Source organism: Melanaphis sacchari, unplaced genomic scaffold (genome assembly GCF_002803265.2).
Source record: "Melanaphis sacchari strain LSU unplaced genomic scaffold, SCAv2.0 Contig54_pilon_pilon, whole genome shotgun sequence".
Classification (NCBI taxonomy): Eukaryota; Metazoa; Arthropoda; class Insecta; order Hemiptera; family Aphididae; genus Melanaphis; species Melanaphis sacchari.
In genome coordinates this window covers 221861-291070 of record NW_020271380.1, presented here as the reverse complement: position 1 = coordinate 291070, position 69210 = coordinate 221861, and the positions used below count along the sequence as shown (strand labels likewise).

The 69210-nt window shown below is 26.0% G+C and overlaps 2 protein-coding genes across 2 annotated transcripts; both read left to right on the top strand.

Annotated features, from left to right (window-relative positions):
* Positions 1-19349: 19349 nt before the first annotated feature.
* On the top strand, positions 19350-32431 carry LOC112599656 (leucine-rich repeat-containing protein 15-like). The gene is made up of 11 exons (XM_025346652.1): positions 19350-19505; positions 19651-20212; positions 22068-22218; positions 23367-23438; positions 24245-24316; positions 24416-24484; positions 28719-28972; positions 29058-29191; positions 29287-29546; positions 31176-31301; positions 32091-32431. Exons 2-11 carry the CDS (start codon positions 19744-19746, stop codon positions 32251-32253), a joined length of 1770 nt encoding a protein of 589 aa, XP_025202437.1. The 5' UTR covers positions 19350-19505; positions 19651-19743; the 3' UTR covers positions 32254-32431.
* A 274-nt stretch (positions 32432-32705) lies between these two features.
* On the top strand, positions 32706-60593 carry LOC112599655 (cadherin-87A-like). Its single transcript, XM_025346651.1, has 16 exons — positions 32706-32860; positions 33116-33165; positions 38370-38480; positions 38659-38877; positions 39548-39626; positions 39695-39907; positions 40259-40401; positions 40493-40664; positions 50665-51008; positions 57444-57650; positions 57865-58100; positions 58437-58595; positions 59306-59374; positions 59572-59640; positions 59748-59894; positions 59996-60593. The coding sequence occupies exons 1-16, from the start codon at positions 32797-32799 to the stop codon at positions 60084-60086; spliced, it is 2373 nt and encodes a 790-aa protein (XP_025202436.1). The 5' UTR covers positions 32706-32796; the 3' UTR covers positions 60087-60593.
* Positions 60594-69210: the final 8617 nt, after the last annotated feature.

Sequence of the window (69210 nt, the reverse complement as noted above, 5' to 3'; positions counted from 1 at the left end):
GTGGACTTTTCATCGTCCGAGTTGACTATGTTTTTGTCCTATATTAATTTTATTTCTCTAGTCAAATCATCAGTGACCCCCTTATCCGTAGTGAATCGATGACTGTCTATCGATTCCCGTCTTACTACGCGAAAGAAATTCGAAAAGCGATCGCGTGCGATATAAACGAAACAAACGCGTGACCGGCCGAATTCGCGTTGTTACAGTATACATATTATTATTCATTCCGATGTAATAAATTCGATGGCGAAAAATATGGTGCATAATAATAAATACTCGTGAGTGGGTATAGGGGTTACGTATACGAACGTCACTTTGGACATCCTGTACCACGCGTATGTATACACAGTACGCACATAAGTATACATATATTATAAATATAATATATATATATATATATATATATATATATATCACATCGATCGGGTTGGCGGCGTGGCAATGTGACTATGCAGCCGTGTACATTATGTGTACGGTATAAGTACGCTTATTCGTCCGCTAAAAACGCTGCCGCCGCCGGCGAACACCTTTTGACCCCGACGTGTCGCTATATATACATAGACGACGAGACTACATATAGACATATTATATTCTATATGTATAATATACATTGTGTTATATATATATATATAACAGGTTAGATAAGTTCTCTCTGAAAGCGTGCTGAATTCCCGGATTCTAAACGTATTTTAATACAAAAAAAAACGAACTTTGATTCCATAATATTAAAATTTATAAAAAAATTGTCACATTTTATACATTCTTATTACTTGATGAAAATTATGGGTTTACTTTGAATAGAATCATTATAAACTGAATGCATAAACGATCATGCAGACTATTTATGTATATTTGTATTAGTTACTGCCGTAACTGATTACTAATGAACGGAAACAAAGGAATTATAAAGAGTTCTACTCATATTTAGAAACCTAAAAATTATTCTACGTTTGTATAGGGCTTAGAAACTACTAGCTGAAACCAAATCAATTGGCATTACATTTTGCATACATATACATATCCTTTAGAGTATTCAAAGCTTGGTTTTTCAATTCATATAGGTTTCCATGTTATGACTCACACATGAATTGCATTTTGGACCACGGAAATTGAATAATTTTTTTGTTTAAATATGTGTAGATATTTTCCATTGGTTACAAGAAATAAAATAGATATTACGTAACCAATGGTAACCCGAAAACCCGAAATAAGCTAATATAATAGAAAAGAGACTTTTCTATAATCTATGTATATTTTAAAAGACAACGACCGTACTCCTTATTATATTTTTAGCTTATACGAGTATAGACACAAAAAAATACTCAACGACAGATATATCAAGTAAGTGTATAAAGTATAGACCTTGTTCGAAAACATACCGAGTTCTATATATATAATACAAAAGTATGAAACGCACATCTCAGTTGAGTTAGTTCACAAAATGAATAACACCAATGCCAATTTTTCCATAAATTAAAATAGACTAAACCAAGATACACCGATGAAACGACTATACCTACGAGTGTGTTGTAGTTGACGTAGTACAACTTAACTAATCTTGCTGAAATATTGTCGCTATTTACTTACCACCATAATTTCAACCATAACTCGAACGATTTATGATTATAATATAAAAAGTCAAGAATAATAAAGATTCACACTAAATTCACTTAATTTGATTTAATACATAGTGGTGGCAGATTTTTTACTATAATTTATTATACATATTTATAATATTAGTTTTAGTGAATCATTGTAAATGAAAAACGATACTGAAAAAGTGAATTCAGCGGATAAGATTTAGCTTAGAAATTGTATTTTCTTTCTGAATGTGCCAGAAACTTTTACAAACTGTAAATTATATCAAAATATTATAGTGTGCCTGCACTCACATCGGTAGCCTCCGATGTAAATACCACACGAACTCAAAAAATGTCAGTATATTAAAGACACGTACCTATTTATGCTAGCTATATATTTAACACGATACTAATTATGTATTGTTAAATATCCTTTAATAATGTGACAATATATCTTTAAAAATTATATACTTTTTAATATATTTTAATCACCCGGATTCTTAGGATATATATATATTTTAATACTCTCTCTTTATTATATTACGAAATTTTAAATATTCTGTTCTTTCACAAGAAAAAAAAACTATATGAAGTTGTCATGATTAGAATGGCTTTAATAAAACTAAACATAACATTTTTCTCTCAAATGATGTGAAGGGGAAAGAATTGATTTTGTGAAAAAATTAGACTGAGAGTAGAATTTTCTAGTATCAATAAAAATTATAAATTATACAAATATTTTTAATAATATATAAACTAGTTAATTTAATCTGATCTAACTATAATATTAATTATTTAGTATAAAAATATAATATAATCCTATATTAAATCATTCCAATAACATAAATATAAAATTAATGGAAGAGTTTCCACAAATGACCTGTGACTTTCTTATTAAGATTAAAAATAATATAGAGTAATAGTAAATTAATATTGAAAAGGTTGTGAATTAAATAAAGTGTAATTATTTGGATGTAACACGATAAATAATGCAGCATTAAGTTTACTTACTACTTTTAAAGATTTATTGACAAATTTAAAAGCTTATTGTGGGGATTAAACTAATTCATTTGATAAATTCTGAACTACTTAATAATTTGAATTTACAAGACAATTAAATGTTTGGAGTTGTAAAGCTTATATTTTTAAATGAACCGGAAATAGCGGTTGATCATCAAAGTTACTAGAATTTAATGTACAATATTATAATGAACGATAATGACGTTATTATTCAGTTATTATTTATTAGTAGTATAAGTTTCTTTGTATCAATTAATATAAAGTTTTCTGGTAACTATTCTTTACCAGTATAAACTTGTTCAATTACGTATAAACTACTAGAGATAACATTACGTAAAATTAAATATTACTTTATTTGAATGAGCTGCTTTAATCTTTAATTTAACACCGTGTTAAATCAATTAAAAATTAATCTTGAAAATTTAACACCATTTCATGAAAAATCAATAAAATCAATTAAGATTATTTAATCTAAGTGAAATGGAAAAAACAATTTTCTACAATGAATAATTGAGTACTTACTTTTTTTAAATATTCTAAATCATTAAATTGTCATTAATAATATGTTAATCAATGGCTCAATGACTTAGGAGTTGTATAATTAATTCAAAAATTATAATAATAATTATTAATGTCTGTTATTATACTTATATCGTAGATTATAATATTAGTAACAACTAGGTACTTAAAATTCGACCAATTAATAAAGTCACATTTGTAATACTCCACATAGAATCTTAAATAGTTATCAATAGCTATTTTTTACGTTGAATCGTGTCTTTAATTTCTACAAAAAATTTGACTACATAAAGATTTACTTTTTTCGTGATTTTTTTTTTTTTAAAAGTAATAGGACATATTTTTTTAACTTTTACCACCTCAAAATAAAAACTAGATTTAAGTTCTTATACCAAAATACCTTCAAATTTAAATATCAGAGCATTTTTCTTTTTACTAAAAAGTATCGAGAGTAATTCGGATATATAAATAAAAAAAAAAAATAATAATAATAATAATAATAACATAAAGTTGTTAAACTAATACATTTATTGTTACGTTCACAATCGAATGCCGACATTGTAAGGCATGTACAATGTGCACCATACGAAACTGTAACGGAAAAAAATGATCTCGCTATACAATTATATCATTTAACCTAGTGCATTACCCGTATAAAATAATTACAGGTAGTCTACATTTGAAATATAAAATACACTAAAATCACATACGTATTATGACAAATTACCATATTATTATTATATTTTTATTACAATGATAACGTTTTCGAGAGCTGTTGATAGGCTCGTCAGAATAATAATCAATTATTGCTGTTGGATATGCGCGGCGACGTGTTGACCCAGAGCGATCGGATTCCGCCCGGCAGGGCGCGCAACTCTACGCCGACGGTGTTCCAAGTTTCCCGCGCGCGCCGGTCAGCTGTGCCGCCGTCGTCGGCGAGCACCGTAAAAATGTGCATTGCGCGTAGTAGTATAGTAACCGTTATAGTAAAAGTCTGTACGATATATATACGCCTATATAGGGTGATGCGTTTGTTGAACTACGTCCCAACCTTCCCCCCCCACTCGTTTCTCGTCACGATATTTTGAAAATTTGGAACTTCTTTTCACGTTCATAATGATTGGAAATAGTAAAAATCGGAATGATTTCTGTAAATCGAGCGACGTGTAACCTAAAACAATTTATTCGAATCGTAAATAAACCGACCGAGAACATAATATCCTAATAGCGAGAAAATAAGACCATCCTGTACAAGAGTCGAACGGTGACCTACAGGCCGCGTATGTGTATTATGTGCTTTGCTTCGCAGCTGAGCCTGGACGGTTAGAAGAGGGTAGTGGCGAGACGTAGGTGCACTTTCAGCCGAGCTGTGCCGCGGTGGAGGGTTATAGTGTTCGTGAAAGTTCAAACCGTATCGGCCAGACGCGTGCGCTGCAGACACCGCGGATTATCCTGCATAGGTACCTTTCGCCCGTCTATCCTTTTTATGTCGCCGTCGCTGACGAGTGGTGTTGTTTTTGTTGTGCGCGAGCATATAATATAACGTTCACCACCATTCCACTTGTATGCACACACACACACACGCGTACACATTATGCGATGTGTACTTATACAAATGTGACTTTTCCTCTGAAGTTATCTTATCCTCTCCCCGTAAACAAACACAAAATAAAAATAAAACACAATATGTTATATCATACAATATATACGTGTAGACACGCACGCGTGTGTATCTGTAATGTGTGTCATGCTGCACCGTCTATACTATTATAAACCATTAGAAAAATAATTTCACGTATCTGCTCAAAAGCTAGCCATTAACCTATAGTTAAAAAATCGAAACTAAATTATATTTTAAATGTTTAATTTGACTAGTTAAATAATTATACTCCGTAAAAACTTGACTTTAACAGTTGATTTGAAAAAAAAAAACTGAAAAGAACTGAAATAAAATTACAATCATGTTCATGCATATAATATCTAAAACTCTATATTTAGAGCTAATAATTAACTAGTTATTTTTCATTTAATTATATTGTACATAATAGCTGCTTTAAATAAAAATAAGCAAATAAATATTCCTCAATTTACTAAAAAAATTTTAAAAAATTAAATTTTCGCCTAAATCAATACCGAATCTAGCATGTTATAAAAATAAATAGCTCACAATAAATTTTCAAAAAAAAAAATTAACTTTTTTTTATCCAAATTAAGTTCATATTTTTATTTCATATCAACTTTGAAATTTTAGAACTAAATAAATTGTTTATTGATAATTCATTTGTAACTTGATGTGTCGAATTAAATTAACTAACTCAAATTAATAATTTTTATTAATTTACTTACTTTCAAATAGGTATAGGTAAGTATATTAACCCTTAACAATAAATGCATTACCCAAATACTATTGTAATGACTAATGCACAATTTAATGTTAATGCGATGTTATGATTGTATAAAGAACAGAAATTCCGAACATATATGTCGATTATTTTATTTGTTTGTACTCAGGAAATCACGTGCCTCTTCTGACCACTATACGAATTTGTACATACCAATAAAACCACATAATCGGCAGTTAAATAAAAATATTTATTATTTTACATTTTTTTACTCTAAACAACTTATTTATTCTTTATAAGTATGTACCTATGACCTACTATGTTTTTTTCACTATACAAATTTCGCAAGTTTAAACATAAATTAATTTTATTTAAATTTAATAAATGGACAATGGTTAAATTATTTAAAAGTGCTAACTTTATTCGAAGGTGATAAAGTCCGCTTAATTATCTAACACTTTCCTCCCCATCGTGTTTTGACGTCGTTTCTATCAAATCTAATTTTGCATATAAAATTAACAAACAAAAATTGCTTTGGTATTTTTTCTCCCCTTACAACTATAATCAACTGAGTTTTTATTTTAGTATCTCACGACACCGTTTTAAAATTTTAATTCAAATACTGCTACGATAGGCTGTAACAATATTTCAAAGACGCTTTTGAGTAGATTTAGTCTTTCTGGTTTCTAAGTATCCGTTCACGTTTTTTATTTCTGATATTATTATTGATTTTTAATAAACGAGTGCCTTGTTATACATATTATGGTGATACTTACATACAGATTTTAAATATGTAACCACATCTATATTATAAAAATATCCCAAAAATCAGCTATTACAAAAAAATTGAGATAACAACCATAAATTACTTTCCTTCTACAGTTAAAGTTGCGTGAAATAATTAAATACGAAAATATTAATAATTTACTATTATAATATGAAGTATTTAAGTGTCAATCGTAGTTCATATCTTACTCATAAAATGTTAAGATATCACGATACCAATGCGGGACATATACCTACAGTTGCCAACCTCCTATATGTCTTGTTTAATCGATAAAAAATAGAACGTAGCGCCACTGTATGAATTGACTTGTAGTATTCAAATAGGATTGATATTATTTTAATATTGCGAAATGAGATTACTTTCTGAATTTCTATATAATAAACTAACATTTTTTTATTCAGTTTGAAGACACATTTTAAGAATTAATTATAATCGATGACAAAGAGTATTATTTTATTTACAGAAACGTAATACTATATAATATAGATATCTATAATATTGTGTTTTAGATCAAAGGACATTTTTATAATTTCTACAAGGTTTTTACGTATTTATAGTTCTATATTTTTTTTTTTTTTTTTTTTTTTTTTTTTTTTTTTTTTTTTTTTTTTTAATTAATGCATGATTGCGTATTTATCAATGCGAATGAATATTCATTTACACATACATATTTAATGAACACATTATGATCTATGGAATAAATTTAATAAAATATATTGTTTTTATTTTGAAGTGTTTGTAAACGGAAAAAATGTGTGTCATTCAGATTTCATTAAATTCTTGAATATGGGTTTAAAAAATATACTACTTAGGTAATAGTACAGTATTGGTGTGTATAATTTGTAAGTAAAGCGTGGTTTAAAAAACTTCAACGTACATTATCGTCGATAGTGAATAAATATAGTCATAAACAAAACAAAAATAACAAAACAGTAAATTGTCAAGATGATTTTGGCTAAATTCAAAAAACCTTAACCAGGTGAATTTCATTATTTTACTTGGATATCACATGACATGTTTAAAAAAAAAAAAAACGATTTTTATAATAATTAAATTAAAAATTAAAGAAATATTCTACTGAACATTTGAATATGTTTCAAACAAAAATACAAACACCTTACATACTAAAAAAGATATAATACTAGGTTTTCAACAAAAAAAAATCAACAGGTAAAAAAAATAAAAAATTGCATATTTTTCTTCTTTTGAGTGCTCATAGTATTTTAGTACCATATCTTATTGTTGATATGAAATTTAAAAATTCAAAACTTATTCCTTCACTTAGATATTATATGAAACGTATTTTTATGAAAAAAACGGTTTTTAAGGTTCTTATGGTTGTAAAATTTTCGAAAATCATATAAATGACTACATACAAATGTAAAAATACGATATATTAAATTTTCTAGCCATTTCTATCGATGTTTCAAATATCTATTAACCTACAAAATCGTAATATTTGATTTTAAAAAGAAATCTGCTAAAGAACAATAATTTGCCATTTCGAAAAAAAATGTCTTATTCTTTCTTTTATTTATTTAATACTTGATAGTTAATAAATTTACTAGGTAACACAACTATTTTATAACAAAAGCGATTAGCACAAATTTAAGTTTATTACTGTCCATCATACCCACCACTAGTAAAGACACCAATGTATAAATAAATGTTACAGTAGTTGTTATACCTATACAGCAGTAAATTTATTATTTAAATATTGCTATTCTAATAATATAAATTTATTCAAGAAATATTGGAAATTACTGTTTGTTTCCAAATTGCAGACAAAGTGATAAAAATCATGTGAGTTGCAAACGAAATCTAAAAAGGTAACAACGAATTGAGGACATAAATATAAGATACTAATTGCGGACAATTTTCCAATTATTATTTTTGATATAACGATCGTAGACGCTGGGAAATTACTACTTAATATTGACGATATTGAGACAGCTGTCAAAAAATAAGTTTGATCAGTTTAACCACAACCTTACTAATACTTGCTTAATTTTTGTCGTCTTTCTAATCGTCTATTTTCTGTATGAAAATATATAGTGAAAAACTTAATTTTTTTCTAGTTCATAAACCGCAAATGTTTGTGAAAAAGTTCATGTTAACCTTAATAGAATGTTTAATCGCTGTTAGCCTATTATAAACCAATTGATTGATGCCTTAAATTAAGTACAGATTTGTAGCTATACGAAAATGAACTGCACCTACCTACTATTGTACAAAATTTAAAATAAACAAAAAAAACTGTCAAAAAGGAGGCATTTATCAGCAAACAAATGTTGTAATATTTAAGTGGTGAATTCAGTAATTGTGTTTTTAAGTAATTCTGTAATTTAACATTTTTATAAAAACCTAAGATAATTATTGTTGTTTTTGATTGGATTTAAAACGATAAATAAAAATAATTATATTTCAAGTGGACTGTATGTATACTTTATTGTAATAAATATTTGTGGAGTCGCTCACTATACGTATCTTGAACTCCAGAAGGCTACTATCATATCGCCACACTGATAAGTATCATAGATACCGTGATAATTTATGATTAGAGCGATAACAATTGTATTTTCATTATTGTTATTTTATTGAGCAGCCATTCTAAATACAGTGTTAAATTTTTAATCAGTAGAAATTTAAATACAATATTTCTTTATCAACAAAGAATTATTATTGCATTTTTAACATTTTAATATTATTGAAATGCCATTTGAATATTAATTTCTTATTCTAATTAAAATCAAATAATTATATAATACAATATTGTTTAAAAAAGTTGAATTTTTATTACATATTCAACACCGTATAAGTATTGAACTCATAGATATAACTCAATATTTAATAATCAATATGAAAACAATAATATAACTAAGACGTTTAAATTTTCAATTTAAAAACGAAATTGTAATATAATATGTCTATAAAATATTAAATAATCAATATTAATTTATCAATTAGTACTAAATATCTATTTGATAAAGACATTGCAGAATAATTGTTGTCTGGGAAATAATTTAATTACCTAACAATGTATAAACGTATATTAAAAGGTTTGTATTGGATTTATATAACATAATTATTATTATTATCATTGTACATTTTTTCTTTTATAATTTATTAAAGTTTCAAAGTTTCTAAAATTATAAATACTTTGTGTTTTTTTTTTTTTTTTAATACTTAGTTCTATCTATTTGTTATAAATTTAAACAATATATTTACTGAATCCATTTATATAATTATTAGAACACCAATTACAACTTAATATTATAGTCTATACTATAGACTCAATAGAATAAGTTTAAAACATATTTTTAGAATATTAAACACGCAAACGACACACCTCTATTATTTTAATTTCTATAAACCAATACAAAACAAATATTAAATATGTATAAAATTAAATATAATTATGTATCAGTATATTATATATACTATAATAAAAAAATTTTACCTTCTTACTAATTTAAGTCAACTTATTTTATCATTGCTTATATTATAGTGTTTAAAAAAAATAATAAAAATTCAGTGTATTAGTTCTTCAATAATACTATATTTCACAATATTTTTGTACAGTCTTTTCAATTATTGTTAAATTTATTATTAACGAACATTATGCCATTTAAATTAATTTCGTAGAATTTCTAATTTTAATTATCCCATAATTTATTCCCATGAAGTGAAAACAAAAATATACTACTTATAAACTTTAAATATTTAAATATTAATTACTTATATTATAAGTTGAAGGACCTATTAAATTGTTTGTATAATGTATTTTCACAATTTTTTTTTTTCTGAAAAAGTATAGACACTTATTATTTTATTTTGACATATCTATTATAGCCTATAGGTATCTTACATGATACAATAAATTCTCTAGTTATGCGATGACGAATTTGATACATTTTTAAGTGGAAGTTAACAATACATTTATTCAAAACAATTTTTAAATTTTTTGAGTTATCTTAGAGTAAAATCACATATAGAAAATAATATTTATGATGGTATAGATTTATTTATATATGGTTTAACAACAATTGAATGCACTGTGGCCTGTACATTTAATATTTGGTATAAGTATACTCATAACAAACAGATGTATGTCAGGCTTTGGTAAAAAATAATAAATAAATAATAAAATATGGAAGTAATAATTCTTTACTTTACAATTTAAATTAACCCTATGGTTTGTGACATTACACACCTAATTTTTAACTACCCTAAAATTTTACTAAAGAGTGACATCTTATGATCCTTTTTAAATTTTCCTATGTCCTCTTCAACATATGACATTTATTCTCATCGTAACAAATTTATATTATGGTGTCCATACTATCTTAATTTAATCATACAGGCTTTATAGTTTAACGTAGTTATCTAATAAATCAAACTTATATTATTATTATTTTTCTTTTTTTATCTTTAACACTATTTCACAATTGTTGAAACAAAGTTAAATAAAAAAATAAATAAAAAATAATCTGTTTTAGTCACACATGCTTTCATAAGCTTAATATTCGTATCACAATAAACGACACTCAACGTGCGCTTTTGTTGCCGCTTATCTATTTCTTTTATTCCTATTGAAATATTTTCTAAATAATATTTATATTGCCTTATGCTATACATACCACTAGGTGTTTGATTTATATGCATTCCAATATTTCGATATTATGATAGCACGGCGACCTAGATATGCAATTTAGGTACAGTTATCGTAGGCCCAATTCTTAAAATTTCATAAGTTATGATTTATGAGTTTTATTATGAGTCATAATTAACTATAAACTAATAATAAATATTATAGTAATAATAATAATTATATATTATATGTTGCATATATAATTATAATTCAATTTTTTGAACACTGATTTCTTAAAACCTATACAACTAATATCTAATAATAATGTGTTCGTTGAACGATTTTTGAACTTCCAATAATAGTCTACTATTTTAGTTTATTCTTTTCTATTTTAATTATATGCGTTAAGGATACTAGTATAATTTTGCTAAGTGATATTAAAAATAATATAAATAAGGTATAATATGTGCTATTTAATATACATTATTTATTGTATAATAATAATAATAATAATATATTAAGTAAATAAGTAATAAACATAACCTTCTATTATATACAAGGTTATAGCCGATAGTCTTAAAAATGTTAATTGTACTAAACAATTAAAATAACCCTTTCTCAAGTTTGAATAATATAGTAATGAATGGATAACCTCTTATCAGCATACAAACATTTTGGATTACGACTAGTCAATTCTTATCTAGACCATAACGATATAATCTTTTTGAAACCTAATTTTAAAGTAAGAGTTGGCAATTTATTATAAACATATATCATGTAAAAATATATTAGTATCAAGAAAAAAAGATACTGCGTTTTTGTCATGGCCGTGGTATAGTTATTTTTTCGAGGTGTTATAATATTTATATTTCTCTTTAATTAACATAATATAATTATTATAATTATTTATTACTAATTATTACTGTTCAATGTGTATAGTAGTTTAAATTAATATGTATATTAAATCATGATATCATTATGTACATACAAACGGGTTTTAGGATATCGTGTGATTTATAAATTACATAAAGAAAACTTTAATAATTATATTAATGTATTTATACATTATATATTGAAACTACTTGAACAATTAAATGTATTTAATTATAATATTAATAAAGAAGGCCATAAACGACATAAACTCATAACTGATTATTACGGTGTTATATAATTTGGTTCGTATATAAATTAAATTAAATCACATTAAATACCATAGTTTACAACAAGGTTCTAATACTCGTAATATTGATATTATTATTATATATTTAGTATGATATACAATTATTATACTATTATAAAGTTTAAGGTATTTTAATAAATATTTGATTCGCAATTATTAGTTAATCAAATTTGATAGATTTTTTTTTATAACAATAAGAAAAAAATAAAAAATATTACAAAATACTTGAATAATCGTATATTAACTTTACTAATTGATATTTTGGTGTTACCACCTTAAGGTTGAACTAAAATATTCAGATTTAAAAATTTAATTAACTATATACAATACATTATACATATATATAATATTATAATATTGAAGCATTGATATTTATGAACATATTTTTATTTTAAATAATATCATCATAATTTCAATTGAGGGCAAATAAATTTTCTCATTTTCATATGATCTTTGCATTTAAGTTTTGGATCAACATAAATTAATATGATCTCAAGAAAAAAAAAAGACTATTAAAATGAAGTTTTCATAACCTTTAACATTTATTTTTTTTTCAAATTTTTATTCGAAAAAAATACGATGATATTAAAATCTTGAAATTTTTAAACCACATTTAAGTGAGTATTTTTATTCATACCATTTTTTTCAAACACAATATTTTTACTATTTTTTCAATATTATAAAATTTTTAGTAGGTATAATAATTCATGTTTAGATAAAGTTTTAAAACTTAAAAATAATTATTTAAAAAAATTACGTTAACTTATAATATACTGTTTTTAATTTGATTTTATACTTTGAAAATGAATCAACTAACAATTTTGATGTTTTATGAAAATACTGAAAATGTTAATAATTTTTCTTTGCCTATGATTTTGAATAACTTGCGTTTCTAGAATAGTTTTAATATTTGAATTGAATAAGAAATACGTTAAGTTAAATGTAATGCGATTCCCTATATTTATGATTATTCTGAATTTTATGATTAAAATATTTCGAAAATTTTCAATTTGTATATTTTACTTTAACTAGATAACTAACATAAATACTCATAAAATGTGTATCTTACTTGGATATCAACTTCGATTATTTGTGAATTACCTAGTGATTTTCTTCATTTGTCTGCTTTCAATTTTTAACTGTATAATTAAATTTAAAATATATAAAGAGAGAGAGTGAGAGTAATAATTTAAATTATACATATAATATATCATATATTATGTAAATAATCATTACAAGTCTAACAAAATGATGCGTCACATTATTGAGAAAAAACCTGAATGCCTGAAGCCTGAATAACTAATAATTTCAACCAATAAAATAATCCCACACAAATAAAAACTTGAATAACTCGAAATCAAACTACATACATATCTTAATATCCAAGACCACTGTGATCAGCGCAATTACCTATCATTGCACCAATTATATTATGATTAATTACGTTTTTCTCTATTAAATATAAATAATATTTATGAAACAAAAATTAGCATTACATAAATATCGAGTCATTATTATTGATATATTAATATTTACGATAAATCATGTATAAGCAACCACCAGTACCTTACTATAATACTTCGCATTGCGTATCACATTAAAGTACAATATGATCAAAAAGTCAGAAATAGTTTGTGTACAGTGGCCATCACGGAGCTTACGCTACCCCCAAAAAATATTTATTTTTAAATTCCAATCGTCTTATCAATAAAATATATCGCAAACGCTCGATCCTATAATGTTTTTCGCAATAATCTTATCAAATAAAATAAAGTGTTACATGCGCTTAAAATTAAACGTTAATGCCGGTAAATATCACATCCGTCGAAATTCAACAAATCTATAAATATATACCAGGCATCAAATAATTCACCAACGTACATGTTCGTTAATTTTTGACGAACCGATAAGTTCATAAAATATCCACGCAACCTACAGCTGTATAAGAATGTTCATAAATAGATGTAATCATGTTAAGACGAATAATTAAAAAAACACTATGATGTCCCGACCTTTTTATATTCAGTTCAGCGTGTTTGTGTAAGTATATTAAATTTTTAATATCCACACAAAATTTGGACACTTGATTCCCCTAAAAATTAAATACCAAATTTAAACATTAAAATTAAAAAAATGCATATCATTTTCGTTAAAAAGTATATACACTATATGTGGTATACTGAGTGTAGTATCCTATATCGTTGTATATAAGATTTAAAAAAAAAAAGAAAAAAGGCGTGTTTTTTTTTTAAATTTTAATCGGCAAGCAATTTTACTAAAATGTATATAATTTTTGTTTCAAATTGTAATTACAATATTTTTTAATAAATCCTTAATATCATTTTTTTTTCTTTTTTTTTTTTAATTTTGATGATTAAATCATATATTTTGATTCACTGCTTATTTACTTCGAGACTCTAAATTCTATTTAATCAGTTAATAGATTTAATTCAAATTAATTTAATTTCTAGAGCTAAATTTATATTTTTAAATTTTTTCCAATGCAATTCCACACTTTTTTAATAAACTTTAATTGAAAATCTTTATAAGACACGCAAAGAAAATTATTTTTTGGGATAATTGCCTATAAGACTGTCGAACGTAGTTTAACATAGGTACAAGTGTAAAATAAGTAGGTACATAAAGAAACATGCCTTTTTTCTTTCTTTTTTTTTAAAAAAATTACATATTATTGAACCATAATTATTAATAAAAAAAGCCCGCATACGACAACATAAGATATCTCCTGTATATTAATTCAGAGATCACTAAATATAATAATTATACTATAATTGACACCAATAACAATAAAAATACATGCAAAATGAGTCGCATGAAATTAATTAATTTTTAAAAATGTTATTTATTGTATCATACATGTGAAGCAACTGATTTTTGAGATAAATAAATAAAAATAGATTTTTTTGGATATTGTAAATACATTTTTGATATTGTCGGTGTTTTACTGTCCTGTAATATTATTTCACTTTATCAAAGTCTACTATTATATTCATATTAAGTTTTATCTTACAGCTATATATATATATATAGCTGTAAGATCATGTATATATATATACATGATGAAGAGTTTGACTAAAGTTTCGATTTAACTTGTTTTATTAAAATCGATATATTATGCCTAATATTTAAAGATACTTTAGCATAATTATATGAGTGTGATAAAATAAACGACTAAGACAAATAATTTAATTATTAAGAGCTCTTTTTATCTAGTAACTAATATTAACTTATTGTTTTAAATAAATCACAATCTTATATGATTCTTGTTATAAATTAAACCTAGCTATGGAAATAATAAAATTGCCTTGTTTTATAACCATATAAATTTCATACAAAATGAATGTATAAATTATTATATTAAATAAAATATTTATAAATTCAATACAAATATTTTTATATTTCACGGTTGTAATGATAATATTATAAGCATACATAGTATAATATATTAAAGTATATGTGAAGTAGTCGTATGATTGTTATCAGTGATAAATTTTATAATTTTGCTAAACTTATTTGTTAGAACTACTCACATAATTTTTACCACGCTTGTACTAAACATTATATTCATAAAAATTATACTGTACCTATGTAGTTTTTGAAATTACCCATAACTCCAAGAAAGTATATCGGATAACTGTATATTGATCTTGCAATACATAAAAAAATAATTTATGCAATATCTATATTATGATGTCTATGTAATGTAATTTAATTTATGCCACGTCTCGTTTCGTTTCTTAGATATTCTATTTAAATTGGTTTAAATTTAAAACAACTTAGTATTGCTCACTATATATAATAAATATTATAATATTGAGCTTTTATAAATATTATGTTTCACGTATAATGAATGCAAAACAACTTATCAAAAATGATCAGTATATGAGTAGGCGATTTCTATTCGTATTAATTAACTGAAAAAATGTAAGCTTGTAAATGTATATACTAATGTCTATATTAAATTGGCCTTCCAAATATTTGTAATTAAATATTCAGTAATAAAATATATATAATATTATATTAAAAATATACTATCTGTGTCACTATGACCAACGGGAATAACCAATATTGTGTAATTTAATTGCTTTCTAAGGCGAACCATTTCATATGATTATGTAACGAGTTTAAGTGTGTTTATTATATTGTTTGTTATCATTAGGGTTCGGATTTAAAAACAATATTATAATTAATAAAAAGAGCATTTAAAATGTCAAAAAAGCAAAAAAATGTATTTAATTTTAAGAAAAGCAATTAAAAAATGTATTAAAAATTAAATAGTTTGTATATGGTATATTTTAACTAGTTAATATTAAAAATAAAATCATGGATCAATGAAAAATTTTACGTATCTGCACATTATGAACATATTTTAATCTATAGACATGTAGTATGGGTTAAATTAACTGGAAATACCAAATACTCGATAAAGTATTTAACGATATCGATAAATATCACAGATAATAAAACCCAAAACCCATTAAAAATAATCGACTAACGACAATGCAGAGTCTTCAGAAGATCTTATCGATTTGTAGCGTTAAGAGGCATGGTGTGTATAAAACCATCAAATCCATTGAAAACTAAACACAAAAAAGTCATTTATAAATCAATATGCATTTATAAGTGAAAAAGGCAACAAAAAAAAATAAATACACCCATCGTCTTAAATATTAAATGACACACATTTTTATACAAAAATTATTTTTATTATTATTATTATTATTATTAAAAACAAAAAAAAAGTTTTTGCCTTCAAATCCGAAGATTGGTTATCATTTTAATTGATAATATATAGATATTTAGAATACATATAAGAAAAAATGCAATTGGATTATATTAAAATGATTTTGAATGACATATGATCATAATCTCAAATCTCAAGAACTATATTTGACTAAATTGATATATTTTTGAATTTTCTACATGTGTAATATTTGAGAGAATGTTTTTAAATGCCTATACTTTAAATTTTTAATTGTTTTACAAAAGAACAAAATATTTACTTGTAAAATATATTGAGTTTTTTAATTTGTTTAAAAGCCAATTAGATAAACAAACATAGATATCAATCCTATATGTTCTTATATTATACTTAATAAGAGTTAATTATAATTTTACCGATATAATTCTTTTTCTCTTTAACCAAATAGATAAAAAATACGGTTAAATAGTATCATAATCATTATTCACATTTCTATAAATCTGTTTATATTTCACATAAATCAAAATATTTTCTATTAATATATTACACATTTAACTTAATAATATACGTATATTATAACAGTGGAGGGTTACAATACTGTGTAAGTGTTTACAGTTTCTAAGTCGGCGGAGTTAAGTAGTAATACGTTTCTCAGGATATTCTTATCAATTTATTCTTCGTATTAAACTTTAAAATATGCTTATAATAAACAATTAACTTTTTAGTCAATATACAATATTTATATAACAATATTTCTAAAAAAATAATATGTTTTTCTTCCGAATAAAAATAAAAATTAAAATAACATTAAATGTATTTATGAAATGGCATAATATAATAAATTGACTTTACTTTATAAAAATTGTTAAAATTACTTAAACCTATTTATATAGGTTACAACATTTGAGTAAATAACAATTCAGTGTGAAGAATATCAAACTTAAACTAAAAATGTTATAATATAAAGAATTTCTGCACAATTAAACATTTTTGTCGGCACAGAAAGAGCAATTATTGCTATTATACTAGATCAACGATTCTCAACCTAAGGTACGCGTATCCCAAGGGGTACGCGACATGATCTCAAGGGGTACATGAAAAAAAATTGGCTAATGGCGGAAAATGTTGAATATGTTTGTTTGAGCCATGTAAAACTATTTTAAATTTTAAATTCACATACACACTTTTTATAAATAATTAAATTTTAAATTTAAATTCATTGAATTTGTGAACCTTTCAAAATTATTTTTTAGATACAAATTTGTTAAGCATTCAATTTTTATAACTAAGGATTAACATTTTAATGAAGAGTTTCACACAAATAGTTCAGATTGTAATCAAAACATATTAAGCACATTTTGTACTATGAATTTTATTTAAGTTCAAATTTAGACAAAGTTATATATTTAAACGAAGCATAACGATTTTATTGATTAAATTAAAATGTAAGCATATTATTCGTATTTTTTTGATACTATTTATGTTTAATATTATATTTTATAATTTATACTCGTGGTCATATTCTCAAATACAATGGTATTGGTAAAAATTAATTTAACTTACCATTATTCAAATAGTAAAATATATGGCTTTAATACAATACATAAATATACCATAAAATATTATTAATTATATAATATATTGATGGACCGTTTTCGTTCAGAACCGTCTTTCGTATGCATTGATGTATCGAATGATGTAATTTAATTAAACACAAATATTTCATATATTATATTTTACTCAATAGATGATGTACATTTGATACCAAATTTCAAATTCATATTATTTTATATGCTTGTATTCTAAAATAATAAAATATTTGTATAAAACAGTCATTTGCTAAACATTTAACTTTAAGAAAAAAAGTTGGACGAAAAAATGAAAACTTTGAGAAAAAAATCTAGGAGAAGATTTTATATCAGTAATACGTTGTCAATTCATTCGACAAATGATTGAAATTAAATTAAACTAGATGTCTTATAGCATAAGACTTATATAATATCAGCCCAGCTTGATAGCTTATAATCCATAGAAGAATACAACAACGAGTATTTAAACACGAGTTTGTGTAAAACATTGAAATTGAAATTCTTATCGACATATTGTAATGATAAATGTTTTGCGTTATTGTCCAAGAGAACCTAATACTAAACGGGTGATTCTGTTGCTTGTTGGGACTCTACAAGCTCTATGGTATTAATTCCCTAACACCGGTTGGCACAAGAAAATCAAAATATATTGATGCAATGCGACATAGCTACCTACGTCTGAACATTGTTTCACTGAAATATTCCGATAACATCGACCATGGTTAATCCTTAAACGGGACGTCCTGTGGTGTAGACGGCAGACAATACGACGGGTAAACATAATGACTGTAATAAAAATTAAACAATAAAATTGAAGGAAAAAATTAAAGAAATAACCAAAACAATGCGAAACGCGAACCGGACAAAGCCTTAACGAACTTCCACGGACGAACAACAAAAGAGATTTCGAGACGGAAGTAAAAATTATTACCTGCTAAAATAATAATAATTATTTGCGATTTGTTTATCGTGCGTGTCACAGGGTTAACGGTCATCATAGTCCGACGACGACCGCGGTCCGAGATGGTAAAACAGCGGTTTGAAACGATCCATAATATGTTAAATTACGCCAGTGATCTTCGGCCTTTTTGGACTTGAAAACATTTTACCCGTGATCTATCGTTCCAAAAAAAAAAAAATAAAAAAAAAAATTGATTGGATAAAACTATTTGGTGTACGTAAAATCAAACGGATTTTCGATAAATTTATATTATTTTATTAATTTTAGTCATATTTGTTTCATAATATACAGTGTTTAATAAAATACACTTAATTATTATTATTTTATTATTTTTTTTTTTTTTTTGTTATTAAAATAGCTATAATTACAACGTAAATTTGAAGCTTTCGCGTGACACAAAATCGAGTCGTTGCCACTGATCTCTGTTTCGGCGGCGGTCAACTATCGCGTCATGTCATTGACGGCGGTGCAAAAAAAACACGGAAATTCTGGAACCGGAGCCGACAGACGACCGTGGCCGCGCCGGCCGCACGGAGTGGCCGTGACGGCATTGGCCACGGCATTGGCGTTGGCCTGGCTACAGTTACCCGCCGCATTGTTTGGACGGTACAAGGCCGCGGCCGCGGTAAACGGTACGCTGTACGGCGCGGTCGGCTCGCCGCCGTTCGTCCACCCGACGTGGACGGACGTCGGCAAAAACGTTACGGCCGTTGGCCGGGTGGACGTGTGCGCGTTGAACGCCTGCGAGGCGTACGTCAGGATGCGCGACGACCTGGCCAACGCGGTGCGGCCGATCAACGACAAGCTGCGAGGTGGCGGGGAAGCCGGTGGATTGGGAGGCGTGGCCGGCGACAGGGGTGCGGTGCTCGAGGCCAGGCTACAGCAATTGGACAGGCGACTCCGGTCCGTCGAACAGCCCGGTGAGTATAGCGTTATAATCCTACTCGTATATTCAGAGTGATCCGTGTAGTATGACGTGTAAAACACTCGTTATTTCAATAACTATAATATTATTAAAAGCCAAAAGGCGTTCACCGACTAAATAACATTTTATTATCATAAGTCCTCTCTCATTGCCAACTAACGCGTTATAACAAAGTATATATTATTATAAGTTTGTATGAAGATGTTTCGTATTTTATAGTTTTTTTTTTTTTTTTTGTGAATATGACGTAATTATAAATATATATCGAATTGAGGATCGTTTTAAAAACACGTTCAAAACCTCAAAAAACGAACCGAAAATAACAATTATCATGGTATTTTCCAAAAATGCATAAAAAGATAATACATATTTTAGGTACATGTTTTAAATTATGTTAATGCAATAAAGAACATCATTTATTAAAAGCACCGCATCGTAATCCATTAACAATTCTGATCGCTAGTCGACTGAAATCTAAACACTCGTCGACCAAATTCCATCGAAATTATTTTTAGTTATCGATTAAGAATGAAATTTACTATTATTATTATAATATTTATCATTTATTGAAAGTCGCAATTAAAAATCAAATTCTTTCATGGTCATATATAGATAAAAAACATGACGCCCGAGTGGTTAATTTACATTCAATTTATATAAATGTTTATGACATCCCCTAAACAATCAATAGTTTTAATTTTCTTTTTTATAATTAATAAACAAATAATATATAATACATATAATTCTAAAATTAATATGTTTCATCAATAAAAATTGTTTAGTGGGTATGATTTATAAATATACTTTAGATTATTGTGATGAATCACCTATGATCTTATCTGATCATCTATAGGTAACCGATTAATGTATAATATATATATATATGCCGTATGGAAATTTATCAAGTTTACTCACACGCCCTTTTTTTAACTTGAATAATACGTTAATTCAGGATCTGAATTTTATAATTTATAAATTAATTAAAATAACATATGTTTAATTACTTAGATTTTTTATACTATTTAAGGATTGTTCTGTGTAAATACAAACTTTTATCTTTAAAATGAAAACCATTATTTTTTTTATTTTTTTTTTTTTTGTAATAAATTATTAATTAAATGATTACTTAGGCCATTTAGGGAAAAATGTTCTAATTATTCAAATTTAAATTTAAACTAGTAATTTCTAAATTAAGTACTAAGCCTTATTTACAAAAGATAATAGACTATGAAAATAAGGTTAAAGATATGGAAACTTTAATGGAAAAAAATTGTAATAACATCAATACTAACATATTAATATTTTATAATATTTGTAAAAATATTCTTGATATTGAAAATACTTAATTAAATATTAAGTATCATATTTTGTTGTTTTCTTAAACCATTTTAATAACTATTATCCTGAACATAAACGTTTTAAGAAATCAAAAACTTATCACTCAAATTTTGATTTAAATACATTAAAATTTTTAAAACTTATTGCGAAAAAAGCAAGGTTCTCATTTGAAAAACAGGAGTTTATATGCCATTTGATACTTTTTATACAACTTTAAACTTTAAAAGATCTAATTATTTAAAAATATGGTTTTAAATATATTTTAAAATTCAGAAAATATAGAATTTGATTAAATTTGTTATTAATGAGGGGGAAAAATGGTGAGAGGATAGTTAGAAAATCATTTTGTGTATTATTATCACTGAAGCGGCCTATTTCAAAATACATAATATAAAATTTGTGATTTTTATCAATATCTGTTATTGAATACGGTCGGACACGCCACCGATACATAACTCTAAGATTAAGATGTGGAATATTATTGACGGTGATCTATGTTATAACTGTTCCAGTGTGGACAATCACGTCCGGAGTCTCTCGATGGAAGCGATGTAATCACGGACCGTGCAAGTGCAGAACTGAAACACATTCGGTGAGCTGTTGGAGAAAGGACTTTGAAGAAATTCCACCGGGCCAAACGCTGCCTTTCGACGTTAGCGCAATGTAAATATTACGAGAATGTCGTTCAACTCGTATTACATTATATTATAATAATACTCGCTGAACGCGGAGTTGAAACATAACGTTATAAACAAAATATCCCCTTCCGCCGTTTATTATTACGCGCCGACGATAGTTATTAAATCATATCGAATGATCGTTTCGAAACTGGTAAATTCGCACTTTTTTCAACATGGGGAACGTTTAAAAATACATTAAATAACAATAATTCGTCGAACGAGGCCACTGACACAGTGACTATAATAGGTATAATATGTGAAAAAAATATTACTAGATAGGAGGCAAGTCGGTATATTAAGTTCAAGAAGAAAGAAAAAATATGATTGTGCTCCACCGTTGTATAACTAATATCAATGTTGATTACAGTTTTTCTTTTTAAACCACATTTGCAGTGTGCAACGTAAAAAAAATCGTGTTAAGACTAAACCCTTTTCCATTGTTAACATCGTCTTGTGCAATAGTTTAAAAATCTAAAAATGTGTACACTACAAAAATAGCAAGCGTGATCTAAAAATGTATCATTTGGATCAAATACTTCATACACGCCTCGATTCGTTTAAAAAAAATAAATAAATAAATAAACGAATGATTGAGAAATGTTTATTTCTGATTAGAAGCAGTTTCTATTGACCTCTTTACATTTTATCATAATAATATTGTGTTATTTATTTATTCAACACTATTCGGTCAACACGAAGTCCTGAATGTGAGTAGTAATAAGAATATAAACGATAAATTGTCAGATTAATGTTATGTGGTAGGTATCTACTTCATAATAAGTACCGCCGATATACTATGTTCATTTTATAATCCAAATTTTTCTTCAATAATTGTTTATTGTTAATTCATTATTATTTTACACTCTCTATTATTAGCTAATAACAATCATAGGAAAGAGATAAATAATCAACTTTTACAGTCTCGCAAAACAAAAAAAAAACCATTAAATCTTTATTGGAACTAGCCATCGTTTATGGTAAATTGGATCAACCACAATTTTTATACGTACTTAAATAATATCACAATTGAAATACTGTACGCTATTATAATAACATTTTTGGTCTGTTTTAAAAAAATCATCTTATAGTCGTGTTTTATTTTTTACACCGACTGTGGTTTTTACTTTTCAGTGACCTGAGCACCAACAGTATAGTGTCCCTACACAAAGACACATTTAAAGGCCTGACAAACCTGACAGAGCTGTAAGTGGAATTTCTTGATTAAATTTAATAAATACATAAATTGTGTGTATGGTGTAAATTCAGTGTTGTGCTATAACTTAATTTAATTAGATAAATCATTGAATCATTGTCTAGATAAATTACAAAGTTGGTGTCAAATTAACGTCTAGAATAAAAATTATACAATGTATATATTATATTAGTTATCATAATTATATTATTATTAAACTATTTTAATATTTATCCATCTCTAGATATATTTACATCAAAATTTAAATTACTCAACATATCATAATAACTAATAGTGATTTAAAAAAACATTCTACTCGATGTGTTTTCTCCATCTTACTAACGTACATATAGCAGAATTAATTGTATACTGTTAGCTTTAATATTAGAAATAACTTACCTATAGTTAAAATTACAAGACATCTCATAGATTTTATTAACATTTAATTTTATTTTTAAGTTAGTTATAGTTATGTAAAATGTTAAAACTTAAAAATATTCATAACACACTTGAACATTGTTATATTAATAAATACGTGGATGTTTTAGATAATATTCTCACCTTTTAATAATATTAATGCTAAAACGTACTCCCTATATAGCAAAAAAAAAAAAAAAAATCATTATATATGTTTCTAAATAATGATTTTTTTTTTCAATTAGATATTAAAAAAATATTTTATTTTGTCTAATTATAATAAATAATTGTATTATTATCAATCAATAATTAAATGAAAAATAATCATTGGAGTGCACCACTGGATATAATACGCGAAGCGCCCAAACGTTATGCTAAATAACTTGCACATATGTTCTAGGGACCTAACGGATAACGATATTGACTATATACCCACACCCATTTTCAACACGCTGGAAAACCTCACAAAACTGTAACATAATTTATTATATATTATACACTTATTAAATAAAATATAACTTTGTGTGTATTATCAATAGTATAAAATATTGTTTTGCATGGAACGTTTTAGGAGGTTTCACAGGAATCATCTGATCGAAGTGCCATTATTGTTCAAAAGAAACACAAAACTGCAAATATTGTAAGTTTTCTTATGTTATTAAAATAGTAATAATGTATTCTACCTATATTATGTATACTATCAGATTTGCATTTAAAAATAAATTATTTTTTTTCAAATAACTTATAAGTGTATTGCCTTGAAACATAAAAGTAATGTATATTTAATATGCAAGTATTAATACAAATTGTAATATCAGGTGTTAAATTATTACATAATTTAAATATAATTGATCTAAATACTTTTAAATAGTAGTATAAAATATATAAAGAGAGATTTGCAATTCACCAAATTAGGAACGAAATAGGTACTAGAAAAGTATTCGAAAAATATATGTTTAGTTGACAAATGTATAAAATTACAATCCTATTAATTGTTTTATATCTCTATCTTATTATAAAATATAATTTCATATGACCTATTCGATAACTAACGATTATGTGAATTAACAATAATAATATAGTAATTTAACATTTTAACTCATATTTTAATTGTAAGGTGTAACAATTTACTAATAAGTAGTAAATTCTATGTACACATATTTATTAATATTATATATTATTACTTCCTAATAACATACTGTCATATCGTTTCAATTAAAATACTTTAACTTTCTATATTGTGCGCTTCATATTATATTAATGGGTTGAATTATATTCTTTACTTAATATCAATTTCTCATTACACTTAACTTAAAACTATCTGTGTTCCGTTTTTGTTCTTTCGCGTAACGTACATAATTATTAATGATCAATTTTAATTTTTTATTTCGGTGTTTTCAAGCAATATGACTAAATCGTTTTAATATAGAGGTTAACTACCAAGTAATAATATAGCGTTTGCTGGTTTTGTTAGAAAAACATTATTTCATCGTTAAGCATTATTAATTCATCGATTATTTTTTTAAAGTCGTTTTTATCCCAGTACACAAATTAGTTTGTTTTTTATAACACTGTAAATTTGTATATACTATACTGGATATGGTAACAGTATGATATAGTAAAAAGTCAGTAAATCAGCTGCTAGAAAAAAAATTATGACGACAAAAAGAATGAACGATTGGAGAAAGGCTGATTAAAATTTTTAAACCAGTTCTATGTTTATCGTTATATAATAGGATTTTTACATAAATAGTTTCATTTACAACTGCACCTCAAATTAAATTTATGTATTAAAAACTGCAAAATGATGCGTAGGCAGTGAAGGCAGTTTAAAGGGTGTAAAATATAAATTTAATATAAATTTATATTATTTATACCGCCGTTTATATTATAATGATAGTAAAAATATTTTTCCAACGAATTTTAAACATAAATATTACAGTTTTATTACAACTTTATCAGATTGCCAGATTAAACTGTACATTACAACTCAAATAATTTGAATCAATAGTTGTTCTTATATGTATTGGCATTCATAAAAAAAATAGAAATAAATAATATATTGTATTTTTAGACTCCATTATAAAATATAACCGAAGTGTTAATAACTTGAAAATATTACATTTGCTCCAATTACATACTATATGAAGAAAAATAGATTCTAATGTTATTTCACACGTTTAATGATTTATACTTTCTATGGTCCCTGTTTACTGTTCAAATAATAAGTTACTGAGATTTTGCTTTACATAGGTAATTATTAAATTAAAAATATTTATTTACTCCATCGAGATTTTAAATACATATAATAGGTGAAGATTTATGTTTTGTTTAAATAAATTATCAATATACTTAAATATAATTTTAAAAGTATTCTCAAATGATTAAATTAAATGTATAAATTCATATTTTTATTTAAATTAAATTATTTCGTAATATTATATGATACTTCTTATTAGGGCATGGATATTTGCAAGATTTTTTGCAAATTATTTGCTTTGATAGTCAGGAAGATAGCCAAGTTCCGCATAAATTAAAATAGTTAACAACAAATAAAATATTCACCATTCGAATTAAAAATATTTATTTTATAATATTAATTGTGTATATTTCGTTATTTTCCAGTTAAATAACATGTTTCGACTACTTCAGCAAATTGTTATGTTCATTGACAAAATTCTATGATATATTACTGTTTTGCTTTCTCTGTACCAATCGAAAACTATTGCATTCATAAACATCCATCTTATGTTATTACTAACCGAATATTTTTTTTTCATCTGGTATTCATTCTTGACTAATACGATTTATGTGTTAGCTTATCGTTTTTATATACTGAACAGCTAGTGATGTGTAATTTCGTTTGAACACTTTACAATATTACATTAATAAAATATTGTTTTTTCTATGTAGAACATTCTGCAGAGTTAACATAATTAACCTCTTCCCGCATAGAGGCATCAAATGGTGCCATATATATTTATTTTTATTAAAAATCAGCTTAAATTATAACAGTCTTCATATATCATTCTACATTATGATAACATAGTAATGTTTATATTTTACTAGTATAGGTAGCGCTAGTCATATTTAAAATTGGTAGAAAATGACTAAAAACAGAAAGACTACAGCTTTCCAAAATTACTACAAGTCATCCACTTTAGACAATTTTTTTCATACATAAAAATCAAATAAACTTTTCGAAAAAAATATTTCTGAATAGATTTATAACTTTTGTTTAAGATAATATTAATTAAAACCGGTTTTGGTAAATGGAAGAATTTTTATAGCGAGATTTGTTGATGGAAACATTTGGTGCCAGCCCGATTTGGTGGATGTATTTTTTCAATCAATTTTATGACGTTTTGTCTATTTACGTACAAACTATTGCATGTCTTTACATGCGTCTTATTTTTGTTTTTATTTCATCTATGGATTTTAAATTGTTTCCATTATTATCAGTACGTTGTGTTGTTGTACGAGTAAAGTATTGTTTATTTGGTCTCATAAATATATATTTTTTTTCAATAATTTGTGAAAATGTCTAAATTAAATGAACATACTATTGCGGATTTGTTGGATTTTGAAATGGATGAAGACGAAATGTCTATACCTTCTGGGTCTGAATTTTCTGACCAAGAAGAGGACGAAGAACATTTTTTCAGTGAGTTTGATGTACCAAATTATAATACTGATAATAATTGTTTCGATGATATTATGGATTGGCCTGTAGAATGTGTGGAAAATACAGACGTACTTCCCACATCTACCAATAACATTCACGTAGATCAAAATCCTATTATTATAAGTGTCCCTCATATTTCATTACCTAACCTAACAAGTAGGTAAATTTTAAATTGTAAAATTTTTAAAACGATACAAGTAAAACTTTTTTTTTGTATGTAAATTAATTTTTTATTTCAAGCTATAAAATAATTAACTAACAATTTTAAAATTTGGAATTTAATTTTTTTTTATATTTGATGTATATGTATGTTATCATAAAATAATTAATCAATTAATACTTCTTTTGTTTTATAATAATAAAATTTAAACATATTTTATACACTATTTATTTATTTGTTTGTGGTAATGTAGTTGAGTACTTCAAAACGGGATGGCACCAAATGTTGCCGGATTTTGTTTTTTAAATATCTTTTTAAATAATGTTTTGATATTTTTTTAAGTATTTTTTTCGAATTCTACGTCAAAATTTACATATAGGTACATTTTTTTTTTGTTAATAAAAGAAATCATGCATGAAGAGGTTAAATACGTATGTATTAAAAAAAAGTCATACCTAATTATTACTATTGAAATTTAGTTTGACGTAGATATTAATTAACTATGATGGTATTTTGAAACATTAAAACATTATAGAAATTATTATTTATTGTGTTATTTTATTACGATAGGTAATTCCCAAACTATTGCCACGATTATAATATAATATAGTTACCAACATTTCCTTGAATATAAACCTATATAGTATATGGTTTATTATAGAATAAAAGATATATTTTATTTGATTTACCGGCACGTCCAAACTTTTGAAGTCGTGATTCGCGTGTTAACATATTTGTTTAATGATTCTTAGAGTTTTTAATAAAGTAAATTAAACTGTATGTTTGAATTTTTTTACCAACAGTAATTACAAATTTCGAAGTATAATCATATAATAATATCAGTGGTTTTTGCCATTTCTAAATTTTGCACTAATGCTTTGATATATTATAAGTATATCTACCTGATAATATTCTAAATATTCCTATAATATATAGATGATATTTACTATGTACCTACACGTTTCTAAATCACGCTTTACTAAACAACGCAATATAAACGCAATTGAATTATATTTTATTTACCTACAGAGACATGTCAATGAATCATATAAAACAACTACCGGCAACGTTATTCCAATCGACAAAAAACTTAGTACTGTTGCATCTGTACGGCAACGAAATAGAGGTATTTCCGAAGTCGATATTTAAAGATCTTAATAAACTAGAAGATTTAGATTTGTCAGCAAACTCGTTGTTAGAGATATCGTCTGATATATTTCGAGGCGTGTCGTCGCTCAAAAGATTGAAATTGCAAGAAAATCAACTGCAACAACTACCCTTAGGTAAATCGATTGTGATAATCGCAACATCGCAGACAGCATGCAAAACTATATAAAAATTTGTGATGACGTTTTTACGTTTTTATAGGGGTGTTCGACGACGTAGAGTATTTAGAAGTCTTGTCCTTGAGAAACAATCGCATATCGTTTATTCGTCCCGGGCTGTTTAACAACATGAGGAGATTGGTATATCTAGACCTAACTGAAAACTGGATAAATTTAGTGAGTGATATAATATTATCGTAACTAAAATAACGATTATCATCACTTAGAATTTCTATTTGTGGCATAATATATTGTTTATGAACAACATATAGCTTAACGGCAACGAGTTCACCGACTTGGTAGCCTTGAACGAACTACATCTCGGTCAAAATTATTTGGAATTTATACCGGAACGAACATTCAAAAATTTGGCGTCACTAGAAAAACTTTATCTCTTTTCAAATAATATCCAACAGTTAGACGTCAACAGTTTTTATGGTTTGAAAAATCTTTCGTCACTGTTTCTTAACAACAATATGTTAAAAATTATCGACGACAGGCTTTTCGAGCCATTGATGAATATCAGAAAATTGTAAGTTTTTTTAATTCGTATCAAACACAAATAATATTATGTCTGTAATAACATATAAAAAGTACCTATGTATTTGTTTTTGTTAATATCAATTCAGTTTATCTATAAATAATTTAGGTAATTGTCGTAATCGTTACATAATGTCTAAACCAGATTGACTATTATGAAGTTTCTGAAACTCGATTAATATTGTTGAAGCATTAAATTCCCTCTATGTATAAACTTTTTTTAAAAGATCATTAAAATTAAAGACACAATTAAATTGAATTATACTTAATTTATATTATCATACCTAATAATAATAAGTATCTATATAATTGAAATTCAAATCCATATACTTATCGTATTAACGGTTTTATTTTTAATGTTTATAACTACAAATTAATTATAATGTTCTTAAATATTATCTAAAAATACGAACATCAATTACTTATTTTAAATTTGTGTTCAATAATATGTATTACGACACGTACAAAAATAAAATATTATTCAAACAATAATTTTATAAATGTATTGTTGAATACATATTATAATACAAATTATGATTATTGACTCAGCTGTGATTGAAAATAATATATCATTTATTTATTGTTTGTATATAAATACCTCAAAAATTAAATTATAGTACAATAACCATTTTTACCTCTGATGATTTTAGTTATTTTTTATTAATTAAAGTAAAAATAGTCAAAAAAACTTTAAACTTATAGCCATTAAGTTAAATATTATTTTCTACACACCGTAAAATTTTTAAATAGTTAGATTTATTTTAAATTTTTAAACTATTTATACGTATCGTGTACTTATTTATTCTATGGAGTTTTATTATTATACAATTATATAATTTATACCAACATATATCTTATGTATGATATGTTTTTTTGATATAAATAAACTCAACCAACCGAATTAAGAAAATGTTGAGTATAATACACTTCTACCTATATGTTATAGCACATAGATTATTTTAGATAATATTATGCACATAATGTGCTAATCCACCTGTCTCCGTTCAAAATTGTTTTACTGTATACAGTGATTTATTATGATTTATTTCAAAATATGTAAAACATCATACATTACAGCGATTTACTCAATGATAAATCAAATCATCTAGACGGTCGAAGGGAGTTCCCTTTTTAACATAAAATATTTTTATCGTTATTATAAATTTAGTTGCTGTGAAATAAATATTTTTTTTAAATAAAGTAAACATACGTTATTAATTAACCAAACGATTACTCGTTGTTTGTTACTAGATAAATGAGTTTTAATAATATTAAAAACTAAAAATGATCATAATATGTCCTTGGAATTTGATAATAATTAGCGAAAGGCATATCAATAGCTTTTGAGTGGAATTCTAAACATATTTTACATTATCTTAAGTCGATATGGCACTGTACTCGACATTGTTCTGGCAAACTATTTATTATTTTAAAAACATTATATGCATTAAAATATTAGTAAATTTATATGTTTACTGATACTATATTAAAAGAATAAATTAATTATACGAATAGGTCTAATACTATAAGTCTCTAGATGTTATTTCTTTGTGACATAATATATTTATTAAAACGGAAAATAACTATATAAGTGTAAAATGATAATATTTTTATTTTTTAGACACATTGACAGTAATAAATTCCAATTTCTACCAAACGACTGTTTCAATCACCTACCAAAGTTGGAATCTTTGAAACTCTCAAAGAACCCGTGGCATTGCGATTGTACAATACTATACTTAGCTAGGTAAAAATTATGTTATAAATTAAGTTTTATTTAATATTATTCGATTAATTTAACAACGTTAGAAATTGCGCATAGTATCGAATTAGTCGAGTATTAACGATTCTATTAATCGTATCGAATAATTCTAAACTTGTCGTGTTACGAATAAAAATTATTAGTTCTTTAAATTCGACGCGGAATCAATTAAATAATGATATATGATTCAATATATCAGTTATTCAACGCGGCAAGTGACATCAAACGATTTGATTAAAGTGTTCAATAAAAAAGAAGAAAAAAATCTGTAAGCTTCATTACCATCGATAGTGAAAAAAAAATAAAAATAGAAAATAATAATCTGTGTGTACAATTTTATCGAATTGATAAAAATTTTACTGTCAAACGTAAAGTTTATTATTTTTTTAACAATATAACAAACCAGCTGTTTAGTATTCAGTTTTAAGATTACAACCTATAATAATATATATATTATATATATCTACACTAATTAGTAATTACCAATATGTGTGGTGTATTCGACATATATTAACGCGTCTTTCGTCACCTTAGGTAGTTATATAATATATAAAATCATGAAACGAAATGTTGATTAGTGTTATAGTTTTAGCCGCATCTCGTGGTTCGTCTACCCAGGTCCGATAGAAAATAAAATATATTCAATATTTAAAGTCGACGAATTTTGTGATAGTGATAAAATTATGTTATTTAGAAATAATTTAATAACAATGTGGTGATAATGAAACTCAATATTCAATTTTTATTTGTTCGTTATTCGATTTCCGTTTGCAGATGGTTGCGGGCGAACAGGCAAAAAGTGTGGGATTCGAATCCTACGTGCCGCGGTCCCAGGGATCTGGGTGGCAAGCCCGTCGAAGACATGACCTTTGAAGACTTGTGCGACGGCCAGTGGGCTAGCATGGTGAAGCTTACACCTCGCGTACCCATACGATAAACGGCTACGGAGGAGAAAGAGACATATATCGTTATCATTAAATACACACACATACACACACACACACACACACACACACACACATATATATATATATATATATCATTATAATGTACTGCGCGTAAAAAAATGGCGATTGATTTAATGGCTTTTTCTTGACAATCCACGTTCGAGTATATTATGTATATTATTATATTATATTGTTTGCGGTGTGCGTGTGCGGACGCGTATTGTTTCTTTTGTTTTTAATTGATCGTACGGTTTAATTGCGCGCAGATAAGAAGGCGGCTGTTATCTGGGACAGGCGCTGTGTAATTTTAACGTTTATTATTATTATTATTATTATTATTTTCCTTAATGTGGCACTCGAGACTAATAATACTGTGTACAAGTGTATAAGTGCGTGTGTTGGGTACAGTCATTTATAGATAAGAACAGTAAACAATTTTTGATCTTCGTCAAACATTTTTTTTTATTTTTCGTACTGCAGTCAGCAATAAGCGTTCTATACGATCAGTTCGAATCACAATAAAAGTAATAATTATGGTTGGCACTCGTTCATCGTTATTTTGTCTGCTCTGTACAATCCTGATTTTTCCCCTAAGCGGTAAATACAATATTATTTATTTTAGATACATTTTTAGTGCTTAAATAAATTACGATCAATACACTGTAACTATAGGAGTTATTATATTTATTTTGTACAAAATACGTGTGTATATTATAGATTCGAGTACATTTTAAATTTGTAACGCTTACTTCAAAATACGTTAATTCAATTATAAAACACGAGTGTATACCTGTATACCTATAATCACATAATTTGTTTTACATTTTTTTTGCGGTTTGATTTTGGTTTTAGATTCAAACGGGATAAGCAATTTTGGCGGAAATCAACATCGAAAAAATCTCGTAAGTAATTAAAATAATGCAACGCGCATTCTATATAGCTACTCTTAAACCCGTGTAGGTAGGTAATAGGTACTAGATAGGTACCTAAATCTATATACTTAGATATCGCCTAAACATAATGCTGGTATCCCGTTAAAATAGCGAAAATAAATTGACGAAAATAAAAATCGCGAACAAAAAATAGCGAAAGCTGTTTGAACAAATCTAAATAAAAGCGAATAACAATAATATCGATACTGATTTCTTCAGACACAAGTAAATTATTAGTTTAGAAGCATAATTAAAGATATCTTTATTCTTTAATCGTAGTTTAGTAGTAATCGAATGAATAATATAAGGAAAAAAATAGTACAAAGATTCGGCTGAACGAATTCAAAAATTAGTAAATATGTACCACGAAAATAATAATTTAAATTTTTTTAAAGGGATTGTCTATAATTTGTCATATTATTAGTTTATTAATATTTTATTATTATTATTATTTTTTTTTTAGTTATATATAAAATATTTATAAAAATAAACAATGTATAGAATATAGATACGTCAAAAATAATAATTATTGTCATAATTTTAGTTTTTTTTTTATATTTTCTATTTTTTTTTTTTTTACTCTCTATTTATTCTTTCAATTAAATAATTTTCACTGTTTTTATTCAATATTTTGTGTTTGATTTTTTGATTTTTGCTATTTTGGAGGTAAATTCATAATGCTATCTCTATGCTGATATATAAATTTGTGTTGTTTTGCTTTCGGAAAGTCATCATATAATAACATACACGCAATTGCGTTTTAATTGATACTTGCTTTAATTTTCCCTACATGACGTACTGCGGCTTACTGCCATTTAATATTCCCAAAGAATGTCAAATATGCATAACGTATATTATTCAAACACATTTTGATGAATCCAATACATTATCTATAAATAAGGATAAACGACACTCATTGAACTTGTGAGTATTCGGGCTTATCAAGAAACAAGCATAGAAATATATTATCTAATATTTTCTTTAATTAGTAATTACACATCGCAAAAAAAAAATGCCTGTACTTATTAATTAATACAAAATCAATATGAAATATTATAGAATAAATAATCAATTATAAGATGTTTTGTTTCATAATGTTCAAGACATATCAAAATTAAATTTATAATATTTAAATATTAAACGTTACTTAGGTGTAAAATGTTACACAACAATTCCTGTTCTTTATTTTAATATTTTAATAAATGTCATGAATTGTTATTTATAAAATGTGTTTAAATACTATAACTATACGTTTAAAAACGTACCTATAAAATAACCGAGATTGTCAAAACTGAAAATTTTAATAATTTATTAAACTCACGTTTATAGAATAAAAAGTTAAATTAACTTACTATAGCATTTCTCCTTGCAGTGGTTTATAAATCAAACTACACCACCACAATACCTATAATTAATTTATTATATTATATTACTACCTTATAAACAATAGTTTGTGGGTACCGTGTTTTAATAAATGTACAGGTTCTATCCTGAACACGATACATCGCACTGGTAAATTACCGTATACCTACTTCAGTAGTAAACCATAAATGATTAATACTCATTTATACAAAAACAACTGAATATATTCATAGTGGTACTATTATATTGACGAACAATGCGATGTGACGATGTCATATTATTATAATATGACTGAAACTCATATGCTATATAATATGCATTCAATTATAAGATAACCTCATAACGTCATTTTGTTTGAAACGAACCTATAACCGATGTATAATATATTTTATGTGTAGTTATATTATTTTAATAAACGCCAAAAAAAAAGTTAGTAGAAGACCTGTAAACAACATAAATTAGAATAATATTTATCTTATAAGAGGTACCTACTTTTTTATAGTGTTTTTACTCAATGCAATAGCTGAAAATGTTTTATTTTTTACTTTTCATAAATTATACCTATTATAAAAGTGATGATAAAATTGACATTTTTCGTAGGTCAACAATATTGTTACTTTTGCACGTGTATATACCGATGAATCCACTGTTGTAGTGTCTTTGTAGCGTTTGTGTATAGTATACGTAGATACACGCTAAGTGGTACTACACAGTTGATCGTATGATCCGTATTCATACTAATTGGATTAAAATTCAATTTCACCTTAATTATCAAGTTCAATTAAGTGCAAGACATAACATTTTCATCAGACCAATTAAATAGAACAGTTTGATTTAATTGAATAATTAAATATCATTTAACCGTGATACGGCTAATCTCATGCATTCATCCGAATAAAAATATATATTTGATCTTTTTTGTCCGCTACTGGATATTAAAAATTGCGTTTTAATAGTAGTCTCATATTTTGCGAGAAGGCTCTCATAGTACAATCAACAATAAAAATATTGTGTTCATAATAAATTATTGAATCTTCATTACATAATATTGTAACATTGACAAAACCTACTTATTGGTCGGTGATTATGATTATGAATTGTTGTTGTACACATAATAATTAAAATATTATTTATTATCACATATTATATATATTATGTATATTTTATAGTGTTGAATAGCTGAAAAAAAAATTGTATTATTATATCATATTATTGATTATTGTAAAATAATAATTTTTATATATTATATGAAATGTATAGTACAATAATAAACGTACATCAAAAATTATAATTTCTTTATTTTTTGTTAGATTATTAAAGATCAACTGTAATTTCCATATTAATAACATTTCTTCGTTTGGTTTGGAAAAATAAATTAGGTATCCTAATAGCTAAAATATTTTATAATTAAGTAATTTATTATACAAGGCCGGGATTAAGATGATAAAAAACCCTACCGATTGTGTATTTAAAAGCAAAATATTAAGATAAGATTAAATAATAAGATCTATAGTTAAGCTCCATACTACATGTTGATGTTATAATCAAATTAAATATAAATTATAATGATTTAAAATTTACATAATATTGATGGTATTAATTGATATCATAGAAAATAAGAAATATTTTTTACATTCTAATCAGATGATTTCATGCAAACTAACTAATGTATAACCTAGTATTATAAATATATTATAAAGTTTCTAATAGTTTTAGACTCGATAATTATAATGTTTTTCATTAAACGAAAAATTATATTAATTTACATCGTATAAAATATTGAAACATTTTCAAAAACTATATACGAAATAATAACTTAATCCATATTTAAAATATTATACATGACTTTTCCAATAGAAAATAAAATAATTTTATTAAATTCATCAAGTTTCGAATAATTCTAAGAATGAAAAATACATTTAGCTTAATAAAATAATAGAACTGTAAAAGAAAATATGTATTAACAATTCAATTAATTTATAACGTAGGTATATAAACACATTAGCATTTACTTTATAGTTCATATACTATATTTATACTTAACGTTTCATTTAAAAAATAAAAATAATAGGTAAAATAATTTTTTTCAGCAATTATTTTAAATTGCTAGACATAAATTACTGAATCGATTTAAATGTTCTATACATTTTTATACTGCAGATAGTTTTTTCAATGAAAAACATACTAGACTATATAATATTTAAGATCCAAATCCTACTACCAAAAAAAAATAAGTGATGAAACAAAAATAAGTTCATAGTTATTTAATTGAATTTCATATAATGCATGCATACATATGTACTACACCGCTTATTGATAAGACTTGTATAGTGCTATTTGTTCGGTTTTTACCGATCCAAGCAGAATAAAGTTGTATAATATATATATAATGATTTTGCAAAATATTTTTCGAATTTTGAATACACAGCATCATAACATATTATGGTACTATGAAATTGAATTAAACTCAATACAATTACATTAGAACAATCGTACTCGCAAGATACTCGTCTACAAGTTTAAATTACAATGCTTTCAGATTAAAATAAAATTATACCTTCATAACATAATATTACTTATAGTATAGCAATAATATCGATATTAGTGATTTATGAGACCTTTGTTTACTTTGATGGTATTGTGTTTTATACATTTATAAATTATATACAATTATACGACATTATCTTACATTCTATACAAACATAAACACATTTGTGTAGTCATAGAGCTATAATATATTAAGAAATTTTATTATAATATATAAAATAGAATATAATATTTATTATCGATTAGAACCAAATTTCTAAATGATTAATGTTAGTTTGATTTTTTTTCCTGTATAATGACATTTTGCTGCTTTATTATTTCTAAGAAATAATTTATTTTCAAAATAACAGTTACTTACGTACAACTAATAAATATTCAAACGAGATTGAATATTTTTTACTATAATTTCCATCAAAATCCGATTAATTAAAACCATCTATAATTTGTTAATTTTGTAAAAACTTTTAATAAACAAATTAATACAATAAAAAATAAATAAATATTCCGATATTTTGGGTGAATGTCATATTACATAAAAAACACCCCGTATCATTTTAATTTTTTAATTGTTCTATATTTAGATATTAGTAATTGGTAATTAACTACTAGTTACAAATTACCTAAGTAAAATTAAATAGTTTATTATTGAGATGATAAATTTTATTTTCAAGCAACCTTTTTAGTTGTTAATTTGAGATAAAATATAATTATTAAGCATGAAAATAATAACGTACTTGTTAATATTTATTTAAAATTATAGAAAATATTAGCGATAATTTAAGAAAAATATAATAAATAATAGTTAATTTAAAGTCTAAATCATAAAGATAGAAACATAAAAATGTCGTAGTACTATGAACTAGTACGAATCTATTAAAATAATTGCTTTACTAATATGTTTTTGCTGAAGTGAAATGAAGTGAAACCATTCAATTTCATGGCATTTGATTTCTATTACATATTTACAATAACCTAAAATATAGTTTTTTATAATAAACTATATTGTGAACTTAAAATTTGTAACATTTTTAAATTAATTTAATATCTCAACACGAATAATAACCACGTAAGCACATATTTTAATACATTTCTAATTTAAAATGTCAACGTGTTTAAAGTCATAAAATTCATTACATTTAAAAACAATTATAAAATCATAAATATTTACAGAAATTATAAAATGGAAACCACATATTTTTCAGTTATTCGTAATAATAATGGTATTTAACAACACTGAATATCTATCCATAAATATTTTTGTTTAGCACGAACTCGGACTTAGAGCGAATTCTGATGGTCAAATAGTTAGCGGCGAAGAAACAGAACAATATCCATTTGAAAAAGCATACTATTCATATAAAATACAATCTAATGAGGTAAATAATAAAAATGTAAACAAAATTTTAAAATAGTAGCTACGTGAAATACAGTGTGGTCAATGATTATTTCTCAATTTCCCGTGTCAGTTAAACGAGAAAACGGGAAAACACGACGATGTGCTATCTTGTCTGTACTTGTCATTTAAAAACAAATATAATTAACTTATTTTTGCAGTTGTTAAAAGATGTGCGATTAGAGCCACCAATCGATTATGTAACGCCCGAAGGATATAGTTTGGTATTGGAACCAATTGTTCATTTTTGTCAACGTGTAGATAAGAGTATTATTAAGAAATTTTCTGCAATCGGATCAAAGGACAAAGTGTACATTAATGTCGACGACGATTTGAGAAATATATCCACCAATGATTCAACTATTGTATACAAACTTAAGGTAGGTTGTTAAAGAAAATAAATTACTAAAAAAAAGTATACACAGAAAGCGCGCCACATGAATATTTGAATAAAAACTATAAATACCTATATGAAATATATATGTCATTATATATTTATGTGTAAATTTACATAAAACAATAATTCAGAAACGTGTCGTTAATCATACTACATTATAATATATTTAATTTGACGCGTGTAAAATGTTATATTATTATCTTTAACGAAATCATAATTACGAAAATATAAAATAAATTAACAGGTTATCAATATTTCAAAAATTAAAATATAAAGTATTAATATTTAGATAATTATTGGTATTCCATTTCCAAGTAAAAAAAAAATATTGATATTTAAGTTTGGCATTATACTTAATATATTTTATAATAACTGTGGTTTAAATAAAACGATTGAACAAATTTTTAGTCAAAACCAATCTTTGATATACATATTGAAATACATTCTGACTCTTCATTGTCATGAATTAATCATAATGATTCTTATTATTAAGAATCCTATAAATAGGGTGGTTTAAAGGTTGCGAAAATATTAGTAACATATAAATTTCATTTTACTATGTCTATAATGAATTTATTTTAATTACATTATTTTTATTCAAAACTATACTGTTATTTAATTTAACAATAAAAATAAAAACATTTATTTTTTAGGCAATAAAAAATGTTAATACTACGGTTGGTGGTTCTACGACTTTACTCATCAGAATAGTTGAATTTCTACCCATGTCTGGTACATATTATTGTTAAATACAGTTTTTAAAATATAGATTTTATAAAATTTCAAATCTGTTGTTATAGACACTGTACTTGCGTTTGAAGAACCTAGTTATTCTTTAAAGTTAGCTTATGGTCACAAAGGTAAAGTTTTTAAATTTAAGACCATAAAAACCACACACAAAGCAAAAGAAAAAAACACGGATTTGGAATTTGAAAAACAACCGGAAAACGATAAATACTTTTCAAAAAACGAATATTCTTTTAAGGGCAATTACAGCTTGGAATATGTACCTGGTATTACATATTATTAAATTAAATAACATAAATTATGTTTTATATATTTTTCTTGTACTATAGATACGTGGTTCTCAACCGGTGTGTCGCCGAGTAAGTCCAAATATATCGCGTGAAGTACTAATATTATATGACACAACATTTTTTTAACAATTAATGAGCAAAAAAAGTTTTTTTATATTTATCTATGGGCCTGGTTTAGTAGGCTGGTATCCTTCCAGTTTGTCAGTCTGGGCCTGAGTGTGTTGCCATTTTTATGGATTTAAATTAGGGTATCGCCATACAAAAAAGGTTGAGAACCACTGCTATAGAGTACACTAAGAATTTAATATTATATTATAATTAATTTAGAACAACTTTTAATAAGACTGAGAATTAGTGATGACGGTGAATTGGAGCTTTTGGGAAATATTGATGAGGGATACTATATTTTTGACGTCGTGGCAGTGGATTATAGTCCTAATTCTACTAGCATTTTAAAAGCTAGATCCAAAGTAATATACATATATAAATAAATCATTTTTTAACCAAAAATCTTATGAAAAAATATTTTTATTTCTTTACTGTTGTTATTTCTTTTACAAGGTCCACGTGTTTATCGATAACATAGCAGTATGTAGTTCAGGCATATCTAAATTCATCAGGGCTTTCAGTAAACACTATATAACCGAAGAGACTAAACTAATAACAGTTGTTCCGGGTACTGAATTGAGCGGTCAATGTATATTTTCGATAACACATCAATTTCCGTTCGGTGGTAAGTGCAACTAACATGATCATATTAAGTTAATTTCTAATTCAATAAATATTATGATAAGATAAAATATTATACGTTTGGTATACCTACCGGATAATTAATTTAACGTAATAGGTACACTAATTATTACTTCAATAATAATTAACTTTTTTGAGAAAAAAAAATATTAAAATAATTTTAATTCGTTAAAAACAACATATTTTTTATTATAATATATTATAGTAAAAAAAAAAAATTATTTCTATGCAGAATATTTTTTGCACTTCTACAATAATAAATAAAAATCTTACATAAGACGAATAGTTTATAAATTTTAATTAAAAAGAAAAGTAGAGTTAAATGGGACAGGGCTACTCACAAAATTTAAATCCACTATAATACTATATAATTATCGAAGTTTTAAATACTTATAACTAATAAGTTACTTTTTCAAAATTTGATTTTATAGATCAAAATACTGCTTCAGAATATGAATTGGCATTCAAAAGTATAAAAATCTTTTTAAAAAATTATAGCGTTAAAAACTATATTAAAAAAGTTTTGTAACAATTCAAAATTATGTCAAAGAAATATTTTCAAAAACGTTAGTATTTTCTTAAATGATAGTTTTTTGGTAGTTTAAGCAATACAACGCCTATTGGAATTTTATCAAACCGTTTAATAAATTCAGGTGCAATCATAATTTCACAAACTACAATATTAATATTATGCAGTGTAGCTTAAATTGTAATTGTGATCCCTTTAAATTTAGACGGTAATGATAAACCACAAACTGGCCTAAACTAAGTCCGTATAAAAACAGGGTGGAAAATCTAGATTTATGTCAGATAAACGAATTACCTACCCACTCAATGTTTTAAATACACGGTCACATTCATATTTAGCATACCGCTCATAGAAACAGCGATCTTGCAGGTTATATAAGCACTGAAATAATGCTCTCGCAACGTCATTATAATTAATTATTTACATATAATTCCACAGTGTTACAGTCTTATTAATAATATAAATCTGCTTAATTTATATATGTGAAAAGTGGATGTGATAATAAAATACGTGGCTGCGGTTGATTTAAATTCAACATTAATAATTGCTCTAGATAAATAGAAAAAAATAAATATAAACATATAAAAATTATTTATTTTATCATAATATTATTATATATATTAAAGACACAGACAAACTGATATCAATAACAGTTTAAAATAAAGATGTCCTTCCCTTATTAAAATTTAATTAAATACTAATAGACTAAAGTATTATTTATAAACACTACGCGTATATAGTGGTTTATTTTAAACGCCATGTTTTTATTTTTCCATGTTATTATATTATATTGCTCGTAAATTTCAATATAAATATTATTCATTAAACATGTCTGATTATGATCGGTATATTTTAATAACATGTGGATTGACGATTATTAACGCTAATAATATGTACAAGTTAATAAAACATAAATATACAGACATATGATATTCTAATTATTTCCCTAAGCGTATAAAATATTAAAAAATAATAATTAAAAAGTAACATAAATTATTTTATAGTGTTGTAACAGCCACGTGTCGACTTGTATTTTATGAACGCAACTAAGACATTATATTTAACACAGCCGTATAACGGCCAACGGCCGTGTAGAAACAACTTACTATAGTTCTATAATAGTAACTAGTAAGTACTCTGCTATTGTAATACATTGTAAAGTGTAATATTTACATGATGAGATAAGCGTAGTGATAGTCTAAGTAATACTATTAAAGCAAAATAACAAACGTTTCTCGAGAGGTTAAAAAAAAATCGATTATTTGTAATGATTATTTACGTTTACTATTAAATAATACAATATTAGTTTACTTTATCTTATAATTATTTACAACATACACGTTTGCAAAAATTCCAAAAATGACATTATGAATTTATATTTCAGAAAAAACTATTGATTAAATTAAATTTGATATGCTGTGAGATGAATAATTGACGAATACGAATTTTGCACGTTTGACTATACATAAATATTAACCATGAAACTTCAAATTGATTTTTATCATTCTCCTGAAAAATATAAAATTTACATCCATTTTTCACGAAATCGATTATAATTATTATTTTTTTCACTTAGAGTAACTGTTGCAACGTTTTATATCATTATTCAAGAATGTAAAAGTTGAATTTAGTAATTCATATTAAGTAATCACAGGCGGTTATGTAAGTTTTAAAGTTTAAGTATGGTGGCGGGTAGAAGAGTTTATTATGATACATAAATATACATTATACGGGTTTATTATTTCGTCAAAAATTAGACAATATATCATTCAGGAAATACATAGAATAAAATTTTTATTTTTTTTTTTTAATTATATCAATTTAATCATAACAATCAATATTTATTTTAAAAATTTAAGAATAATTCTATTTTCTGATAAGTATTCCGTAGATAATGGTAAGATAATCATCTTATATAAACATAAATAAATTACTCGAAACAAAGTATGATGTCTTGAATTATCCTGAAAATATTGCACTATGTTGGAAGTATGCAGTAGACGTCGTAGTTTTTGCACAAATTTTTTGATTTTTATACAGTAAAAATATTTTCCCTTCCCGAAACAATAAATATATTTAAATTATTTTTTATACAGATTTTAGGCTTCAACAGCAATAGTTGTTAGCCTTTTGTCAGTTTTTACTATGAGGTAGAGTACTGTTTTTTGGAAGATTGGGTATATGCGGTGAGGATTTGTGACTAAAAACTCGGTTGGGTCGTTCATCTGGGAGCTAGTAACACCGGCTGATGCTTGACCTCAGAACACGTTAGCGACTGAGGCCAATCACTGTGCCACATTACAATAAATATTATACTTGAGTTTATCCAGAACGCAAACTTCAAAATTTAAATACTACTACAATCCCGATTGCATCATTTTTATAAAAAATGTATCAGATCCGTTTGCTAGTTTCGCGGTGTGTACCCACTCGGAGTCTATATAATAAGAATACTTATGTACACAGGCAAGTTATACGTATATTATATTGTATCAGTGCAATACCTACGGACGCGCTCGTAACGGTCATACTCTTAGATTACGCGAATCGATCATCCTCCCGGGGTTCTTCATATTGTTTGTCCGATAAAAATATTAAATATAATATCGCTACCTACATAACAATTTTATACTTATAATATCTAATATCGCGTATACCTAATACTATTTTATTATAACCATAAATTATTGTATTATACTATTATTATTTATTATTTTATCACGCAAAAACGCCATCACCAACAAAAGGCCAATTGTTAATAATATTAATATTATAAAAAATATGATGCCCCCCAAAAAAAATAAATATTTTTATGCATAAAAATTCAAAATAATGCACCTCTAAATTAAATTTAAATTTTGTTTATTTTAAATAAGTTTTGAACTAAAAAATATATTTTTAATTAAAAAAAAAATGCATGGACTTTTAATTTGAAAAAAAAAATTACCACTTATTTTAAGTTTGCCGCGACAACTCATAATTTCAATTTTCATGTTGATGAGTACATTCGAAAATTTACGATTAATATTTAATTAAATAATTTTAGTATAAATTTCTCAAAATGCTCTAAAAAATTATTTTAAAATCAAAAATCGTCAAAAATTAAAAAAGGAACTTCTTGCTTTGATTTAAAAATACACGAAATGTAAATTTTATAAAACGAGCATGTGTAACCGAAGTCTTAGTCTTAATCATTAAGTATAGATTTCAATGGAGAACATTTAATTTCGTGTGTTTTATACATCTCATATCCAAGTAAATAGCTATGGACAAATGTATAGTGTTGAATATCGATACTGAATATTAAAACTATAACAGATAATAATTAATACTATTGTTTACTAAAAAAATTATTAAAAAATATTATGATAATAGTGATAATTTTCGTTCTTATTATTGATTCGAAATAATTCTAATTTTGACATATCTATAAAGTACGTACCTAAGTTATTTATGTAAAGTTGTAACCTATAAATACGTATTACGAGCAATAAAGTATAATAGATATCTAAAATTATTTAAGTACAAACAAATACTTTATTATTAATGCACGCGATATTCTTAATATTTTTTCCATATTAAGTTTATCCAATAATTATTGTAAATTTGCAACTCAATACCAAAATTGTTATCTATCGCTAAATTAAAATGGCCGTATAAAATATACCTATATGATATTAATCAAAGACAACACAATTTCAAATTTAATATTATAACATACCAATACTCATTAAAAAATAAAATACAGTAATACGTATCATAAACGTCATATTATACGACTGCTAATAGTATACTTAACCAAACCAATGGTTTTTTTTTTTATCTGGTCATGAACGCATGATTATTAATTATGTTATTAATGTTTACTACTGCTTGTTTTTTTTAAAAAGATTAAAGTATTTAAGTTTGAAATTATTTAAAAATAAACTACATGACAATATTTTAAAATGTCATCAATTTTTAAGAAATCATTAATAACTTTTAATAATATGAAAACAGTGTACAGTTACTCATCACTACGTTATTCTTATTATTTTTTTTTTACAAAATAAAATGCATATGATGACTTACGGAAGTCGATCCAATACAGTGTCCGACGCCGAAAGAACCCCAAACAATAACATTTTATGTGTATGCGTATTAATACAGCGTCGTTATAGTTTCTAGTCTACACAGCGTTATTACTTATTATAGTATTTTAGTACAGTAGTTGTCATTGCTGATTGCTTATATATTATACTGTTTGAATATCGTCTCACAAGAATCCTTTCACCCTTGTTTGCGTTATAGCATTCTATTCCATATAATTATACCCAGATATAGCGTACGTAATAATATAATAAAAGTTTAAGACTGTATAAATAGTTGATGATGGAACTATAAGCATATTATAGTATATAATATTAAATGAGAAAAATAGCATTATTTTATTTGATGTGTGAAGTTAGTGCGCAACTGCAGATTTTTATTAGGCAGTTAAGATTGTTATTGTTTTATAAAATTATTAATTTACTGAAAAGTAGCTGTTTCGCGCACGTGTACCGGAAGGAATGAAATATATCAAATATATCATAGTTTGTTTTTTTTTTTTTATCATCATATATAATTATAAAACTAAACCCTGTATATACTATGCGTAATTTATTTACACGATGGATTCGTAAATAAACGTATTAGTGGTGGAGAGGAGAGAATCCTCCGAGTCAAATGAAGTATAATAATAACAGATAATTGATCGAAATCACATCGTACGAAACGGTTTCGAAAAATTTCTCTACATAATTTTGAGCTAGTACCGAACAGGGGGTGAAGGTGGAAGGAAGCAATATAATTCTGTTAATTTTCTCCCAAAGCTCGTGATAATATTTATACGTCCGTGTCACTGAGATGGAAATGACGAGTAAAAGTAGTATACTATTATTATATTACGCGTGCTCACAACAACTCGAGATAGCAGTGGCGGTGATGTTGAGCTACATCCGGATATACGTCTAGCTTAATAATATTTGTCTATTTATCCCGCCTCAAGCGGTCGAAATGAAAAAAAAAATTGGCACATATCACATTCTTGTTTTTATGTATACACGAACGCCTCTGTTTATGCAATACACTTATACGCGCTATCATGTAATAATACGAGAATAATATTTACATATACATTTATAAAATATAATCATACTGAACAATAATTACAGAGCACCTTCATTCGTACGAGTACCTATATACTGAGCGTAATGATATTTTCTTTCCGGTTTTGTATTTGATTATTTATCTTGAAACCAATATTGCTTCTCGTCGGAAAATTATATCACAATGTACAACACAAAATTATGTAATCCATTAGTTTATAATATATGGTACTTTCTCGTTAAATTTGCATATTCGTTATCAAAAAAAAAAAAAAAACACCTTTTCTGTGTAATATAAAAGGTTAGAATAAAAATATTTACATTTGATTAAATGTTTTCAACGGAGTTCTAACACTGATTCTCTAGAAATTAACTAAATACTGTTACAGTTATACATTTATTTTTTTGTTTCATCCCGAGATAAGTTTACATTTAAAACATTCTATTTTACTATAATTATAAATTACTTTTTATCAAATATCGATATGGTTATTTATTCTTCGGGCATGAAATATAATCAAAAATAAATAAGTGCATTGACGTATTTGTACTGTTGATCATAAGTTCATGGCGTAACATCTGCACTAGATTAAAATTTCAAATCATTGAAGTTTTGAACGTGATAAGTCTGTAAATATAAACTAAAATCATAAAATAAGCCCCGAAAACTTTCCGTATTTTATACGCCTTGAAATTAATTTGTAGCTTAAATGTAGCAATAACTAAAAATAATGAGTAAAAAATAAAAACGTTCAAAACGGCTAATTTTAGATTTGAATAGTTATTACAATTAATGTATAATTATTATTATCATCAAATCATTCATTACTCATCGCCATAGTTTCTGCGAAAATAATTCACGATCTCACGGTCATAAAATATTACTAATATATTCTTATAAATCCCCACCTTAAATTTTATTAAGTAATAAGGCGTGAAATGAGAAGCACAAATTAAATGTTTTTTCTAAGTGCTCGAAAAAATTGTTTTTCCATAGATACAATTTTGTTTATTAAAAATGTTTGAAGTGAATATTTAAGTATAAGCAAATAAGCACAATAGTTACGACATGCCTATATAAAGGAGAATATGATTATATCAATAAATCAGCTACAGAAGAAGAAATTAAAAATAAATTATAATATCAAAGATTGACGAATTAAGAGTTTGTTTTTGAATTGCAAATTTTCTTAGGATTTATGAATTTATTATTACAATCAAATAGAACTCATTAATGATATAAATAAAAATATAAGCGTTGTTTCGTTCTAATTATTATAATATTATTGTAGGAATTTATAGCTCTAATTGTTTTAGATCTATTAAATCGATTTTTTTTTAAGATTTTCATATAATGTTTAAGTGCAAGTCGCTATTAAATTATTACGCATATTATATCCACGGGTTTGAGTTTCGATAGATTTACCGCGGTGACCAGGCACAATTACTAGTATACCACCATAATATTGTATTAATAATAATAACAGTTTTATTACACATTACATTTACTATTATTTTAATATACATGTAGAGTTTATTTAATCCTGGCCGCGTTTTCTTATCGACCACAAACTTCATCGTCTAGCTGCGTAGTTGTCGGAGCAAACGAGTTCCGACGTTAATGTACAATGTGCACTGTATCACGTCATATTATTATATAGGTACTGCATAAATACGATCACTGAAACATAATAATGTCTTTTCTCTCTTAGATTTGCGTAACACATTTTTATTTAATTTACACTCGTATGTCAGTGTGTGTGTGTGTGTGTGTGCGTGAGTATACGTACACCATTTATACACGTGGTTTGACAACAAACGTTTTAATTATTATCCCCAATGGAATATCAAATAAGATGAATGTTACTAGTGGCAAAATTTTGACCAGTGAGTATAAAGAGGTGTACTGATGACCAACGGGTTTGTAATATGTATAAAGTCCCCTTTCCACCATGTCCAAATTAATCTGGGCAATACAATTGTGAGTTAAAAAGCTCAAATTGCAAGTAATTAGAAGTTGAGAACTTTTGAATTTTTAAATAAATTAATTGAAAAAATTACCAAAATGATCTAATATGTACATATTTTACCATTTTCATGTGGGGATGGAAAGATTTTCGAAAGTTAGTTTTAATCATCTAAATTAACGTTGTCTGAATGATCAAGATGTGAACTAGCGAGTAACAATTTTACGATATTGTACTCATAAATATTAAAAGTTCTGCTTCATGATCAGGCTCTTCGACACTATATAATATTTTGAGAAATACAGAGTGTTTCATGACTAACTGACAATTGCTATAACTTTTGTTTTACTGAACATTTTCATTTTTTTTTTTTTTTTTTTTTTTTTTTTTTATATAATCATGTTTTAAAAATCATATCACCAAAATGACTATTTAGATTTTTTTAGATGTCAAATAAAAAAATTTTTAATTTTGTGAAATTTAAAAAAAAAAAATCAAAAAATATTTTAAATGTAGTGCAGATGACAACTGACAATTTAAAAAAAAAAAAAAAAAAAAAATTAAAAATGTTCAACAGAACAAAAGTTATTTTAATTGTCAGTTATTCGTAAAACATCCTGTATAAATTGCAGTTGTGTCATTAACATTTTTTAAGAAATGATACGCAATATTATTGTTTTATGACGTCGATTGAAAGAATTTTTCCAACCTATTTTAAAAAATAACTAATTCCGTCTTAAATACGATTACATTTTTTATTTACATCATGCATTATGAAAACAAATGTGTATGCAATTTAATGTATTTAAACTATTTTACCATCGTATTACTATATTGCAGGCAATCCATTAAACGTAAAATACTTATTATTTCGGAAACTAAAAACAAGTTTTTAATTTGTATTCCTTATTTTAAAACTGAATATCTTTTGGAGTACTTTAATTTTTTAAGCATCGAAATACTTCAAATAGTTTTTTACCTCCAAATATGAAATTAAAAACGTATGTATAATAGTTATTCAAAAAAGTAAAAAACCTTAAACAAATAATAATGATAAAAAATAGAAAAACATTCAATGTTTTCAAAAATTATTTTAATGACTGAAATTTATGTAAAAGAAACATTTCAAAATCTTTCTTGTCTAGTTTTTTTTTTTTTTTTTTAATTAATGAGTGTCTTATATTAAATAGATCATTCCGCATATGCTTTGAATTTACTAACTGCAGGTATATATTATATTATTATGTATCAGCCCACATTGATTTTCTTTTGATGTTTAATTAAAAAAGTTGCTAATTAAGTATAACATTATTATGTCTTAGATGACTTAGATGAGTTATTATCTTATCAATTTCTAATTTTACCTATAATATCATATCATGATAAAATTTCTCTGACGTTCATAATGATTTTTACTAGTAAATTGTTTCTTTTCTATTTTTTAAGTAAATAACTACAGGGTTTCATTAATAAATAATTATTTTTAACATATGAAAAATGTATTTTAACATCATGATAATAATACTGAGAATAAAAATAATTTTTATAAGCCTACAAATATAGTTTTCTAAAAATCATTATAAAATTATGTCGTGCATGTTACTCCTTCGAACTAAAAATAAAACACTGCAGTTAAAATTTAGTTCATTAAAGTGGCTATTAGTGATGTTTACGACTATGGAAGCATGATATAATCATTGAACGTTTATGCTGCTCGTATAAATAAATATTTTACTACCATAAAATCGCGATGACGGTCTATTGAGAAAATAGTTATACGTGGATGATAAAAGTAACCACTGTTTCATACTTGTGCAACCCTAAACTTACTTATTACCATTTGACCACAATATTACCATGATTATTAACACAACAATATAATACATAAAACTTATAAATTATAAATAATTTATAAAAAAGAGAATCATTCCCAAATATTATTAACTGTATGATTTCTCGCATAAACAATATCACAATACAGTATAACCTTCGTAGTATGAACCCTCAATTATCTGTATACTACAGTTAGCGCATTCGAATGTTAAAACTCGTTGAAGCACTCGTATTGATAATTTTGTTAAAATAAAATAAACATAATATGTTCCTAGATGTATGCAATTGTAATAAATATAAATTTGTCATAAAAAAAAAATAAATAAAAGGCAACATTGTTATTATAAAATGTTGTATTTTGATAATAAATTAATAAGAAAGTCTATTCAAAATCGATAGTTTTCAAATAGGACTATGACTATGCCATAATAAAATTTCCCCTTCCCGTGAAAGCGTAGCATTAACTAGCATTATTATTTATAATCTAAATTTATAATTAAAATTGTATTTTGACCTAATGCACAGTGGGCGCGGACTTCTTCACCATCGACAAGAAAACGGGCGCCGTGAACGTGAAAAATCTCATCGACCGGGAGGCGTACTGGTTCGAAGACATGGAAGAACCGTCCGTGTATCTGAGACTAAAGGTCCACTGCCCTCCGGCGGTGGACGGTCTATCGGTCATTCGGCCACTACACCTGTCCGACGTGGACCAAATCGTCTACGATCCGACTACAACATTGGTGCAGTTAGTCATTGTGGACATCAATGACAACGCGCCGGTGTTCGCCGACAAGCACATAGTCGTCGGGTATCCTGTGCAAGACGTGGCCAACACCATTATTCCCAAACACCTTCTGCAGGCCAAGGTAAGAATAGTTGATGACCGATGGGTATTGTATAAATTTTTGTTGTCAATGTTTTTTTTTACATCGATCGAAAACAAAGACCAAAAAACAAAACACAAAAAATTAAAACAGCAAGCATATTTTAACTTTCGTCACAGACGAAGTAGGCGTTATGTCTTTTAAAAGAGAATTTATTCGATGAAATGCTATTCGACGTATTGAATCGATCACCGACCCCAAATGGTTTTTCTTTAGTGAACCTAACAAATACTAGATGGTAATGTATTATCGTAAGATATGATGCAATGTGTATATGCTCTTCACGAAAAAATACTATGTCGCATACATACTGTATTATGCATTATATTATAAACTCTATACGTGGTACCGGTACATTGACACGGGTTTCGCGTACTTATGGCAGTTGATATTTTACCGAGTCGTTTTCGTGTATGCGTTAAAGTCTATTGAAATAATAATAAGACAATCGGCGTTATGTAACCACAGGTGACTGAATGGTCAATAGAAATTATCAAATCAGCTGGAAGTTGTACCCGGTTATCGGTATACATCTCTATTCAACGGTTATCGAAACAATTACTATACGTCAATCATTCAACTTGTATATGCAAAAACCACTGTCCCTCTCTATACTTATATACATACAGTATTCGTCTGTAACAGGTCCACCGGTTTCACTTGAGATATCTAAAATTTCGCGTTATACTTGTATAATAAAAAAAATGAGTCTAGTACTATGATCAAAACAAATTTGAGTTTTTAGTCCTTCCAAATAAAAAAACAAGCGTCGTCCTATCAGATAAAAATTTATCTTGTATTAAGTAATAGTAAGTTTATTATTTAATGCTCGTGTTAGTCTGTGCGTATCAAGTTTTCGCATCAACAATACGTGTGAAAGTAAAACGTTTTATCGAGTACCTCTACTATATAACATTATAATATACCTCTATACTAAGTATAATATAGGAATTAATGTAAGGTATTGTACAGTATATTATTATAGCGATAAGACTATCGACGTTTTAGATAAATCGTGGTCGACAATTTCGGAGAACTAAATATTATAATATATGCTATTAATTATTACACTCGTTTATAATCCATAGCTATATGTCTATATTTAAATGTGCATATATCATCCACGAAAAACTTACGAGGTCGATCGATATTATTATTACTATTATATACTGACGCGGTTATCATTTTAAATTGCACACGGGGTCTAGGTCGCGCACGACATAAATTTACTGTGACCGGACATCGGAAACGTCGCTGTACTAAATAAAATATAATATAGCGCCAAGTATTAGAACGTAAAATGTGTTTAAGTCGGTCTAGTTTATAATAGTATATAGATACAGATATTCAAGGTGAAATAGACGCCTTAAATAGACAACAGTAACGATGACGACGATGGTGCGCGATTATTACATGGCCGACTTTGTTCACGTTAAGTTGTATATTAAAATATCGCATATTATTATATCTTGTATAGATACCTACCGTTATCATAAAAAATACTTCCCCGGCGACAAAAGAAGCAGTGGTCATCAAAATTATTATTTTAAATTTATTATCAAACAGTCATATTAACCGCAAATTTCCGAGTTAGTGCTCTTAGCACAGGTGCCTGTATTATACAGATTAATCTATGCTTATCCCATATTCCTTCTTTATAACGCAGCTATTCAATATCTGATCTATAGAATTTTTATTTAAATGTAAAATCTATATTTTTAAATTCTATTTTTTTTTTTTTTTTTTGTTTGCTATACATTAACACGTTGATGGAGGTGGCTGCTATTGCATTCGTCAACTAAACAACCCTTTTAAGATTAATACTATAGCAATTATCAACGTGTAAATATTTGTTAACATATTATGATTTATGGTATAAATATTTCTAAACTATGTAACAAAACAAAAATTGCCATAAACTGAAAATATATGAAAAGAACCGTTTTTAAAATTTGAATGCTATAACTGTCACGTGGAACATAAACTTTAAAATCAAGAATACTATAGCATGTAGCACATACTATGTACAGTCTATCAACGTATTAAGGATTATTATCTTTATTTAAATATTTTAGTAAGTTACTCAGAAAATACTGTTATGAATTTTGAATTAAATGTATAGTAAATAAGGAGGACGATAGTGGAAGGAGAAAGAGGTTCTCATTTAAAAAACAGAATTTTGCATCACCACAGAACAGACACTCCTTGAGTAATTTCAATAATTTTTAAATAATAAGGTATTGTAGTATATTGAGAAATTTCAAAAATAAACATTTAAATAAATGTATCATTAAAACAAAAAATAGGGTGTGAGCATGCTTAGAGAATCATACTGTATACCTCAATATCGCATTTAATAATATATAGCATTATGATACACTCGTTTTCCATAATTATGCATCAGAATATTATTATATATTATCATTATCGAGAACTTACAGTAGAAATCACCTGCGGCCGACATGTTTATTTTTATTTTATTTTTTGCATTGCGTTTTGGTGTCTGGTCTGTTTTATTATTGTTGTTATTGCTATTTTGTTTTCGTCGAACCATGATTAATTGATCGACGAGAAGAAAGTCGTGTCGCTTAAGTTGCACTCTTTGGAAGTACTTATTATATCTAATACTCAGGCGAGCTATATATAGATACGCTGGAGGTATTGCTGCACGAAGTATAAAATATACACATAAATATGTGTATGTGTGTTTGTATGCGTACACACATAATTGAATAATAATTATTATAACCATTGTTTCTATGCATATAATATTATTATTTATATTATTACATATTGTCCGGCTGTGTAAACAATTATCGGTGTCAGCCTCTTCTTTTTAACCTTTGACAGTGACAGTGTTTATTGATTTCTGCACACGTATAAAAACGATAAATTAATACTGAACTTATAATATGCGTAGTACGATCGAAAGCATTTATAATATCTATAATATATCTATACAAATTCTACAATTCAATACACATTTTAATGATCATATTACATCTGATATATTAACTGTAGACATACGCATACATTTTATATAATATATTATATTACTCCTATAGTTTAGTGTTTACTACACGGCCAGAAAATTGTTTAAACATAAACAAAAAAATAGCCGTAAACATTAATATTGATTTATTCTTATCTAAATACAGAGTCTTAAAAATTTCCAGTGACAAAAATTGGTGAGAATTAAATTGGTTCTAATGCAATTCCTACCGTTTTTGTCACACAAAACGTAAAAGACACTGTATACACACACACACACACACACATATATATATATATAAACAAAGGTAATTTTTTTAGATTAATAATAAGTGAACTGGATTGACTTATTTTAATAGATCATTAAATATTATACACTAATCTACTTCTCTTAGTGTAATAAAACTTACAATAATAATTAATAACTTGAAAATTGATTTTAATGTATCAAAATACTCAAAAAACTACGTTAATATGGGATATAAAATTAAAATCAAAATAATTGTTTTAAACTTAAATTTTTAAAAGATTCAAAAATAGTTTAAAAACATTAATGGATATCGAAATAATAGTTTTTTATATTAAAATAGTCACCGTATATAATAATATCTAAAACGACATAATATAGTTTCGTTAAAATACAAAATTATTATTTTGCATAAAAATTAATTAATACCTACTTTTATCGTTTTTTTAATAAAATTCCTATATTTCATAGCTTATAATACTACTAATTTATTACAAAAAAATAAATAATATTTTAAAAATATTTATAATTTATAGTTTTCAGTGTAATATTTTAAACTATTTTCACTATCGCGGTCGGTTCATTTCATATTGTTAATTCATTATTTTTTTTTTTTTTTTTTTTTTTTTTTTTTTTTTTTATAAATTTCAAATATTTTATCGCTACTACAAAGAAAGATTGATTTCCTTTTTAATTTATGGCAATATATATTATTATGATTTTATTCACATATACTTCAGTAAATTATTTTTCAGAATGCCGGCATAAAATAGATTGCTACGAATTCATATATCACGAACACTATTTTTCATTACCTATTCACAAATTTATTTATTTTCATAGTGTTGATTAAGTATATACTTTTTCTACCAAGGCCACTAATTATTGACTTAATGGTTTAAAAACATGGTAAAATAATGAGAACATAAAGACTTGAATTTAAAAATTACTAACAGAAAAAAACGAAAAAAAATACGCGTATTGCTATATATTACTTCATTACACAACTCTCTTCTTGTTAGTATTCAAAAAAGCTGCAAGTACTTAAAAAAGGTATATTTCTTGTGTTAAGAATTTAGAGCTAAAAATAAATAGATAAATAAAAATAATGAAATAAAGTATTAACATAAAGTTATAAATACACAAAATGTATAAATATATATTTACCACTATGGTTTACTTTTTATGAACAGTGTCATCCATATTTTACATTTTACAAAATCACATTTTCCAGAAAAAACTTAAATAATATTTTTATAATTTATACTTACTTAATATACTGTTTAGTATCATCTGAAATTCAAACATTAGTTATAAAAAAGGCTATAATCTTACTGTATTATTTTCTTCAAATGTATTCAATGTTCAGATTATTTATTTGTACCTACGTATAAACTATACTTTCAATGTCTTAATGTCTAACCTACAACAGATACATTTTAATTTCGTAATTATTAATGTAATATACAATGATACTATTCTTGAAATTAAGCTATTAATATTTCAATTAAACTTACCAGAAACACCATACAATAACATGATACATTCGACCATATTCAGTTCAAAAATTGATTTTTCGGTACTTTTACTATTATATTATATTAAATTATACAAACATAGTAACATTAAAGTTTGAACACAATAATATGTAACTATAATAGTGCAGTTTATTAAATTATATGCGTAATTATATTTATTATTTGTTTATGTAAACGTATATTTATCGCAGGTCGGATTCATGGTCATCAAATTCATATTGAAACAATATTGAAGAATTATTATTTTAGGCCAGGTATATAAAATAAATTCATAAATTTATAATATATCGATTATATAATTGCAGGATACAAATAGTGGTATTTAGTATATCGTGCAGACTATCATAACACATTTTATGATTAAAAAAATAAATAATATTTCTTTATCCCTGTAATTTTCAATAATAAATAAAGATCGATAAAGAATTCTAGTATAAATTGTTACTTTATTTGTTAGAACATAACAATAAATTCATAAAATAGATGAAGTTTAAAAAAAAATCATATAAGCATGTTAAAAAATGTTAAACATATTTTACATTCTTTTTAATATATATAAAAGTAAATTATTTCATTTAAAATTTACTTCGTAAATAAAACATTTTTAACATTTTTAAATACTAAAAATAGTTTGTGGATAATAACTCTAAAAAATACATTTTTAATATATAACTTTGATAGAATGTAGATTAGTATATTAAGCACTAAAATAAAATATATTATATACAATATAAATATAATGTAAAAAGTTTGTTTTACATTTATCATTTAAATTATTATCAAATGTATAAAATATCTTAATGTAGAAACTTTATTAACCAACTATACCTAAATATAAATATTTATGATCATTTTTCAGGGAATCTTTATAGGTTTATTTTAATAGAATCAAATAAATGTTTGCCTATTTGCATTTTTTGGCATTCCGACAGTATATATATATATACGTATATAAAAGAACTTTTCTTTTTATAAAACTGAGTTTATTTTTGTTTTAACAATTGAGTTAATAATTCATAATATTATAGTGATATTAAACTTTAAAATGATAGTTATTTCATATTTTGACTTAACATCATGGAATATTTGTATGTTTGCGTTTAGCAACATTAAACCTAATAATGATTTTAAGATTTCTTAAAATAACTAGGTTTTCTTTTTCCTATCAAACTTTTTTATTGAATTCTGTTCAAAAATGTCCAAAAAGTTTTTTAATCATTATACTTCTTAAACATATTTTTTGTCGTTATAAATGATACATATTTTCTATCAAATATAATCTGCAGACAAGACAAATTGTGAAAACATGTTTAGCTGATCGAAACTTCTTAAATTACTCTGAAGAAAAGAATTCTTTCTTTAAATTATATATATTTGAAGTAAAAAAAATAATAATTTTTACAATAAACGTCTGTTAAGAAATATAATATAACACGCTTAATGCATAAAAAATACACTTGAGTAATGCGTACACATAATATTATATAATAATGTACAATTTATTGTTTTCTCACCGTTTATTTTTAAAATATGTGAACGTCCAATGACGATGAATGAAATAGTATAAAATAATTATTACAAAATATCTATAATCTAAAGTAAACATTTTTTTAAAAATAATTCAATGATTTTTGGTTTCAGGCGACAGACAAGGACGCGGGAAAACACGGAAAAATACAATACTCGCTGAGAGGAGATAACGCTAATGACTTTATCATAAACGCAGACACAGGAACAATATATTGTATGAGTCTGGTGAACGATAGCACTGCGAATAAAACATTTGAGGTTGTAGCCAAGGACAACGATGGCAAATCCGACGGATCGGAATCTACGATGGCTATTACCGTAAGCAACGGGATTGATATATTTAGCACATTATATAATGTACATCAAGTATCATATGATGGTCGCTTCGTTTAGCGGTCAAAGGGTCGGGGCAAAAAAATATAAACGTGATATCCACTAGAATATAAGATAACTCTGTGGTTTCGTGCATAATATAAATAAATAATTTTGAAAATACCATCCTTAAAATTGAACTTTGGTTTGACGATTTCAGGTGAAATTCCTAACGTTCTCTGAAATCGTTCGGGTAAGCGTCCAGTTCAGCTCCACCGAAGATCCCGCAGCTGTCGAATCACAGCTGTCTGAAATATCGGGTGTCAAAGTTATGTCGCTCACCAACGACGTAATCAACACATTTATGGATGGTCAATGGCACACTGAAAGAGTGTTGACCGTGTACGGAGTAAACAACACTGATGGTTCGGTGGTGTCAGCGTCAGAGCTACAAAAGTCAGTTGAAATAATTTATATGACAAAAAATATTTTTAAAATGTCAATTTTACGTTACATTTGATTAGCACTGCATTTCAAAAAATTAATTAAACCGGTTTCGGGATGGATAAAACATTTTAATTTTTTGCAATTGTCACTCGTTAGTATAACTTTTAAATTGGTAGATACAGATAATTTATTCGAATTTGGGGTGTTGGTGAACATTATACGTATATGCTAGCTTTTCAAAACAATAAGTTTATAAATTAATTAACCTTTTTATTTATAAAATATATTTGTATATGTTTTCATGACATAATAATAAACGTTATGTGCATAATTTTTTTTTTTCAGAAATCTAGAACATAACGCCAAAGTATTGGGTGTAATGCAATTATACAATACAAATTCCGACAACGAAACAAGCACCGTGATGTCCTTAGTATACGCAGCAATGTTTTTCTTAATGTTGTCCATGGTAGCTGTGGGTTTGCTTTATTTTGGATACGTTAAGTGAGCACAATCATTATATTATATGTATTATTATTAGGGCTATGGTTTTTATGCACTGTAAAATATAGTTAAATATGCGTTCAATTTCGTTAAAATAATATATATAATATGCAAATATAATAAAATATTCTATGACTTGCCAATATTTTCTAACCTATCAATAAGTGAAATAATCGTGTACAAAATATCTCGTGGTTTCAAAACAAATTGAATAAAGTTAGTTTTTGTGTAAGCAATAAGCACTAAGCTAAATAATTTTTGTTACTCTTCTTTTTTTAACGAACTCGCAGTATTTTTAAATAGTTTTCGTTTAAAGCGAAATCACTGATTTTATAAAATTGAAATTACGAGCGTAATATGATATGACATCTAACTTTTGGACTACTTTCGTTTTAACATATCATAAGATATGTATTTCTCGCTTTTATATTTGCAAAATAAAAAATAGTTCACAACGTTTATTCGTATGAAGTACCACTTCGTGAACATTGTTAATCACAATATGTGCGAATAAACGCTGCAAAAAAAAAAACATATTGGTGTAAATAAATCCTAGTCTTAATATAATTTTACATAAGTACGCAAAGTGCGTAAAATTTACAATAATAAACGAATTGCGTTAAAAATTTAAAAACGTTTTAAATCACTTTTTGTTAATAATTTATTGCCGGACGCTGTCAATCATATGTTAATTGTTTTATGCTTTATAGAAACGGCCGTTATTTGTCATGTATTTCCAGTCCGTCCACGACACCGCTGAAAGACGATATCGAAAACATGTAAGTACCTATACGGTCCATAATAACTCGGCCATTTATCGCATGTCTGCTCCACGTAATGATATTATTATAATAATTATTATATATAAAATATATAATATGAGTACTGCGTGTATATTGCGTACGTGTAATATTATATCATTGTACGTCAGTTTAAACCGGTTTTTTTAATATTATTTATTTTTTTTCGTTCTCAGGAGTCAGAGCAACTGGATTACGACTTTCAACAGAACCAACCTGACGTCTAACAGAGTACGATTCCCGGGGTGATTATAACATTATTTTAAATTTATTTATATCAATATTAGATAGTATTATGTAATTTCGATTTTTTATTGTCCAACGACGCGGTGTTTTTTTTTTTATTTTACAGGGATATTAACTCCGAGGCGGTGCCGTGTAGATCCAAAATCACAAATAACGCGACTGTCGTCGTGGAAAACAGCCTGTACGAGGCTATACCGCCCAAAGGAACCGCCGTCTTGGCCGTGAATAATAATTCCTCGATTGTTAAGCTCGAGTAAATATTCCAGTCGAGTCCCGTATAATATACACTTAGAATAATATATTGCGTGATTCGTTCAAAATATATATATAGCTTTCTTTTCTTTTTTTTTTTAGTTCTAAGGTCTCCTTTGAAGATGACTTGATAAAGTTAGAAAAAATGGACGAGGTGTTTACGCCTACGGACGAATTATCTTTTAACTATTGAGTTTCAACTTCTGACAGTAAAAAAAATCACTTCAGTCGACATTAGTTCCAGTTCGACGTTTAATTTTTTTGTCCGGATATACACACTTCGTACACACATTTCTATATAGCACCTACATATTACCTACCTATTATATACGTCCTGTTAATATGATAATTGTATATTATTTTTAAAACGCGTTTACAAGACCTTACAATATTTTTATGTATTTAAATCATTCAAAAATCACCTTGAATATTGATAAGTCCTTGCTCAATACTGTTTTATGTTCAATCGGAAGCTCATTCAATTTTATAGAATATCGATGACGTTAAAATCCGTTACACTTTTTTGCAAATAGGAGTGGTAATTTTTTTCGATGATATTAATATGAACCTGTTATTAAATTCAACGATTCGCCAATTTCAAAAGCGCTTACCGATCACCTTGTAACACATTTATAATACCGATGCGGAATTTAATTAAGATAATAGTCCATTTACACAAACACTAATAATATCATTTATTGTGAGCATGTATATATACATATATATATATATGTATGTATGTGTGTGTGTGTGTGCGTGTGCATAGATCAAATTTTTAATTATGATTAGTTGTGTAATTTTAAAATGTAGATTTACCATGAAAAAATCTGCTGCTCGTGGCTTGCTTTAGGGTCAAAACGTGCTCGACTATATTCGCATTGTTGATAGAAATTAATCTATATTAAAATCCTATTATCAAAACGATAGACTTGAAAACAAGCAAGTCAAAACTATCAAATTTATTGCACTATAGTATAATCCATTTAAGGAACGTATCATTAAACCGAGACTCGATGGCACAATATTTCGTGTAATAACATTAAACATTAAAATGTCGTCTTTTATCCAAATGTATAATATTGCAAGAGAACTATCTTACAATAAAACTATTGATTTTGTAGAAACTCAATAATATTATATTCAAACTATCAACAATCATTAACATTTTCAAATATAATCATACTATATAAATATTATACAATTTTTTTTTTTTTTACTTTCATATTTTATTTTATACTATAATATTGGTGTAAACCATAATTAATTCCAAATATATATTTTTATGTATAAGAAAAAATACATAATAATTCATTTTATATCGATCTCAATTTCTTGTGGATTATCAACAAATAATAAAAGTTCCTTAAGTGTAACTTTATTTTTAAATAACGTGTATAATTATTTTAGTTGTGTTTATTTTATTTATTTTAAATAACTCAGTAAGTCATTTATGTAAAACTCATAAGCATCAAGTTTTTATGGAAAACTATTATTTTCAATGAATGTATTCATAATGCATATAACTACTACTAAAAATGTTTGAGTCTGGCGTCTGCTAACACAGAATCACTGAGAAAATTATTTTTTCTAATCAAATATTCACTATTTATAAGAGAATTAAACATTTCAAAAGGATAATCAATCATATTATAATTTTTATTCTTTCATAAAGAAAAATTTATTCTAGATATTCTAGCATTATTTTATTATATTTATTATTTGATATAACGTTTATACTTTATATATTTTGGAATATAATTTTCTTATACCCTAATCATAGTAATAATACTTATAAATTATAGGCGTACATTTTTGTTAGTATAAATTTAAGATTTTATTTTTATATTTTAGTAAACATAATATAAATAATTGTATTATAACAGTTGAAATTAATTAATTGTAAAATTTATATATCTTTTATAAATTATGTAAGTGTATATAAATGTTTGAATAAATACGTAGATCGTAATACAATTATTTAAATCATAAATGGATCGATGAATTTCAGATTTTCTTTATTTTTTGTTAAACAATTACATTTTATACATATCTGTATAGTAATATTTTAAACTATAAAAAATAAGATTCATTTCTATACTTAAACTTCAAAGTCTGCTTTTGTTTAATGAGTACCTAATTTGTAGTCCACGTATAGTAATTATTTACTATTCATCAATATAGGTAATAGGTATATAAATAGATTTTTAATTAAAATCGTATTGGCTTTCTATTGGATTCTTAATAATTGTGTCACAACAAATACATGGACGTTCTTCAAAGGCCTGAATGTCGTTGCCATATTTATTTTCCTCCAACCGTTACAGTCACACGGAATCCACATCTGTATGTACCGCGGTCCACTTTCATAATAATAATAATAAAAACGATAATAACGTACGTTTAAAATTAATATTAGACTTAAAAAAAAATATATCCTTATACGATCTTCAGGTAAGGGCTTATTGGCATTCCACGCTAAATATGATACCTAAATAATAGCTACATCGGCAACACCATAAAGCAATGCCATATGTACATGGATAGTTATAACGCTACAATATCACGAATATAATATAATATTATATTATATCGGTAATATTATTATGTATATAGTATATGTACCATTGAAGGCGGTTGATACGACTAAACCGGTTCATATAGAAATAATTAGTGTTGGATTGTCATCTACGCGAGTGATTATACAATTTGCCCAGATATCGAGGGAGATCGTATATATGTATAATATAATAATATTAATATCTATAGTTCTCGTCTATGTAATATACTTTTTTTTTTATTATTATTAATAAAATATCTATCACATAAAATACAGGTAATACCGCTGCTGCAGCGCGTAACACCGTAACGCTGCACGCGAATTATCTCTCTCTCTCTCTCTCTCTCTCTATGAATATATATCATAATAACCCTCCAGGGATACTCTCCTCCGCGAGACTGGATCGTGATGTATTGTGTTACGGTCGGGCTGCACGCGCATTTCGAAACGGATGCCTCGAGTACACCTAACTAGTATTTGTGGTATACAGGGTGATTCATCGATCATGCTCATCCCCTTTTTTTCGATAATGCAATAAAATTATTCAAAATCTGATTTTTAAAATTTTTAAATATATACTCAAAAACCATATTTTCAATTTCTTCAGATTTTTTGTTTTTCGAGAGTGTCATTTGGAAATATAAACATTTCTCTGTTTTATAACAAAATTATTCAACAGATATAGTTTTTTTAGAAACGTTGACATAACAAAATCAAAATTTGAATGAGTAACTTTTTGAATAATTTAACTTCCTGTATAATTAGGGTCTAAATAGATCAGTGATAATAAATTTCGAAGATATGAAGAATTTAATTACTAGAAAATTGTAGTAATGAATTTCCATTAACTTGTATGATTTTTAAAAACAACTCTAATATTATAAATACTAAATCCAATGTTAGGGCAATGTTTTTGGAAAAATCATTTCTAAAGAATATTATCTTTAGCGTAATTATTTTAATGACTGAAAAATTACTAGTACAAATTTTGAATAATTTTTCAACATTTAAAAAAATAAATATATTATCCACTGAATAATTTATATTAAAACAAAAGCTTTTACTACTGCGGAACACTACCTAAAAAATAACAAACGATTTCAATATTTTGAAAATAATACGTTCTTCAAGTCATATTGTTTGAAAATTCCTAATATCAGTATTTAAATACATTTATTTTTAAAAGAAAAAAATAGCAGCAAACGTGCTTGGTAAATCACACAGAGTACATAAAATATTTAAATGATTTCGGCGATGCCCTATTTTTTTTATTTTTTTTTCATAGAAAACAGTTTAAGAATCGGATTACACAGATACAGCTGGTCATCACAGTTAGAAATTGAAACAGAAAAGAAACCGATAAGATTTCCGACAAAATGCTCGCCCCCAATTTGTCATCGTCTGGTGTGATGTAATTTTAATATAATAATAATATTATGCATCGTGAACTTTGGTGCGTGGCGCGACAACACTATTATACGTATATATCGGCCCGTGGCGGATACGAATAATATACGCTCGTAATAATAATAATATTATTATTATTATTTTTCGTTTTGGGCGACGTGACTCGCGTTTGACCCGTCATCGTCGTACGCAAAGTACGTATATAATGTTTATGGTAAAACGGTCGCCCGCGTGTAGAAGATCAAAACACACACGCTCGGTACGATTACGATCACGCAGCGCACATTCCGATCTCGAACGTTATTATGATTAATGACATTCATACGTACATATTATTATATTGTGTTATATGTTAGATATATTGGAGAATACAGCCTGCTGCACGGAGGTGGTCAGATATTATTATTTCATTTTTTTTTTCTCAATCCACCGCCGCCGTAATATGATAATAATAATATGCAATATTGATTGTTGCGGGATGATGCCCCGGGCCGGTGGCTTGTCGTTTCGCAACGCACATAACTATTATACAGCAGTGGCGTGTAAAAATCGATTAGACGAATTATTATGATACCATCGAAAATAATTGACAACCTAACTACGCCTCTCGTCTCGAAACGAATCTTCAGCAGCGACGGGTTGCACAAGAATTTCAAGCTCGTTTTCGGATCCGCCGTCCATATAGTTTTTTATTTTAATCACTAATCATATTGTACAATAATAATTGTATCGATGATAATAAACCATTAATTCTTGTACAATTATGACTTTCGTTGCAAAATCTATTATTCTTGAATCTTGTTTAACCGGTCGGGCCCAACTTTCATAGCTATTGATTTGATATGGAAGAATTCTGAATTTATATGCGAAATAAAGGAGCCTAAAGTTTTTTTTCCACCACGCAACCAAGGGTTATTACACGTAGATCTCCATGAACAGGCTCTGCCTATATACTAAAATTATGCCATTGCGAGTCGAGTAAAGGGTGCATGATTGAGTGACCAATGCACGAACGCAGTTATATACAGTGAAACTTCCCCTAACAGAAACCTTCCAACAACAGATGTTTTTTTGAGAACGAGGACATTTTCAGTACTTTTCAATGGAGTGACCTCTGAGTATTGAACATTTATTTTAAACTTAATTTAAAAATAAAAACAAAATTATGACAGGAAAATATGCTTATATATTAGTATAACGATAACTACCTTGTTCAAAAACTGATTTTTTCACAAATAATTGAATTGCATTTATGCATATATTATGCCATTCTTTTTTCATATTTTTTCATATTTATCCAAATATATTTTATTAAATTATTATAACTATTATAACTATCATATTATCAAAGTATTAAATAATAATATTATAACCTAACGCATATTTTTTCCTCTTACGCATTTACCCTTTATAAATATCAAATACCTTCTTTGAATAGCAGATGAAATTTCAGTGATTGAGAGTGTCCGCTATTTAAAGGTTTCACTGTATTTTTATATTTTAATACATAGCTATAGTTTATATACGTAATGGGTCACGGAGATAGGACCTAAAATGGATGATTTTTTCTCAACATAAGATGAAAAAGAAAAGGTCTGAATGCACTCATTCGATCCATCAGAAAATGTTAATACTGTAGTACAAACGACAAGGTATGATCGTAACTTTTTGAAGATCAGATCCTTTGGTAGGCACGTGATATTTAGCGTAGCATATTATAATAATAACTAAATTATAATATGGGTAAGTAACATGTTGTGCAGACTCGAGTCAAATAAAAACCTTTACGATCATATCATGCTATTTACAATGTTTACATAATGGTTTCTATAATGAAGTATTGAAATTTTGTTCATCGTGTGTTCGTAAACAAAATTCAATAAAATCAAAAACAATCTCAATTTGTCCACCCAAACTTTTTTTGACTTGCTTCTTTTATTCTATAAATATGACGGATTAAAACTTTTAACCAGAGAATTTAAATAAAATTATCATATGTCTAAAATATAGTGAATTTTATATATTTGTTTTTATCCATTTCTTGTTACTCGCACTCTAAACTACCACTGACGACTTTACATGTCCATGATTATGACGTCTATAGTTGTATATATCAACGCTAAACCAACGTACATCGGCGTTTAGAGAACAAAGCTATATTTTACAGTAATATTATTTTATCTATATTAAATAGAGCCCTTAATGAAGTGTAAACCGGAGAAATATCGATTGACGAACAAGAACGACCGTCGATTTGCGAAGATACAAAGTACTAATGATTTTTCGAACCATTTTGTTCGTTTATACATAAACAAAACACTAAGATTATATTATACGCGTAATGGTGTACCTATGTATGATATTATTATTGCTGTGTCGTTTAAAAACCATTGAAGTGTGCAAAATGCAAGTTTCGATTACTGTCGAAAAGAACATAACTATGTTTTTCGTACCATAAAGTATAAATATACTTTATTTAGGTAATATCCAGTATTATTATTATACGTACATATATTTACTGTAAATTGTTATTTGTTATAGAGCAATAAATTACGGCGTTTTGATACATCATAATATTATATAGGAGGTATATAGAGGTGTATAGTATAGTGCACGAGTTATGTATATATGTGTGTATGCTTTCAACGTTTAAAAGTGCTAAAACCCACGCACTCATGCCATACTGCAAAATAGATAACATGTTTTTATCGTAATATGATTTTTATTTTACCACGTTTTTCTTTCTATAATGACTCACGATCGTTTGAATTCATAATAGCTGTTTTTATATACCAGGATCAGTTTGATAAAGTTTATAATAAGTTAACTGTAATATAACATATATTATGTATTAGTTATAGTCGAATAATAATTAAATAACTGTGTGTACTTCAGTTGACAGAGAATAAAATATTATGCATACCTACAATTAATATTCAATGTATTAAATACCTATCTGTACAATGATTTCACTGCGTAACCGATTTGAAGTAGGTATTTAGAAATATTTGTATTGTATGATTTCATAAAATGCGGACTAAATACACGGTCGTATATATAAATAAAGTATGACGTAAAACTGGATTAAAAGTATAAAAAATTACTAATGTCAAACTTGAAATGATTTTTTGTTTTTATATAATATTGAATAATAATTACTCCGTTGGTATGTTATATGATGCATAGATATACCGAAAAGTAAAAAAAAAAAAATCAAAAAAGACTGAATGACTGGCCATGTGTTTATCAGCGACAACAAATTATCTTAAAATTCAAATAAAATAAATTATACATATTGAACGTTCGCAATTATTTAAAAACTGAATTAAATTAAATCGCATTTTATAATTTTAAAAAGTATTTAATAGTATATTATTCGAATGACATAAATACATTAAATAAACTTAAGATTAAAAAATTATATATGAATAACATTGATATTATAGGTAATAATATATAATTATTATATTATATAAAGCAATGCTTGAAAGTTGAAGTATATATTTTATCTACATAAGATACAAATAATACAAATTAGTAATTACTGTAAATATTGCTAAATAGTATTTATGCATAATTTAACTCGACGTTATAATCAATTGACTATTTATATGGTAATATAATGTATTTTAAATGTATGCTTAACTAATTATATACATACTGATATTTTTAAATTCATTCAGTTTCATTTGAGCACATACAACATCAGTATAATATCTAAATATTGATTAACTCCTTTTTGCAAGTCATATACGTACACATTTTTACAATACGTATGTAACTTTGATATTTAAAATATATTTCACTTGGATAATTGAGGTAAATTTTAGATTGACATTTTTATATTTTTACCAAAGTGATTCTAGAAAAAAAATAATAATAACAAAATTAATTTTTTGAAATTCATGGTTAAAAAATGTATTTGCGAGGTTCTGTTTTTAGACATCAACCCGCACTAAACGTCACATTATGACAAATCTTAATATTATATTCCTATTGCATCGCGTGTGTCCAATCCACAGAGAGAAGCTCGCTACCGTATATTGTGGTCTAACGATACAGTAGTCGAGCGCCGTCGGAAGAAAAAGTAAAAAGGAATTAACGTATACTACAATAACACGCTACGGGTGGTACGTATAAGTTGGCGCCGGTTACGATGAAATTTTTTGAGTATGATAAATTATGACGGAACGCACCCGCGAGAAACTCCCGATTCATCATATATTATTATTATTATTTACAACAAGTTATAGTCTGTCGATTGATAAATTTATCATAGGTAACGTTTATAGAATTTCAAATTTCGTTTTATGTTGGGTCACCACATCACTGTAATAATTCAGAAAACCATTACTTATAACGCCACTATGGTTCATTTGAAAGTTATTATATTGATAAAGTGTTTATAAAGTGTTATTGTATATAATATATTTTTTAATTCGAACATTTAGTGAACATTTGTAATTAATTGATAACGCATGAGGTATTTACTATTTTACAAAGAAATATACAAGTAACAACTGTGACAATTTTTTTTACAATTTAAACATATTTAAAGCAGTAGTTATAAAACATTTATAAAAAATCTTTTATTATTATAATATTACAACAACACCTCAATAATACAATTTAAATTAATATACTCGTATAAAACCGTTATTAGCGTTACGAATAAAAATATTAAATTTCTACATACCTTTATTCTAAATGGTAATAGAACCTAATATAAAAATAACAGCTTCTTTAATTATTACTAATATTGGAAGCAAAATTATCACATCCTACAATTATATTTTCATAGTTAAATTTTATATTAACAGCGTTCATAAACTAAAATAACACATTTTTGTAGAGTTAAAATTAATTTCTACTACTTCATACTTGCATAGACAGTATCAAACATCAACTCCCTAGATAAATAGGAAAAAAATACTCTAGATGAAGCATGATTACATGATATGAAATATTTTATTTTATATCAATATACCTAAAAATACAATATACATTGTTGTTAATGTAAGAGTAATCTTTAGCTATCGGGTCTATTTTTATTTTTTCATTCTCGTGGATTCCCCAATTTCGTCCAAGGACCAAATTCGCAAACATTAAATTTTTTTTATAGATTTTTAACTTTCAAATCCTCTAATACTATTTACCAATGATTCATTGAATCGATTGACTCAATACATATTTTTTCTTCGACGGCCATCGTTTAAATTAGTTTCAAACTCATTTCGTACTTGAAATTAATGATATGGTACATACTCGTATACAATAATATAATATGAGTAACTTTTATTTTCAATGATAATCGTACAGTGTATTCGATTTAATATTTATTCTTTTGAAAAAC

What these genes read in the sequence shown, in the direction of transcription:
- LOC112599656 (XM_025346652.1), top strand. Translation starts at nt 19,744, where the DNA reads ATGTCATTGACGGCGGTGCAAAAAAAACACGGAAATTCTGGAACCGGA. An exon ending in AACACAAAACTGCAAATATT is followed by an intron (nt 24,485 to 28,718) that starts GTAAGTTTTCTT and finishes ATTTACCTACAG; the next exon opens with AGACATGTCAATGAATCATA. An exon ending in TTGATGAATATCAGAAAATT is followed by an intron (nt 29,547 to 31,175) that starts GTAAGTTTTTTT and finishes TTTATTTTTTAG; the next exon opens with ACACATTGACAGTAATAAAT.
- LOC112599655 (XM_025346651.1), top strand. Translation starts at nt 32,797, where the DNA reads ATGGTTGGCACTCGTTCATCGTTATTTTGTCTGCTCTGTACAATCCTG. An exon ending in CAGCTTGGAATATGTACCTG is followed by an intron (nt 39,908 to 40,258) that starts GTATTACATATT and finishes TAATTAATTTAG; the next exon opens with AACAACTTTTAATAAGACTG. An exon ending in CTTTATTTTGGATACGTTAA is followed by an intron (nt 58,596 to 59,305) that starts GTGAGCACAATC and finishes TATGCTTTATAG; the next exon opens with AAACGGCCGTTATTTGTCAT.